The sequence below is a fragment of the Henckelia pumila genome, chromosome 1 (assembly GCF_033568475.1).
Source record: "Henckelia pumila isolate YLH828 chromosome 1, ASM3356847v2, whole genome shotgun sequence".
Classification (NCBI taxonomy): domain Eukaryota; kingdom Viridiplantae; phylum Streptophyta; class Magnoliopsida; order Lamiales; family Gesneriaceae; genus Henckelia; species Henckelia pumila.
Window position 1 is genome coordinate 62078253 of NC_133120.1, and position 72089 is coordinate 62150341.

General features: G+C 33.6%; 2 protein-coding genes and 1 pseudogene across 2 annotated transcripts; 1 reads left to right on the forward strand and 2 right to left on the reverse strand.

Moving 5' to 3' along the window:
* Positions 1 to 15912: 15912 nt before the first annotated feature.
* Positions 15913 to 20035, reverse strand: LOC140876142 ((+)-neomenthol dehydrogenase). The gene is made up of 4 exons (XM_073280019.1): positions 19854 to 20035; positions 18597 to 18855; positions 17921 to 18106; positions 15913 to 16506 (listed from the first exon to the last, which is right to left on the reverse strand). The coding sequence occupies exons 1-4, from the start codon at positions 19910 to 19912 to the stop codon at positions 16105 to 16107; spliced, it is 906 nt and encodes a 301-aa protein (XP_073136120.1). The 5' UTR covers positions 19913 to 20035; the 3' UTR covers positions 15913 to 16104.
* Positions 20036 to 38547: 18512 nt separating this feature from the next.
* On the reverse strand, positions 38548 to 39539 carry LOC140863406 (NADPH--cytochrome P450 reductase 3-like). The gene is made up of 4 exons (XM_073266813.1): positions 39398 to 39539; positions 39037 to 39186; positions 38847 to 38924; positions 38548 to 38757 (listed from the first exon to the last, which is right to left on the reverse strand). The coding sequence occupies exons 1-4, from the start codon at positions 39401 to 39403 to the stop codon at positions 38548 to 38550; spliced, it is 444 nt and encodes a 147-aa protein (XP_073122914.1). The 5' UTR covers positions 39404 to 39539.
* A 1607-nt stretch (positions 39540 to 41146) lies between these two features.
* LOC140882966 (O-methyltransferase 1, chloroplastic-like) lies at positions 41147 to 44000 on the forward strand (annotated as a pseudogene).
* Positions 44001 to 72089: the final 28089 nt, after the last annotated feature.

Below are 72089 nucleotides of genomic sequence, written 5' to 3' on the forward strand. Positions count from 1 at the left end.
AATGTTCTTGAAGTGCAAAAAGACCTTAAGAAAGAAGATTTTCGAAGTGCAGGACAGAAACTTTCTCGCTCGAGCGTGACTTGTGTTAATTGAAGAATTCTGGACAAAAGACTGCTTGCTCGAGCGAGCAAACTTGCGCTTGAGCATGATCTAATTTTCCGAAAAAACACACAGTGTGGCGTGAACTATGTGTGCAAGATGCAGATTATTATTTTTGATATTTTTTTACCTATTTTGAGTGTTTTAAGTCTACTAGGAAACTTTCTAGTGATATCTTTTGATATATTTTGCATTATTTTGCGTTATCTTTAATTATTATGTATCTGTTGTATTAGATACATTCATTATTGAGGACAATTAAGAAAAGAATTATTCATTATTGATTTTTATCAGTCTAAAATTCTCTCAAAAATTTTATTGAAGTTTGGCTTTGAACAAAATCAAACTTATCAAAGTTATCAAACTTTGTGGCGTTTGTCAATTGTTCTTCATTGAAGATTGTCAGATACAAGTTATCCGAAGATCTCCTTGAATTCGGTTTCGTAATTTTCGTTGTTAATCGTTTATCAATTAAAGGTGAAAATTCAAAAATCTATCTTTTGATATTTCTGTGTAATTTTACTTGTTTCAAAAAAATTGAAAACTTAATTGAGTTTTTTGTTTAATTGATCTGAGGGCACGAATTGGCTTATTTTCATGTTTCCTTTTCATTAATCAACAAGATTCATATCAATAGGGTTAGCAGCAGCTGAGCGGTTCTTCATACCAAAGTAATTTTTGAGTAGTTCTTTGGTGTATTTGTTTTGTTATTAAAAATTTCATTATCCAATTGTTTCACTTGCATTCCAAGAAAAAATGTCAGATCACCCATCATACCCATCTCAAACTTTTCCTTCATCAACTTAGCAAACTTCTTGCATAGCTCGGGGATAGTTGACCAAAAAATTATATCAACATAAATTTAAAAAAGCAAAGTGTGCTCATCCTTAGTGAACTAGAACAGAGTTTTGTCCACTGTGCCTATGGTGAAATCATGGTCGATGAGGAATTTGGAGGGAGTTTCATACCAATTAAAACGACCCTAACCTCTAAACTTAAATTTAAATAATAAAGAAAATACGGATTTATAAAAAAAAATTGCCATGACTTGTTTGAAAATAAACAAGGCCACCCTGTCACACACAGCAATTCTAACAAAATGAAATAAACGACTAGTGAAAATCCTAACTGCGGTAATCATAAATCACGAAAGGAAAAAAGGCAACCCCACACGGTTGCAATAATAGCGATAACAATTTGAAAAACTAAAATTTAAGCACAGTGAGAACACATCCTGGCTAAAATGAAAGTACTCAAACTAAAATTATTTATTACAATCATAGTCTTATGCGGAACTTAAAAAGTAGCGACAGTCATAGGGCCTTGCACCGCCGGCGGCCTCAACCCCGAGGATCCTGCCCCTCAGTCTCTAGATACTCCTCCTCACCTGACAATCAAACAAGCATAGTGAGTCTAATGACTCAGCAAGTATAAACAATGTAATAAAAAAAGGTTTAAAATAACTGCAGTAATACTCAAAATACTGTACATAATATACTTGAAATTTAAGCTGTAAAAATGTGCATGCTACAAGAGAATGAGACAACATGTAAATGATGAACACACGCCAACTCACGCTATGAAACTCTTGAACTTTCTTAACTTAACTAAAACTCATGCATGACTCAAAACTGAATATAAGACGAGTCAACTGATATTTAAACTGAAACTGAGAACTTAGATCCTTGAATTGTGACCCTCTGTTTTGATCGATCAATGGCTGCAGTGCACTATGCCGGCAACACGCCGAGATTTCTCCCGACTGACGTTGCACCTTTATGGCAAGGACACCGAATTTTTTCCTGGCCCCACATTGCCCTTCTTGGCAAGGACACCGAAATTTCTCTCGGCCCCACATTGCCCTTCTATGGGTAGGGGAAAACAAGATGTCTCCTGGCCCCTCCCAAAACCTCTGATTTGGCAAGTAAGCCGAGGCATCCCCCGACCTAACATTGCCCCTCTCGTCACAATCAATTCACTTCCTTCGAAAAATATTTTTCTTTTACTTCTTTGACTCGACTCAAAAATACTAGGTATGCATGTATGGAAAGACTTCCTTTGTAAACCTTTACTCGGATCGAAGGCGAGGCCCACGCACACGAATATGCAACTTTAGGAAATGAAACTCAACTCAAAAATTGTGGACATAGGGTGGGAGAGTGGCTTCCCCTACGTGCTAAGACTCATACTTAACTCTATTGCTCACAACCAAGGCGTAACCCGAGCAATCGCACCCAAAAGCCCATATCTCATTCTTACCTTAACCGAATCCGACCCCGGTCGGACCGAAAATCTCCATACACTACCCACAACCCATAGGACCAGATGTTATCCTCATTTGACAGCTCAAACAATGCATACACAACTCAACTTTGGACAGCCCCTTATTTCTTCCAAAAATTCTGCACCAACACCTCAACTTCAAATACCCATAACTCATTGAATACTTAACCGAAAGAGCCCATTTTATACCGACGCGACCACAACATCATAACCTGGACCTAGGACCAGCCCTAACCACGCCCAGACTAAGTTCAGATCCTCCCCTGCCCCGAAATCAGACTGCCCTGCCCAAAGAGATCGACACCTTACACCCATTCTACATGGAGGAAACCATCCCAAGCCCTTTCCCTTGCCTCTAACTCCTTCCAAACCACCAACACACCTATAGACATGTCTTAGGACTTTCCAAAAACACATAAGCAGCCCACAACCACACTCCAACTCCACAATTCAAAAACATCAATTTTATGCACCAAAATACCTTGAATTCTTGAGAAATCAATGCAACCAATTGTCAAATATTAAAATACACTTCACCCTTAAAAACAGACTAATCACCATGTAAAATTCGAAATTTAGGCTTGCATTGCTTCTGAAATTTTCAAGAGTGACAAAATGCATTGAAACTCATCATTTTTCTCATCACATTGCATCATTCAACTCTCAATCATGAACATGTATGAAAATTTCGAAATTTAACATAACCCTAGCTGAAAAATCCCTGAAAACCGAAGCCTAGTCTTGCAAAAACATGAGCCATTCAAAAATTATCAAGAAACATGGAAAGATGCTTAGCTAGCTTGCTTGAATGCCCAAGAAAATGAATATACTTGCCTTGGCTTACAAAAACTCAAGGAATTCGAAATCAAGAGGGTAAGGGAGATGAAATACTTGACCCAACACGAGCTAAACCTCCCTTGGTGGTCCTCCGGCGACGGCAGCGATGGTGGAAGGCGGCGGCGGCGGCGGCTGGAATTGGAGAAAGGGGGAATGGCCGATGGGAGGGGGAGAAAAGAGGAGAGGGGCGGCTATTAGGGAGAAATGGGTGGCTAGGGTTTCAAATAAAATGATTTATGTGTTTTAAAAGTTTTTTTTTTTTTTTAAAAAAAACACAACAACACGAACACCAAATAGAGAGGGGGACTAGACCAAGACCTCTCCAAATGGTACAAAAGTACATCAGAACATAAGACATAAAAGACTACAAGAGTCCATAATACAAAATAAATCATCAGTGGGCAAGGAGAAACTTGCAGTAAACGCACACCTAAAAAAAACCAATATCAAAACAGCTACTCAAGGAGGACGCCCTGAGGAAGCACGCTGTCGACGCTGCTGAGTCAAAGATTCATACCGCTTCTGAGAGCGCGTGCGAACTGATAGGAAGGGGGAATGACTCGAAGAGGCAGCAGGAGCTGTCGAAATCTTCGCCTTTCTTCCACTATCCGTAGTAACATCCAACACTGGAGGACATATAGGATCTGTAGGAGCAAATCCCAAGCTCTGAACATCAGTAGGGACAACTGGCAGTGGTGTAACAAAAGGCACCACCTCTATCTGTCCAGACTCATCTTCAATGACCAACTGCGAGTCCGAAGCAGAACTAACACCAATAGCAGGGATGCCACCCAAAGCAACATCCTGACCAACATCCTCTTTGAAGTTCCGGAGGACTTCAAAGGAATTCCTCAAAGACTGAGGTAACACACGACGCGGGGGCTGACGATACCGCTGTCTAACTCTCTGAACAGTCCATCCATCTGTAGTAGCAGGCTGAATAACACTGGAAGGAGGACCCAAATCCTGCTGGACATGTGTGTGTAAGCATAGGTGTAAGTATTTAAAAGTAGATGTGAGTGTTGCTTTAATAGTACAACTTTTACCTACTAACTTACACTAATAAAATTCCTAAGTTTAAAAACCCCATATTAAAATATTAAATTGAGTTTTACTAATCCGAGTTTATGAAAATTTTAACTTTTGAAAAAGTTAAAGAATAAGCTCAATATTGCAATAATAAGAAAATGATTTCTGATATCCGAAAACTTCTAACTTTTGAACTCTCATCTAAATTCATCCTACCTCCCTAATAATTTTTTTTTTAAAATAACAAATCTTTGAATTTACCGCCGAAACCCACCATCGCCAAGCACCGGAACCGGAAGTCACTGTCTCAAAAATTTCAATAATAAATATCTTAAAATATTTGAGCACTAGAACTTTAAAGGAAACTTAAGCAATTAATTCCAAGCAATTAAAATCATAATTATTAAAAAAAAAAAGAATTTTAGGCACTATCTTAGGAATTAAAATCAACAGTTTAAATATTTTGATATAACTGCAATAAATGAAATATTTAAATAATAGCAGAGAGATTAAAATAATTTAAATAACTAGACGAACGTTTAAAATTAATTTAAATAAATACACAAGCAGTATAAAAACCTTTAAAATGATTTGGACAGATAAAAGAAATTAACTAAATAAGCTAGATATTTAAAATTATTTAAATGAATAAACTAAACAATTAATTAAAATCATTTAAATAAGCAAGCTTATACCTTTAAAATATTTAAAATAAATAAGTTGCACAATAAAATCATTTGAATAAATAAATGATATTCTATTAACACATAATTCAAATAAAGAATTTAAATCAATTAAACTTAAAAAAACAATAATCATAACTTTTTTATTTAATTTAATATATGCGAATTAGTAGATTGGATTTTAGGTACTATACCAATCTTTCAGAACCTGTTTCAATCCATATAGAACTTTGTTTAAGTGATAGACATGACCTGGAAATTGGTGACTGATAAAACCAGGGGGTTGTTCCAAATAGACTTCTTCCTTTAGTTGTCTATTGAGGAATACACTCTTTACATCCATTTGATATATCTTGAAGTCTTTGAATGAAGCATAGGAAAGAAACATTTGAATGACCTCCATTCGAGCTACTGGATCATAAGTCTCATCATAGTCAATTCCTTCTTCTTGCCTAAATCCTTGGGCAACCAGTCGTTCTTTGTTCCTCACGACTATTCCATCTTAATTTAGCTTGTTCATGTATACACATCTTGTACCTATAATGGATTGATGACTTGGTCTTGGAACTAAGTCCCAGACATCGTTACGTGTGAATTGGTTTAGCTCTTCTTGTATAGATTCTATCCAACTAGGATCAATAAGAGCTTCATCAATATTTTTAGGTTCTATTTGAGATATGAAAGTTGAATGCATAAAAATATTAAGTATTTGCCCTCTGGTCTTGACTGGATCAGAGTGGTTACCTATAACCAAAGTTGATGGATGATCTTTCTTCTATCTATATTCTTGATTATCTGGGTTGACTGGTGGAATTTAATTAGTTGGATTGTTTTCAATTGTATCATCCACGACTGGGTTGGCATCAGTCGTCTGTTCATCAGTTAAGATATCCTCGGTCGCATGTGCATCAACTGTTTGAACGACTGGATCAACTGGTTGATCTACAACATCAGGTTCTGGAGACTAAAGTGTCCTTAACTGGACATCATCTTCACTGTCATCTTCCAGGGTTATGTCTTGTAAGCAGTTTGAGAGTTGAGTTGGACCAGTCGCCATATTAGCCAAGGTTGTTTCATCAAAGACAACATGCACAGTCACTTCAACCTTTAGGGTTTTTTTTAGAAAACTCGATAAGCTTTACTAATAGAAGAGTAACCAAGAAAGATACTCTCACCTGACTTAGCATCAAATGTAGTCAGATGACTTTTACCATTGTTGTGGATGAAACACTTGCAACCAAACACCTTAAAATAAGATACCATCTTGTCATTTCGGGTCTCATATGGTGTCTTTCCAAGCTTTTTATTAATTATCGATTTGTTCTAAGTGTAGCAAGCCGTGTTCACTTCCTCTGCCAAAAAATGTTGAGATACCTCAGAATCAGCTAACATTTTTCTAGCAGTTTCTTTCAGAGTTTTATTCTTTCTTTCTGCAACACCATTCCGTTGAGGTGTTCTAGTTGCTGACAACTCGTGTTTAATTCCATGATGCTCTAAAAATAAATAAAAAGTTTGATTTAAAAATTCAGTTTCCATATCACTTCTGATTTGGTCAATTCCAAGATATTTTTTCATTTAAAAGATATTTAAAAAGTTTGATCAGTTGAGAAGAAGTTTGAACTTTTTATTTTAATAAGATTACCCAAGTGAAACGGGAATAATCATCTACAATGTACTTCAGTTAACCTCTTATTCTCATTACTCATCTTTTGGTATTCTACCTGTACTTTATCATTCTCAGCTCTAGGCTTGCAATCTCTTCTTCAAGACTGATCTTTTCAACTAACTGTTCTCAACTGGGCTCAATCGAGGTGTCTAGCAGATCATGTTTCTTTGTCTTAACTTCATCAAGTGATAAAGATAGTCTTTGGTACTCATTTACCATGTCATGAAGTGCAGTGATCAAATCTTCATGTGTGAATTTTTTTGAACTAAAGTCAAATATATGTTCACTTGTTGATGGTTGACTGTCATCAGCCATGAGACACTTGACTTCCTCAGCATCACTGGAAGTGGTAGAGCACTCTCATTATGAAGAGTCACTATCATTTTTTTTTTCCTATTTGGCTTTGTTATCCTTAGCTACAAGAGCTTCATGTTTCTTCTTGTAGGTCCTCCTATCATCTTTGGATCTCTTTTTCCTCTCAGCTGGTCTCTTTTACTTCTTGACTGCTCGTTTATCATCCTTCTTTGGCTTTCCGTAGTCGGCAATGAAATGACCAGTCTTTCCATAGTTGTAGCAAGCTCCTGAGTCTTCAACTGACTCCTTATTCTGGTATTGCTTCTTTGAGTATTGGTTGGTGAAAATTTCCCCTGATTATTCCTTAGAAATATCCAAAATTTCTTCACAAACAATGACAATGCATCATTGCTCAACTGTTTGGCAGTCTTCTCGGCTGAGACTAATGGTTCCAGTCTCATAGCTGCGAGTACTTGGGTGACTGAAGTGGTCGACTGATCACCTTCTCTACTCTGAAGCTCAAACTCATAATCTTTCAGGTCTGCAAAAAGATCATGTAACTCCAGTTTTTCAGTTCTTTTGATTATCTCATGGTCATAGTCTTGACATCCCATTCTTTGGGCAGTCCACGCATGACTTTCAGAATTACTTCTCGATTGGGATAAACCTTTCCAATTGCAGCTAGCTCAATAACAATGTTGCTGACACGTTCATCAAACTCAGTCATGGTTTCTCCAGTTTTCATCTTGATATTATCGAATTTATGGGTTGCAACTGATAGCTTGTTCTCCTTGGTTCCCTTCGCATAGTTGGATAAACTTCTCCCAAATTTCATTTGCTATCTTGCACATCTTCATTTTGTTGAATGTGTTTTCATCAAGAGTTTTGAACAAAATATATTTGCCACGTTGTCCAGATTTTTCTTCTTTTTATTCATCAGTTGTCCATTCTCCTCTCGGCTTTTTGATTGTCTGAGGAGCACCACTGCTGATATCAATAGCAGTATTGACTTTTGTTATAGTGACAGGACCATCCGTGATGACATAACTCATATCATTGTATTGTTCAGCTAAGTGAGCCTACATCCTGAGTGCGTGTTCAAAGCAAGAAAGAACCTGCTCTGTTACCATTTTTTAGGATCGGTGAGTGCGCGTAGAGGGGGGGTGAATACACCACTTTTACTTATCTTCAAATTGATTATTGGGTTCATTCATAGTCACAACTGAACTGATTTTTTCTTCTTGACTGTCAATATTAATTGATCTACAAAGGTTCGAGTGAAATGGTCGGTAAGAACACAAAAAGTTGTTTATGTATGTTCAGAGATAAAAGCTCCTACGTTACCCCTTCTTTCCTTTGGAAGGTTTCACTAGAAGATTTGAGTGATACAAAGACTTGTACAACCCCAATTTTGCAAGGACTTAACGCTGCTTCAACTAAAACTTCTAGACTCGATACATAACTCAGTCCTCGAATGATATTACAAAATGAAGTACTTAAATTCTTAGCACAAAAATGATCTTTGATGATCAAATAAATAACTTAAAAGAGTGTGCTAAAGCAATTGTGTGATATTTTTGCGATTTTTTATAACTCGACTAGCTTTATCACAGATAGCTTAGAATGTTTGAATGTTCGAAAGATCGAGAGATAACTCCACAATTGTTCTTCAAGCCTATTTATAGGCATCGATCTGCAATTAATGGTCATAAATACTTACAATTGTATCTGTTCCTCACATTAATTTTCCATTGCTTGAATTGTAAGTTTTGGAGACAAACTCTGAAAATAGTACAACTCTGTGCACTACCACTGTTGCATCATCTGTTAGAGTATTTTGTATTTTTCCAAAAATGGTATCAATTCAAATAATTCGGACTCTGATAATTTAGGGAATGTTTGGTTGAGTGAGAATGACTTTCTTGAATATTCCTTGATAACTGCCAGTCGTCCAATCTTCAATTGAGTGTCCTTGACTGATTTGAGATAGACATCCAGTCGTGGTTCAGTCAAGGTACTGAGTTCAGTCATCAACTTTAGTCTTCAAATATTCTGTAAAGTTCAGTTGAGAATCTTCTAATAATTTCAGTCGCATAGTTCAGTCGTATAGATATCCAAATTTGCGTAGGACTGATTCCTGACTACAACTGAACTGTCAAGTTGAGTGACTCAGTTAAATTTTCCAAAGGTGAATATATAAATCCAACTGCTGGATCTGCGTTCCAGCGGTTAATTCCAACAATAATATCCTAATAAAAATCTATATCGTCCTAGGTGCACTTTAGTCAGCTTGCCCATCACTAATAACTGTGGACACCACAAGATTCTCATAAAATTATAAAAACATATGTAACATTTCTTAAGTTTCGAGAAACGTACTGCATAAGTTCTTTTAAGATGTTTGTGCAAACATCTCGCTTCTAGCGAACAGGTATGGAGCTTACAAAAAAATATTTATATATATAATCACAACTAATAAATTAAAAAACAAACTTAAAAACATACCAGCCGTGACCCGAGAGTAAGTACCGGGTCTTTTCTAAATCAAAATTAATAAAACCTCGCTATTAGTGAAAGTTTTGAAAACTGCGCCGCTAATCGCATTTTCTTGGTTTCGTTATTGCTACCTAATTTACAACTAGGGTTGGGCGTTTATTTTCGGGTATCGGGTACCCGACCCGACCCGATTGTATAAAATCCGATCGGATCGGGTAGTTTTTGAAAAAGTCGGGTTCGGGTAGAACTCAAACCCGATATAGTGAAGGTCGGATTGGTGTCGAGTATTTTTTTCTGCTACCCGATCGGGTATGGGTTATCCTGACAGATTTTTATTTTTTAAATTATATGGGTCAATTAATTAAACTAAATAACTCATATAGGCCCATCACTTTTATTCTTTCTTCCCGGACAAGTAGAGATTCATATTGCCTATCTCCAAATCTAATAACCATGACGGAAAAGGTTTAAATTTCACTCTATCACCCACCCCACGGGCCATGGCTGGACGGCTGGACTCCTAGCACTGGTCGGACACGGTGCTGGACCTAGCCATCAGACACAAACCAGCAGACTTGGCCTCTCGCGAAGAAGTGAACCAAACCTTAAGCAATTCAATTTTGATCTCTTTTTGGGTTGTTTTTTGTTATTTTCTCTCTTTTTATTGGTTTATAATTAATATCATTTTATTTATTGTGTTAGAAGTAGTAAGCTGATGGCCGATGGGTAGTGATTCAGCAGACAGTGAAACTGAAAAAAATAAATCATCTCACTCACATTTTGATTTATTTTTGTTGTAAATCAGAGCACAAGAAACCCGAACACCAAACAACAGATAATATGATATCCACGCAATCAGGAATCGAATCAAAATAGACACTCAAGAAATGAAGAACAAGAGTGAAAACAGTAAGAACACAGAGGAATTACTTGGTTCGGATTATATAAACCCTACATCCAAGGTTCTGGGTATTTACCCATAAGAATCCACTAAGAATCAACTCTGAATCAATTCAATACAACCCCCAAGATACAAGACAAAACACAATCAGAGATCAACGCTTTTCAGAAATACACTAAACCAGTAGCGCATACAAAGCTCTTCGAAGTTGCAGCTCCAGAAAGGACTCTTCGAACAAATATCAAATTTCAGGAGGATATGGCAGCTGGAGAAATCTTGAATGTATCTTATCAAATCAGGAAGAAAGTGTCCTCCGTTTCTCAAGCCGATCTCCTTATAAGTCTCATAAGAGAACTTAGCTCCATAACTATTGTAACTAACACAGCTTTTACTCTTGACCATCAAATCAATCCAATTAATCTCAGAGTTGATCCTGACCGTTAATTGCAACTAATCTCAAGTCAACATAAGTCTTCACAAAACTCCACCTTTGACTAGATTGTTTGCAGCAAGTGAATTCATATGAGTTCCCATAACTCAATTCAGACCTGATTACTGCACTAGCTGGAGCAAACTCAATGCTTGTTTGAGCTTGTCCACTGGTATAACTTTTGTCAACATGTCAGCAGGGTTAACCAAAGTATCTATCTTCCGGATCTTTACCAAGCCCTTAGATATTATATCTCTCACAAAATGCAATCTAACATCTATATGTTTAGTCCTTTCATGAAATACAAAATTCTTGGAAAGATGAATTGCACTTTGTGAGTCACAAAATATCGTGACATCTCTCTGCTCCAAACCCATTTCCTTGACAAAACCAGCAATCCAGATGCCCTCCTTTACAGCTTCAGTAAGACTTATGTATTCAGCTTCAGTAGTGGATAAAGCAACCACATTTTGCAAATGTGATTTCCAGCTTACTACATTTCCTCCAACAGTAAACACATAACCTGAAATGGATCTTCTCTTGTCTAGATCAGCTGCATAATCGGAATCACAATAACCAGTAAATCCACATAAGCTTGAATTAGAGTTCGTATACTGAAGTTTCATATTTGTAGTCCCTTTTAAGTATCGAAGCAACCACAACACTGCCTTCCAGTGCTCTCTACCTGGTTTACTCATGTACCGACTTACAAGTCCTAATCCATAGGAGATGTCCGGTTGAGTAGAGACCATCAAGTACATAATACTTCCTACAGCATTAGAATAAGGTGTATTCTTCATATGAATAGCCTCCAATTCTTCTTGATCTTGTTGAATTGCCTCTTAAAATGTGCAACAATAGGGGTGTTAACTGGTTTTGATTCAGCCATTTTGAACAGATTAAGGACCTTATCTAAGTACCTTTCTTGAGACAAAGACAATAATCTCAACTTTCTGTCCCTAACTATCTCAATTCCTAATATTTGTTTTGCTGCACCTAGATCTTTCATCTCAAATTCAGAATTGAGTTGATGTTTTAGCCTCTGAATCTCCTTAATGTCCTTACATGCTATTAGCATATCATCGACATAAATCAACAAGTATATGTAACACTGATTTTGAAGCTTCTTAGAATACACACAGCAGTCAAAGTTTGATCTTATATATCCTTGATGTAGCATGAAGTCATCAAACCTCTTATACTATTGTCGAGGTGATTGCTTCAAACCATAGATAGATTTCTGCAGCAAACACACTTTTCCTTCTTGTGAACCAATCTCAAAACCTCTAGGTTGTGTCATCAAAATCTTCTCATCTAGATTTCCATGCAAGAAAGCTGTTTTAACATCCAATTGTTCCAATTCAAAATCTTGCATAGCAGTGATTGCAAGTAGAATCCTGATTGAAGAGTGTTTCACCACAGGGGAGTATACTTCATGATAGTCGATCCCTTCAACTTGTGAGAACCCTTTGGCTACTAACCTTGCCTTGAACCTAGGCCCTTCAACTCCTGGAACCCCTGGTTTTCTTTTAAATATCCATTTACACCCAATCACCCTTTTATCTTTGGGTTTTTTACTAATATCCAGGTGTTGTTTTTAACAACGATTTGAACTCATCCTGCATAGCACTTAGCCATAATGCACTGTCTTTACTGTGTATAGCTTCTTCGTATGTTGATGGCTCTTCCAAATTCATCAAATCAGCAACATTCAGAGCAAAAGCTGTAAATTCAGATGATGCAAACCTGGATGGCGCCTTTATTTCTCTTCTGACTCTATCTCTTGCAAGCATATAATCATTCATAAGATGTTTCTTCCTTAGATCATCACTTTGTTCATCCCTTTTAGAATCCAAATCATCAGTAGCTTCCTGTAAATTCTGATTCTCAGTATGATCAATATCATAGAAATCTTTAGGAACATTGTGATCTACTCCACCTTCTTTCCCATCAGAGGTATTTCCAAGTGTTTGGCCTTGACCTGAAGACTGAGATTTCTGCTCAGCTTGTTTAAAGCTGGCTGACTTTGAAACATCATTGTTAGCTTTATAAAATTCAGATTCATTAAAAATTACATCCCTACTGATAATGCATTTGAAATCATCTAAGAGCCATACTCTATACCCTTTTACTCCAGTGGGATAGCCTAAGAAGATCCCCTTCTTGGCTCTAGGACTTAACTTCCCTTGGTTAGTATGAATGTACACAACACAACCAAATATCCTAAGATGATTATAATTTGGTTTCAAGTTAGACAATTTATTTTGAGGAACCATAAAATCAATGGCAGAAGATGGTTATAGGTTGATTAAGTAACAAGTTGTGGAGGCAGCTTCTGCCCAAAATCTAGGTGGCATTCCACTCTCACTTAGCATGCATCTAACCTTGTTCATTATGGTTCTATTCATTCGTTCCGCAACCCCATTTTGTTGTGGAGTATAAGTGCAAGTCTTATGCCTAGTAATACCACTTTTAGCACAGTATTCATCAAACTCATGGTTACAAAATTCTAATCCATTATCAGTTCTTAAGGTTTTAATTTTATTTCCAATCTGATTTTCAACTAAGGTTTTCCATTCCACAAACTTGCTAAATTCTTGGTCCTTAGTCTTTAGAAAATAAATCCAAACCTTTCTAGAATAGTCATCAATGAAGGAAATGAAGTACTGACACTTTGATAGGGATAAAGGTACCTGAGGAGAGCCCCAAACATCAGAATGGATGTAATCCAGAGGAGATTTAGTATTGTGAGTAGCTGTGTTGAACCTTAGCTTGTGAGTTTTCCCAAGGACACAGTTCTCACAAAATTCCAGATTGGTGATCTTCCTCTGGTCTAGAAAACCTTGTTTGCTAAGCTCTTGAAGCCCTTTTAGACTCATGTGGCCGTGTCTCTGATGCCACTTCAAAGTATTTTCATTTCTTGTTGTGGTCACATTGATCTCGGCTGATAATGTAGATCCTTGAAGAACATAAAGTCCCTGTTTCAAAATTGCCTTCATAATCACCAGAGAACCCTTTATTACTTTGAGTGTGCCACCTTGAGCTTTATAGCTAAGTCCCTTTTGATCTAAAGTGCCTAAAGAAATTAGGTTTCTCTTCAAATCAGGTATATATCTCACATCAATTAAGATTTTTATAGAGCCATCCCACATTCTAAGTTTTATTGATCCAATCCCTGAAATCTTGCATGACTGATTGTTCCCAAGCAGTACATAACCTGAGTCTAACTCTTGAAAATCAATAAACCAATCCCTCCTAGGAGACATGTGGTATGAACAGCCTGAGTCAAGGATCCATTCCTCCTTGGGATCATCAGTAGAGATTGTTAGAACTTCTGCTTCTTCATATCCTTCAAGCACATTTGCTGCATCAGAATTGGGAGTAGCTACTTGTCCTTGATTCATTTTCCTTGATGGGTAGAATCTTCTGATGTGACCTTCCTTCTTACAAAACCAACATGCCCTCCTTGGTCTTGACTGAGATCTAGACTTGGATCTCCATCTATTAGCTGATCCTTTCCTTTCCACTGATCTTCCTCTCACATTTAATTCTTCTCCAGTAGATTTTTGAGGCTTTCCAGTAGCCTTTAAATCCAACTCCTTAGAGTATGCTGCCCCTGTCACTTCTTCAAGTGTGAGAGTTTCTCTACCATACTTTAAAGTATCTCTTACTGATCATATGCCTTCGGCAGTGAGTTAAGAAGAAAGATTGCTTGATCTTTCTCATCAATTTTTACCTTCATATTCTCTAGATCAGATAATAGCTTTGTGAATTCATCTATGTTCACATCAATTGACTTATTTTCGTCCATTTTGTAGCTGTAGAACTTCTGCTTCAGATATATCCTATTAGGTAGTGCTTTTGTCATATACAACTACTCCAACTTGAGCCACATATCTGCAGCAGATTTCTCCCTCACTACTTTTCTGAGAATCTGATCACTAAGGCTCAGGACAATCGTGTTTCTGGCCTTCTTCAATATCTCAGCTTTGTTTTCTTTGATATCTGGAATCTTGGATTCTCCTAAGATTGCCTCATCTAGTCCTAAGTTTCCCAAATGTGCAATCATCTTCTCCCTCTGCAGATTAAAATCATTCTTCCCGTCGAACTTTTCTACTTCGAACCTTGATGTGGACATAGCTAAAGAATGTCCCTGGCCAGTAGTCATTCTTCAAATATCGTTCACACCAGATAAGATAGACAGAGGATGACTGAACAATTCAAAAAATACGAAGGAGAACAAAGAATTCCTACTCAGAGTCTTCGGCCCCAAGAACTCGGTCTTGAGGATCTGATACCACTTGTTGTAAATCAGAGCACAAGAAACCCGAACACCAAACAACAGATAATATGATATCCACGCAATCAGGAATCGAATCAAAATAGACACTCAAGAAATGAAGAACAAGAGTGAAAACAGTAAGAACACAGAGGAATTACTTGGTTCGGATTATATAAACCCTACATCCAAGGTTCTGGGTATTTACCCATAAGAATCCACTAAGAATCAACTCTGAATCAATTCAATACAACCCCCAAGATACAAGACAAAACACAATCAGAGATCAAAGCTTTTCAGCAATACACTAAACCAGTAGCGCATACAAAGCTCTTCGAAGTTGCAGCTCCAGAAAGGACTCTTCGAACAAATCTCTAATTTTCGGAGGATATGGCAGCTGGAGAAATCTTGAATGTATCTTATCAAATCAGGAAGAAAGTGTCCTCCGTTTCTCAAGCCGATCTCCTTATAAGTCTCATAAGAGAACTTAGCTCATTAACTACCGTAACTAACACAGCTTTTAATCTTGACCATCAGATCAATCCAATTAATCTCAGAGTTGATCCTAACCGTTAATTGCAACTAATCTCAAGTCAACATAAGTCTTCACAATTTTATTTAAAAAAACAGGTTTTAATTTTCTGGTACCCGCTAAACTACCCGAATAGTTAAGGGAAATGCTACATGTACACATTGATTTACACATTGAGTTACACACTACACATGAAATTATAAAATTATCCCTCCACTTGATTTGAAAAAAATCTTTCCAAAATACATTAAAGATATTTATGTAATTTTAAGTGCAACGTATAACCCTTCGTATACACGTAGCATCACCCAATAGTTAATTATAACTTATATATATGTATGTAGGCGGCTGCATGCATGCATGGATCTTATATATTTTGTTGAACATGAGGAAATTGATTTACATGTTAAATAGTCCTTAATAGCGCACGATTACAAAATCACCTAGAAATTTCTAATTCAAATCTAATCAGGACGAGATCCCAAATGCGAAAAACAAAACAAACAAACAAAAAGACAGACAACAAAAGTGCATGAAAAGGAAAAACATAACAATATTTCAATGAACTTGTAGCTTTACAGTTTTGAAAAATTATTACGGTTATGCGAGCCTAGTACGTAAAACTTCCCGGTCTGCAGCTTCTCCATCGGAAGCAAAGAAAGCCATGCGCCCACGTCCGCCACGGAGTCGGGTGTGTGCATTCCCTTGCCACCAGTCATGGATGTTTGAGTAAATCCGGGGCAGAAGCAGTTAACACTTATCCCTTTCCCTTTGTATCGTTTGGCCAAAATTTTAGAATATGAATTCAGAGCCAATTTGGAGACTGAATAATCGGTCCAATGTTGAGGCCATCCATAACTTTTCCACGTTCCATTTTTCACACTTTGGATAAATAAATTAAGCATACCCTCAATTTTGTTTTCTGATAGCTTCTCTTCATCCTTGAGCATCTCCCTGATTTCGGGGTTATCCAGCTTCTGCACTTAGACATATACATAGAAATCTATAAATAATTAATTAAGTTTGATCATTTAATATATATACTTTTGTACGCGATTCCAAATGAGATCAATATCGCGGAATTTATTTTATATTAATAATATAGTAAGATATAAATAATTGGTCTATATATATTGATTTTCAATCATGTAATTTACCAAAGTTTTGTCTTTATTATTATTATTATTATTATTATTATTATTATTATTACTGCAAAAATCACTCAACCTGATCAATTTGAAATTAATAAAAGAATACCAGAAATAATTTTAAATAAAAATTAGTAACATGAAAAATAATTCACCAAAATATTTACTTATATGCTGTTGCACAATTATAATATCTGAAATCTGGTAGGAAATTATCTTCTCACTAATTTACATATAACTCCTTGCAGTCAAAGATATTTAAATAAAAGAAATTAAATAGAAATTAAAGCCTTTTTTGTGGCAAAACTTAAAACCTTTTTCTACTACCTTAATCTATTGAGCATTAGAAATATTTAAAAAATAATTAAAAGTTTAAATCTTATTTAATATATATAATTTAGTTTAATCAAAAAAATCAAAATAACACTTTCAATTTATTATATTAATGGAATTTCAATCATTTAGCCCATGTTAAGATTGAAAATAACCTTCTTCGTTATTGATTGGTAAAAATACAGTGATAAAAAACCAAAGACTATTCTTTTGTGGCAATTTCCCCCAGTACTCAAATATTTGAAACAGTGATTCTACCAATGCATAATACTCTTTTATTTTTACTTTTAGTTATTTGTAATTTTTTCAGTTAATAACATTAGAAATTTTAGAAACTATAATAGGAATTCTAAAACAACATAAGAAATAATTATATATATTATTACTAAGAGATAAATTAACAGAATAATATTATTAATAAATATATGAAGTAAATTCATGGTGAAAATAATTAATGTTAAAATATTGAAAGTAACAATCCTAATAAAATTAATAATAGAAAATAATGATACTAGAGAAATTAGTGTTGAACAAAATTTATATTAAAAACAATAATATAGGCTGAAAAGAGTATGTATTGAGACGGTCTCATGGATATATAAGATCCATGAGATGAGTGGACTTGATTCATTTATATATTATTTTTTTTCATAAAAAGAAATATTTTTTTCATGTGTTCAGTTGGTTGGAAATCCGTCTAACAAAATTGACGAGTGATTTGGTAGGAGTTTTTGTGTTTTGAAATATAATGCCTCCATTGATGAACTTGATTGTTCAAACCACGCTTTAAAAATGGGTCAAATTGATTGAAAGGAGGGGTGTGAAAGTTGAAAAGCAACATGGCTATATATATATATATATATAATTGAATGAATTAATTAGAGTTTGAAATGATTAATTGCTCACATACATTTAGCAGTCCAAGCCTTGAGCTGATGTTGAGAACTCTGGAGCCAACTACTGGTGAGCAACGGAACAAAGGCAAGAGCGCCTCCGTCAGTAATTTTGGTCCGTAGAAGTTTGTTCTGATCACTATCTCCGCATGTTTCACCGAGTTCTCGTGCAGATCGTTGAAAGATACGGCGGCATTGTTGATCTGAATTAAATTAGAAAACAAGAAATTAAACTAATTACTGCATATCTATTAGTGTCACATCAATGCTTCGTCCAAAATTGTTAATTTCTAGGAAAAACAACTTACAACTTATAACAAGAAATATATGTTTTAATATTACATATATAAACATATATTTCTTGACATTACGTACTTACCTAATTTACCATCGAAGCATTTAAGTTTAACTCAGCTTATATATACATGGAAAGGGTTGGTGATTTTTGGTCTTCTATGTTATCAAATTTCAACATTAGCCCATTATTTTTATTTACTTTTGCAATTTTGGTTATTTTCCACTCATGACACCGCGTTGCGCTTAATGTGCAGTGTCACTTCAGCATTTTCGATAAAAAAAAATGACTAAAATTACAAAAATATTGAAATATGTATACAAGACTAAGACCAATTTTGATGACATAGAAAACCAAAATGAGAGAGGGAGAGGGAATAAAAATGTGTCGGAACTCACAAGTATATCCAAAACTCCAAAAGTGTGTTGGAACCATGAAGCAAATGTTTGTATGGAATTAGGGTTGGAAACATCAAGGCAGAAGAAATGAACATCAAGGCCTTGGCTCTTAAGTGCTCGAACAGCTTCAAGTCCCCTTCCACCATCTCTGGCTGTTAAAACCACAGTTAACCCTAATTCCGCTAGCCGTTTGACGAGCCCAAAGCCGATACCCTTGTTTGCTCCGGTGACTATCGCTACCGTCTCGTTCGACCACCACCTGCTATTCTCAAATTAAATTTCATTACATATTATATTGAGCATTTTGTGATCATTAGAACTTTAAGTAGCCTATTTGCTAGAAAATGGCAAAAGTACTTATTAATGGCACTCTTAAATTTTTCCAGTTTTAGGTAAATGGTGGTGGTACCCAACGCCATCATGGGACATGTTATGCCATGAAAACATGATATTGACTTTCGATTTGTGAATGACATCATAACAATATCAAATATGTTTCGAATAAAATAGTTTAACATATATATGCTAATATACTTTAAAAAAAAAAAAAGAAATTGCAAAACGATGGACTGGTTTAATTTGCGAAAATAACTTGAATTGGAGGATTATATTTATTTTCTTTTTTTTTTTTAACAATTTTGATACTATTTGTTTGTATCTTTCGCAATTTTTGTCTTTATGTTGTCAAACTTTAGTTTTACTCAATTATTGTTATTTTTGCAAATTGATCAGTCAGTTCCCGCGTGACGTTGGTGTGACGTCGAATCAGCGTTCCCACAGGAAAAAGACTAAGATTGGAAAGCAAAGTATACATGTCGAAAATTCAAAGAGACTATATATATAGTCAATTTTGGGAACATAGAATACCATTGTCACACAAAGAAAAACATACAGATAAATATTGTAATTTTTATTATTCGTTTATATATTAAGAAAATAACAACAGAGAATTTTTTTGGTTTGGCGGATTTTGGGCTTCTTTCATGATTTCCAGAACACACGGTTCAACAGAAAGAAGCTCACCCAAAAATACCCAAACCTAGCCTATCTGCAGAATACTGTAAAATGGTAATTAGCTGGCAAAATCAGCCAGTTTTCCCTATTTTTTGGGGGAAGGAAAATAACTAATTAAGCTGATTGTGTATGTGTACATATATATATAGGCAGATTATAATATGAAAGTCTTAATTGGGTTAAAAGTTACCAATAAAAAGAGCCAAGTTACGAGCTAGAAGAAATCAGAGTACGTTTGATTACCTCTCTACTGTGGGAAGAGAAGAAGCAACAAATATTGTGCTGGTTTCTTCGATAGACATGATAGCCAATTATGTTTTTATGACAATAAATGTAATGCACTGTGTGCATATATATATTGTGTAAGCAATGCAAATATTAAATATATGATGAGGTTGGGAGATAAGGTGACATTAAAAATTCAAGGGAACACAGAGTTTGAATAATAAAAAAAAAAAATTGGCATTGTGGGATCTGCCTAAAACACAGTCATACAAATATGTTTTAATTAATACATATATCCATAAAAGCAAATGTGTGGATGGATGTGAATCCAAAATCATGACAAGCCTCGTGACACAAATTACACATGTATGGAATGCAATGCCACTATGCCAGACTTCTTTTTTAAGCCCCCAAAAAGTTGGTATCTTTAAAGTTGTTTTTTCCCTTCTTATTTTAGTATAAATATACGTCCATGCCAGAACAAGCGCGTCTAATGACGGATACATGAACGCCTCTAATTAAAATCTAAATCAAAATAAAATTTTAAACTTTTATATGTAAGTATACACGATTATAAGGTTGTATTTGAATGGATAGATTGATCGACCCATCAAATTTTAAAGTTTACATCTTATTTATTTACACATGAGTGATACAAAGTAGAATACATTTCAAATAACATTATTATCGGGTGAACATCATGATTACCATTAAATAATATAAACATTTAAATGATGGATTTGGAATTAATTGTCTTAATTTTCTAAAAAAAAAAATACATTTGAAATATTTCCGTCCAAGCACAACCTTAATTAATGTTATTTGAAATATTTTCGTCCAAGCACAACCTTAATTAATGTTTTTTTCTTGCCGCAGTTGAATTATTGTCTTCCAACTCCGGTCATTCGTTGAGCTAGGCAGTGGCGGAGACACGTTGATGGGCCCGAATTTTTTTTTAATAATTTGTATATAAAAATTTGAATAATTTTGCATTAATTTGGTATTATTCTGCAATATAGCTCAATTTATAATATTAAAGGATTCAAGAGCTTAAAATTTTAGCTCTAATGGACTAAAAATCCTGGCTCCGCTATTGGAGCTAACAGCTAAGTGCTTGTATTTTAAATTTCTTGGATAGTATATTTCACCTATTAGTGATGTTAATCTTATAAAACATTTAGAATTCTCCTCAATCAGCAACTCTGAGTTTTATATTATTAATAATAATAATTAAATTAAAATGTTAAAGTATTATTAGTTCTTGTAGATTTTTATTTTATTGGAAGTGTGAAACATACATATTAATATATTATTAATTAATCAAGCGTTGAACTTTGATAAAGTCCCTAGCTCCTAAACTTTGAGATAATTTATTTTAGAACCAGAACTTTTTTTGTCATAATATAAAATTAAAAGTTTTTTTTTTTTTGTATAATCACCTATTGTTGGAATTATATTTTTTGAGCATCCACGTCAATTGATATAATTTATTTTATATTTTTTTTAATTATATATATATATATATAAATTGATCCACCCCCAATCGATTTTCTGACATCATCCCTGATTGAGTGGTTCATCGACTTGTCTCGTACGTTTTGATTAAACTTGTACGTAGTTTGGTCCCCATAGATGCTCGTCTTTATTTTTCATTTGAGGAAAAGATGCTCTACTTGGTTTTTGTACCCTTGAATTACGTGGTGACCGCACTTAAAAAGTGAATCAATAGAACAAGACGATTAACTAGGTCAACGTTTTGGCTTCCAACTTGTTAATTAGATGAGTTTTCTAGATTGATAAATTTGATTTCGAGAGGAAGATTTGATTTAGGGATGATTTGAAATAACCTAATTTGGATTAACATCAAATGTGTCATTTGAAATTCATCAAAATTATTACTGGAATTGCAACTGCATATGTATCTAGTGGATTTCACGGAATTCACTTGGGTTGCAAATGGATCCGTTGAGAGAGTATTTGAAGGAAGAATTTTAAATGACTCCATGTTGAGTTTGAAATTCTAATAGGATTTGAGATTTATTATCAAATGCATTTATCCAAACCAACCAATTGATTTGTTCTTATGAATTTAAAATAATTAGAATCGAATTCATCAATAAAAAGGAAACCTTACTCATCCAAACATGTCACCCCCGGGCCCCCGCCTGGGCCTGCGTGACTGCACAATGGGCTCCTATAGCAACTACTTCGTATTCGTCCTCGCTTTACGAAAATGATTAACCCAAATTGTTATAGAATTCCATTGTACCCTATTTTAAAACTTTCATTTTTTCCATGTGGGACAGGAGTCTCACAATCACCCCTCCTTCAGAACGCGACGTCCTCGTCGCGACCTGAACTCTCGATCCACCAGCACCGGAAAACTAGAGGTGGCTCCCATCATGTAGCACTTTTCCTCGCAGGTTCAAGAGGTGGCTCCCATGCACGTAGCACGTTGTTCCGCATAGTACTTATTTCCCGGAGTCTGCCGGCTGGTGACCGTCTCTGATACCATTCTGTCACGCCCCGGGCCCTAGCCTAGGCCTACGCTACTGCACAATGGGCCCCTATAGCAACTATAGTATTCGTCATCGCTTTACGAAAATGATTAACCCAAGTTGCTATAGAAGTCCATCGTAGCCCATTTTAAACTCATTTTAAAGCTTTCATTTTTCTCATGTGGGACAGGAGTCTCACAAAACAAATCAAGAAATTCTAAATCATGAGTTTAAAATCATATAAACCCATATAAGGGTTGGAATATTTCTGACACACTTGAATTAGTACTTTAGTTAACATAGACTGTTTCGTTGAATGTTTGTTCTATTTTATTTTATTTTTTAAAATGTGATGATGAAGGACTAAGGTAGTGTTTTGAAGGACTTCTAGGAAGCACTTCTCAGTAGAGCTAGCAAAATTCTGAAAATTTTTGACCCTTCCCGATTTCCAACCCGTTCCCGTCCCGAATTTTTCCCGTCCCGAACTTTTTTCGACCCGAGTGGTCGGGATTTTTTCCGACCCCATCAATTTCGAGATCGTGATTGGGATAGACAACTCTACTTGAAGGGATTTCCGACCCGACCCGAATATATTAATAATATTTTTTAGTTAAAAAGTTGAATTTTTTTAATAATTTTCTGTTTTAATATTAATGTTTTATATTATCTACCATATAATTATTTTTTAATATTTATATTTATCTTTTTTAATATTAACATTGAGTTATAAATTTTTATTTTGTTTTTTTTATTATTATGAATAATTATATGTTCTTATTGTATTAATCAAGTAGTTGTTTTAGTTTATTTGTAATGTACTAAGAAGATGTTTTAGTTTTTAATGGTTATATACAAAGAAATTTTAATTTATTTGTAATGTACTAAGAAATTATTTGAGTATCTTCATAAATTTTTTTCATAGAATTTTTTTAAAAAAACATATTGTTTGGGATTACCCTCTCTCGACTCGACGGGATCCCGAACATTCGGGTCCCGACACTTCTCGGGTGCGGAATTGGGAGAAAAAATATATCCAAATTCTTATCGGGACCGGAATCGGGTAATTAAGGGGGTTACGGGACGGGTTTCGACCCCACCCCACCCCTACTTCTCAACTTTTCCTTAACAAAATTTTAAAATTTTGTGAAATTTTTTTAAAGAAAAGCTGATAAGTGATTCTTAGAAACTCTCTCAAACACTACCTAAGAAGTTATATGTAGGCATGTAAATTTAAGATAAATCCCCTTTTCTTGTTCTTTTAAATTTGTTTATTTGAATTTCATATGAACAACTTCTTTTTTCTTTTTTATTTTTTTCCAAATTTAAGTTTCGGTCTCTCTTTTTATTCTTAAAAAAATTCAAAACGTCTTTTTCACTTTTATAATTTGACAAGTTGAATTTTAGTTAAAAGTTTCAATCAAATTTAAATTAACTTTTTTTTTTTGAGGTTCCAAAAAGGAATATAACCAGAAATGTAAATTATGTAATAGTTCTCTCTAATTATACTGTCTTTAAAATATAATTATATATCATTGACAATTTAAACATAAATAAGATTCGAGAGCATTATAGGAAATTTCAATCAACAGTCCCTAACCGGTTGAGTTTTGAGCTAATAACCTGTGGCTATTCATTGAATCAAATACTTTTCTATCTTGATTTTAAATACAATCATGAAATTCTCTAATATTAAGGCATCGTCTATGCATGCTTGTGTGCATACATATGTCATATGTGTGTGCACAAATTTTTTTTGTTATTTTTATTTTATTTTATATGAATACGTATGAGCATGCTAATTGTGGGTATTTTGATCTGTATGAGAATTAAAAAAAAATTCAAAAAGGGTGCAAATTGTGGAGATGCGTGTATGAGATCAAGCAAACCAAAATGAGGATAATTCAAATCAAAATTTGTATTAAATGCATTGTATATGGTGGTTGCAAGGTATTTTTGGAATATTTGAAAAGGCTCCACTACCATATCAAATCGGTTAATAAAGACTCCTTCTAACTTTAATCATAACTAGCACGTTATGACATACACGATCCTTGTAACCCATAAAAAATATATTTAAAAAAATGTTTTTAATCTTAAATTAAAGCAATCAATTTTTGAAATTAAAATGTAAGAAGATAAGAGATAGTATTGAAATAGATTTGTAAAAAATATGGAATTAAGTGGACAAAGACATTTTAGGAGTTATGGAAAAGCTTCACCAATATACCAAAAATTGGTCCGTAAAAAGAATTTTAACTTTAATTAATAGTATAGACAATAGTAGATAATAGATGTATAAATAGAGATGCTAAAATGGGTTGGCGGGGTGGGCTAGCCCACAACCCGTCGCAACCCACCATTAGGCGGGGCGGGGCGGCCTACCTTTAAGGCGGGTTGGGAAAATTTCAACCCAACCCACATATTTTATGTGGCGGGACGGGCCAACCCGACGGGCTTACGTATAAATTAATGGGTTTTGGCGGGCCAACTCGCAACCCACCACAATCCACCATTAGGCGGGGCGGTGCGGGCCGACCCATTTTTTAAGCGGATTGAAAAATTGTCAATCCAACCCATTTTTTTGTATGGCAAGTGGGCCAACCCAATGGATCTAACCCAAATTGACATCTCTTATGTATAAACAATTTGACAATGCGAGTTTAAACATCGATCTAATGGTTAATGCGCGCATTCACAATTGTTTATTTAGGATAAGTGGTTTTGAGTGAGTGCTACTCACTGCTCACATGCATGCATGTTTTTACATAGAAGGGTACATTTAAATAATCTATCTATAAACTTATAAAATGGTCAAAACGATACACCTAACTTAAAAAATAAACCTATAATGTGCTTCGTGTTATGATATTTCACATTGAAATACTAAGCTAATAAAGAGTTGGTTATAAATCCTTGAGGCAACCCCACCCAATAGGCAAACCTTTTGGGATGAATACCTCATATGTCTATAACCTAACATTTAGTGCTCTCGTTAAGAACCGACGTAGCGGAAGGGGCGACCTAGGAAAGGGCTACCATCGGATCAGTGTCGATAATTGGAAAAATTATAGGCCGGATTAAGGTGCATGAATGCATGCACTGAATATTGAAAGGTGAGTGAAAGCTGCCTAGAGTAGGCCGCCGCGGACGTCGGCTTCTCAAGGGATCGGCAATGTTATGATATCCCACATTGAAATACTAAACTAATAAAGAGTTGGTTATAAACCCTTGAGGCAACCCCACCCAATAGGCAAGCCTTTTGGAATGGATACCTCATGTGTTTATAACCTAACATTTGACCCTTGAGGCAACCCCACCCAATAGGCAAACCTTTTGGGATGGATACCTCATGAGTTTATAAGTTATAACCTAACACTTCGCCTCAATGCGCAATAAAAATTGTTTTATACGTGGATATATTTAGGTAGTGTTTGAGAGAGTTTCTGAAAAACACTTCTCAATTTTTTCTTAAAAAAAATTTGAAATTTTATTAACGAAAAGCTGAGAAATGCTTCGTAGAAGCTCTCCTAAACACTGTCTTAATCTGTATGAAATTATTTTATTTTAGAATGTTAAACTTGAATTTCAACCATCAACTTAATTTATAACTAAACTACATGTTCAAGAACTTGTTTTTTTTTTTACAAAACTGTAACGGACGGTCATTGTGTAACTTCAATCTTTAAAATTGTACAATAACGCCGCTCAAACGTTGCGTGAACAAGTGACATTTACTCTGATACAAATTACAACATCGAGTGCTTGTCGTTTTATCAAGCTATAGCTGATGATGACAATTACTTTTAATATCTTAAACCGACCAAAAACTCCTAACGTCGTGGTTTGATTTCTCTCCTAACTAAATAATTATTACACCCCACGTCCCAAAGTTAATATACTTTTGTCTAATTGGTTTAATAACCTTAATAACCAAAAGTATATACTTTTGGACGGTCATTTTCACAAAGAAAAATGCTCCAATTAGAACAATCTTGATCAAAAAGCTGTCGGTTCCAAAGTACAATATAAATTAAACGCAAAAAAAAAAGGTGTTGTACCTTCTTATAGTCAAATAGACTTGTACGTAGTCGTTGGTATTTTTAATCACATGGCCACAGTCCACATAAAATAAACAGTTTTGCATGTGTCTGTACTCTCATTTGTTTTGGTTATGCATATACTTTATATAATGATTTTTAAGGTTAAATCAGTTAGCATATAAATGATTAATATTAATTTTTTACTATTTTATTAAACGTGAGTAATGTACAGAAATTATTTTTTGTGTCATGATGATTTTTCCACCATTATTTTCTTTTTTTACTACTATATATCTTCTCGTGCTCTCATCCTAAACAAATCTCATTCAAACTCCATTTGTAAGCAACTTTTCTCACATTTTTCTCTCAAATACTCGCATTCACAACAACTATAATATATATTAAGAAAAAAATCTACAATTCCTCCAAAAAGTACAAAAATAACGAGATTTAGACGATATAAGAACCTGTGTGAAACCCCTAAGTTATTTATTATGTGATACACACAACACGTGTGTGTCGTCCACTAGTTAATTTATATCAAAATTAAGAACTCTAGAGTTCATTCTTTGATTAACCAGAATAATATTTTGATTAGCTAGCTAGGTTTGTAATTATTTTATTGATTATCATTATTTAGAATAATTTTTGTGTTATATATTGGAGTACTACTGGTTTTTAAAAATATTGCAAAAAAACCTGTCCTATTAGTTTTTTGAAGCTGGACTTTTGATAATCTAATTATGTAGCTAAGTGCAAGAAATTGGTTAGTTTTGCACTTTAAATCCTTCGTTTTCCTAGCTAGGTATGCAGATTCATATGATGTCTATAAAACTTAACGTGGTGTCATGATATATTGATATATATATCTCAAACATTATTTCATCACTTCCAAGAAAAAAAAAAGACTAAAATACAAAATAAACCAAGTAATTACATTAACTTATTTTGTCTAATTAAAAGAACAAAATCCAATGATGTGACACTATTCTATTGGACCTACAATTTATCACATCTTTATCACATCCAATAGAATAGTGCCACATCATTGGTGGGCATGGTGGTGGGCAGTTGAAAGAAACTATATATATATATATATATATATATATGAGTTTTGCTATCCTGCCCACCCACCGTGCCCACCTAATGTGCCCACCATGAGGTGGCACTCAACTATTGGACGCACAATTCATCACATCCAATAGTTGAGTGACACCTCATGGTGGGCACATTAGGTGGGCACGGTGAGTGAGCAGGATAGCAAAATTATATATATATATATATATATATATATATATATATATATATATATATATGAGCCCACGTTGTTCATATTATAATATTTAACTAATCACTAACCTCCTACATCATTAACTCGCTTCTCAACAACTCAAATGCATGTGTTTATATATTAGAATGTGAAAAATGAGGAATTTTATTTAAACATGCTTGAGTTGTTAGGAAGATAAATAAATACATATGGGTTGGTGATACATCATTAATCCTAGTCTTTGAGCGGCGGAAAAGCTTCTCCAAGATGTAAACAATAGTGTGTTTAAACTTGTTTGGGAAACCAATTAAAGTTAATTTAATATTTTATTTTCGAAGTTGTTATTTTTAGGCCGATAATGCACACCATTATAATCTAATTATATATGGGGACACAAATTAATATATATATATATATATTAATTTGTTATACCATGCACAGTAACATTTAAATGGCTGGCACCTATGAAACTTGTATTTAATTTTTGGGAAAATTGCTTTTTTGGTCTTGTATGTTTGTCATATTGTGATTTCAGTCCTTTATACTTTTAGATTTCAGTTTTAGTCCGCTATCTTTATTTTTTGGCAATTTTAGTCCTTTTTCCGACGTGACGCTGACGTGACATCAATTTAGTGCTGACGTGGAGCTGACGTGTATAGTGCCACGTAAGCATTTTCGAATAAAAAGGATCGAAAGTACCAAAAATTGGAACATGCAGGTCTAAAACTGAAATATGAAAACATAGATGACCAAAATCGCAAAATGACAAACATACAGGAACAAATTTGCAGTTTTTCCTTAATTTTTTTCTTCCAGATATTCACACGACTATCATAAATTTTTTTTTTGAAATAAAACAATAAAAGCTACAAGATGCTGACACCCGTATTCACTATTCACTAAAAAAACAGATGTTTTAGAACTGGAAATTTAGAACCGGTTGTTTAACCGGTCCTGCCGCCTATATTATTCAAAGCGATTAGATTACAACCGCGTCTATAGAATTTTTTTTGAAGCGGTTTTCATTCCCGCTTGTATATAACTTCATCTGGGCCGGTTTAGTGAACCGATCTTACAGTATTATTTTAGGATCAGGAAATCATCGCGTCAGTAGATGGGTATTAGAAGCGGTCAACTAAACCGCTTGTATAGAACTCTTCCAGGAGCGATTCTTCAAACCGCTGCTAAGTAGTGTTTGCAACCTCTAAAAATAAGTGATTATGAATTTTTTCTTAACAAATTTATGAAAAAAAAAATTCATAAACACTTATATTTAGAGATTGCAAACACTATTTAAAAGGCTTACGTCAAAAGCGTCAATACCTGCTCCGGAAAGTCAACATGTTTTTTTTATAAAACTAGATCCACACGTTTTTTCAAAAAAAAAAATCAAATTGAAGACTTGAAGGGTTCCACGCTGTCTGCTTTCATTCATCAAAATTTTATTCCAAATCCTAAATCTACAATTTCCGATGCTTTGTAATATTACAAAATCGGCTGCTTCAATCGGCGAACACCACATTTGCATATTTTTTAGGTGATATATCCAACTATTTATTTTTAAATTAATTCTTTTTTCCATACGCATATTTTAGAATTTTCTTTGGGTATTTATTTCTTGATATTGGATTGAAAAACACGTCATGATGTATCTATTTTTGTGAATTTGTGTTTCGACATATATTTTATTGAATATTTATTAGAATATTTATCTAAATGTTAATTATGTTGAAAACAAGTATACTAACTAATAATCGAATATCAATATAAGATGTTTGTTCAAAATAAATATAATAATAAATTATAGAAGTATATTGAAATTTTATTTCTTGGTGATGACTTAACGGTGTACGGTAGTAGAAAAAATGACATAATAATGATTGGGCATTGCTAGATGTACATCTCAGTGTACACCTTGGTTTACACCCTTCCTTATTAATTATAAAACTTTCCTTGATTAACTAGATATTTATTTTTTATCATGGGTATTTTGCAATTAATGAGGGAAATTAGAAAAATTTTATGTAAGAGTGTTAACCAAGGTGTATACTATAAGGTGTATATATAGCATTTTTCATAATGATTTCATGATTGTTCATGAGATATTAATATGGAAACGTTGATTGTCAATGCAATTGGGGAATCCATTATGAATATATATATATTTCATTATGTTTGCTGGCAATTATGATTGTCATTGTAATTGTTAAATTCATAACATGTTAGTATGAGATCTTTGCAGACGATTGAACAAGATCTAGCAATGCTAAAGGCATGGATGGATTATCCTCGTGGCAGTTTTGAGTATCAGGAGAAAATTAGAAATTTTTTACGTTATGCATTTGCTGACACGATTCATGAAGTCACGAAATCGTGTACTTGTCGGAAGTGCATTAACTCGTTGAATCATGATCGTGAGACAGTGTATGAACATCTTATGATAAATGGTATTTTACAAGATTATCGCATTTGGAATTTTCATGGAGAAAAATTGATCGTACAATCTCATGACATTAATGATGAACTTCAACATTCTTTTACGGAAATTTTAGAGACAACTAATCTTATACCCACTGTACATGAAACGTCTCATGAAGTATTTGAGATGCATGAAGGATTATCTTTGATGAATGACAATTCTGCTGGTACATCAACAAGTCATATATCGATGGAGTCTAATGTGAAAAACTTCTATCGATTGATAGAAGAAAGGAAACAACCATTATATGTCGGATGCACCAATTTTTCTAAACTCACATTCCTTGTTGAGTTGTTTTAGTTGAATGTGAGTGAAAAATGGAGGGACAAGTCATTTACGACATTATTGGATTTTCTTCAACGAGTACTTCCAGCCGAAGCACATGTACCAAATTTATTTTATGAAGCGAAGAAATTAATTTCTAATTTGAGACTTCATTATGAAAAAATACATTCTTGTCCAAATGATTGCATGATTTATTGGGAGAATATGAGAATGAACAAACTTGCAGAGTGTGTAACCTTTCAAGATGGAAAAAGTTGCAGAAATAGCCCATGAAATCACACAAAGGTGGGGGAAAAAGCGTCTCTTGGTGAAAATTTCAGCCATGTTTTTTTGGTATTTTCCGTTGAATTAAACCGAGGTTACAAAGATTATTCATCTTACCTAAGAAAGATGGAATTCTAAGGCATCCAGCTGATTCACAAGCATGGAAGGTGTTTGATGAGAGATACCCTAAATTTGGGTCGGATGCTAGAAACGTATGCTTGGGACTCACCGCCGATGGATTTAATCCATTTAAAAATCAAAGTACATCACATAGTACATGGCTTATTGTCATATAATGCCTCACAATTTTCCACCGTGGGAATCTATGAAATCTCATTCGATTATTTATCCACCTTAGTTCCAGGTCCTAAAGCACCTGAAAATGATATTGGTGTATATTTACGTCCTTTATTAGCTGAATTGAAGGACTTGTGGGAAAATTGGATTGCCACTTATGATTCTTACAATAAGAAAATGTTTCAATCGCGGGCTGCAATATTACTTTGGACGGTTATTGATTTTCTAGGTTTGGGATGTTTATCTAGATGTAATACATATACCAAGAACGCATGTCCAACATGTGCTGATCAGACAGATGCTGTGTGCTTGAATCATGGCAAAAAAATGGTCATTTAAAGGACATCGTCGCTTCTTACCTCCAGACGCAGACATCCAAACAATTGAAATTTATGGAAAGCCAGAGCACCGTGAGTTAGATTTGACACCATTGTCTGGATATGATGTTTTAAAAATGACCCAAAACAGGAATGTGGTTTTTGGTAAGAGTGATGCATCGAAACCATCAGTGCGAGCAAAAAATGGGTCAATTGAGCAAATGTGGAGGAAGTGAAGCATATTTTTCACTCTTTCATGCTGGGAATTTAACTTGATAAGGCATAATTTGGACCCTATGCGTATTGAATTTTTTTTTTTGTGATAATATCATTGGCATACTTTTAGATGATTTCTCGAAAAGCAAAGATAATGTTGCTGCACGTATATTGGGTATTATGAAACAATTATGGCCATGGACATAATAATATGTTAAAGAATATTTGCCACCTGCAAGTTATTGTATGAGCAAAGCAGAAAAAAAATATTTTGTTCAGTGTTGAAAGATATTCGTGTCCTTGATGGCATGCCATCTGATATTTCAAAGTGTGTCGATGTTGGACGGTGTAGAATAATGGGTCTCAAAAGCAATGACTGTCATGTCATAATTGAACAATTTCTTCCAATAGCTTTTCGTCGTGTATTATCAAAAAAAGTAATTGTCCCAATAATCATTTTGTTGGAATATTTTAGAGCAGTTTGTGCCCAGTCTTTGCGAGAAGATGAATTACATAAAGCTGGAGAAGGGGTTGTGATACTATACGTATATAAGGATGCATGTGTTGCTCAAATGAAAGAAGGATACATCAAAAGCGACAGAACCAAACATATTCCCCCTAAGTTCTTTACATTCACCCAAGATCTTGAGAAGAATAAATATATTGATATTTGTTACATTCAATCAAGTGAAAACTCATCAGATCTCTTCACAAAGACACTTCCTAGAACACTATTCAGAAAGCATATATATATATATATACATATATGACATTGGGATGTGTAATCTACGAAATATGTGAAGAATCGCTTGTGTTAACATGAGGGAGAGTTTACATGTCTGCATTCCTTTTTCTTTACTATGATTTTTATCCCAATGAGTTTTTCCTAGTAATGTTTTTAACGAGGCAGTATAAAAACACGTAATGAAGACATTGTATCACGATCATCATCACAAAGGAGAGTGTTGAAAATAATGTTGAAAATAAGAGTTGGAAATTTTGAAAATATGTATGTGATGATGTAAGTGATTATGTATTTATTTTTGGACTAATCTCCAATGATATTCGATAAATAAGTCTATCCATTTGTGAAGGAGAACACAATTGAGTGGAGAAAATTTTATAAAGTGTGTAGATTGATATATTTTGAGAGTTTGAAAATTTTAATTTTTACCATAAATTTTTACTTTTTACAACAATAATTACTATTAAAGAAATAATATGTTAATATGAAATGGAGAAGAAAAACTGTATATTGAGCTACTTTGATTTGTACAGAAATAGTACATATTTATACAGACGCTTACCAACTAACTTGCTTAGTTAACTCATTTAACTAACATAATAGAAGCGTGAATACGACTTTGTCAACTTTGCTTATATTCAACAGACCCCCTGCAAGCTTGATATAGGTTACGTATACCAAGATTCGACAACAAAAACGAAAATTTTTCATGACCCAAAGCTTTGGTGAAAAGATCAGCAGGTTGAAGAGAAGTAGAAATATGTAGTGTCTTGATGAAATCTGCTGTAATCTTCTCCCGCACCAAGTGACAATCTATCTCAATGTTTTTAGTTTGCTCGTGATACATAGGATTAGCAGCAATGTGAAGAGCAGCTTGGTTATCACAATGCAAAAACGCAGGGCCAAAAAACTGTACACCCATATCAGATAAAAGTCCAGTAATCCAAGTAAGTTCACAAGTAGTGGAAGCCATAGCTCGGTATTCAGCTTCGGCCGAAGGGCGAGATATGGTATTCTGTTTCTTTGTGTGCCAAGAGAGGAGAGAATCACCAAGTTTAATACAAAAACCCGTAAGAGAACGACGAGTCATAGGACATGATGCCCAATCAAAATCACAATATCCAGAAAGTTGGAGTGAGTTTCGAGCAGGGAAAAATATGCCAAGTCTAGGAGAACCTTTGATGTACCTAACCACTTGAATTGCATCTTCCATGTGAGATTCCTTCGGAGCATGCATAAACTGACTTAAATGTTGAACAACATAACAAAGATCAGGATGAGTGACAGTAAGATAGATAAGACGACCAATCAATCGGCGAAATTTATCCGGATCAGAAAGCAGAGGATCAGATGACTCTTTAGAATGATCCTGATGGAGATGAAGATCAAAATCATGACTGGTCAGTTTACTGTGTTGTTCCATAGGGGTATTAAAAGGTTTATCACCCGAGAGGCCAAGATCAGTGACTAACTCAAGAGCATATTTCCGTTGATTAAGATATATCCCTTCTTTGGAATGAGCTATTTCAATTCCCAGAAAATATCGCAATGGACCCATATCTCGAATGCGTAATTTAGAATTCAAAAAATACTTGAGCATGGTGATGGCATTCATATCACTTCCAGTGATGATAATATCGTCAACATAGACGATTAAAAGAGTTATATGTGACTTAGAATTGCAGACAAACAAGGAATGATCATGCTGGGATTGAGTATAGCCAGTAGCACGCATCACACTAGCAAACTTAAAATGCCATTGACGAGATGCCTGTTTAAGACCATATATGGACTTGCGCAGTTTACAAACCAAGTTGGAATCAATGATTTTGTATCCTTGAGGAAGACTCATGTAAATGTCTTCATCTAAGTCCCCTTGGAGAAAAGCATTGGCAACATCAAGCTGAAACAAGGGCCAGTTATGCATAGCCGCCAATGTAAGAATACAGCGAATGGTAACGATCTTGGCATTGGGAGAAAAAGTATCATGAAAGTCGATACCAAATTGTTGCGTATAGCCCTTGGCAACCAAGCGAGCTTTGAATCTATCCACTGTCCCATCTTCTAGGAATTTAATTTTGTAAATCCAGCGACATCCAATAGGTTTAACATTGGGAGGTAATTCCACCACATCCCATGTATGGTTAGATTCCAAAGCTTCAAGTTCTAGATCCATTGCCTGCAGCCATCTAGGATCAGAAATTGCTTCATGATAAAATCGGGGTTCATGAACGAAAGAAATCTTGGCTAAAAAACTTTGATAAGGAGCAGAAAAAAAAAGAATACTGAATGTGATTAGAAATGGGATAGGAACAAGAAAGGTTTGTGGCAGAAGATAAGGTGGGGCAAGAATAATCAGTAGTCCAATTAGGTGGTTTAGACATTTTGGATGATCGATGCAACTGAGGAGCTGATTGTATAGGTGGAGAAACATGAATAATCGGATCTGGAGGCTCAAGAGTAGAAGGATATTGATCAGGAATCAAATCATAGGAATCAATAATAGGAGAAGACTTTGGAAAGATAGGAGAATCAGAAGCAGCGGTGGCAAAAGGAAATGACTTCTCATGAAACACAATATCACGGGAAACATAAAATTTTTGTGTTTGAATATCCATGACCCTATAACCTTTTTGCACATTGGAATAACCGAGAAAAACACAAGCCTGTGCTCGTGGAGAAAATTTGTGGGGAACAACTAATGAGGTAATGTAACAGAGACAACCAAAAACTCTGAGATGATCAAATGAAGGTGGCTTATTAAAGAGTGATTCAAAAGGTGTTTTATTATGAAGAAGTGGAGTTGGAGTACGATTGATAAGATAGACGGCTGTTAAGACACAATCACCCCAAAATTTCAAAGGAAGAAAAGATTGAAATCTTAAAGATCTAGCAATTTCCAAAATATGCCTATGTTTCCGTTCAACAACACCATTTTGTTGTGGAGTATAGGGACAAGAACTTTGGTGAATTATGCCAAGTGAAGAAAACAGATCAGTACATTCATGTTTAAAGAAATCAGATGCATTATCAGTACGAATGATCTGAATTTTGGAGTGGAATTGTGTTTGAACCATAACAGAAAAAAACTGAAGAATTCGAAGGATGTCCAACTTGGATTGCATAAGATAAGTCCAAGTTGCACGAGAGAAATCATCAAAAATGGTTAAAAAATAACGTTCTCCATTATAGGTAGGAACACGAAATGGTCCACATATGTCCATATGTACTAGGGCAAAAACATGTAAATCCCGAGACATACTAACCTTAGGAAACACTGAACGTGTTTGTTTAGATAAGGGGCAAACAGAACAAGAGTGTAAAGATTCTTTATTATCAATAAAAGACAACATATACATTCGAGACAAGGACATATGTCCTAAACTTTTATGCCAGATATCAGTATTAATTGAAGTACAGGAAATAGGAACATGAGACTGTAAAGAAGAAGTGTAAACCAAGAAGATGGAGGTAGATAACATTTGCGGTAGTATAGACCATGAGACTCCTCACCAATCCCCATAATCTTCCCACTCTTGCGGTCCTGAAATAGACACAAATGGGAAAGAAAGATGAGAAAACAGTCAAGGGATTTGGACAATTTTGAAATAGAGAGGAGATAAAATGAAAATTAGGAATATAGAGGACGTTATGGATAACAAATTGTTCAGATAGTTGGATGGATCCTACACTATGGATATGAACCCGATCACCATTTGGCAACCTAACTAAACTAGATGGTTTAGGTAAGGATTTGACACAATGAAGTAATGAAAAATCACCAGTCATGTGCTCATTAGCCCCTGTATCAGGTATCCAAGAAGCATTGCCATAGGTAGAAAAACAACCTGCCATATTAGCAATGGGAGCATCTGAAGATTTCAAAGAAGTATTCTCAAGCATCTTCATGATTTCAGCATATTGAGCAGGAGTAAAAATGGAAGTCTCCCTTGTAGAAAGTGTATCAGTAGTGTCTTCAACAATATTCACTTCAGCTGGATTCTTTCTGTCCCTATGAGAAAACCTGTATGGTTTCTTGGAAGCATGTTTAAATTCTGCGGATTATGAAGTTTATGACCTGGAGGATAACCAACAAGCTTATAACAAAAGGCTTTAGTGTGACCAAGACCATGGCAATGATCACAACGAAATTCAGTCCTCTTCGAATCAGTTGCCTTATGTTGTGTAGAGTAAAAAACAGACGGAGAAGCCTCCACAGCAAGCAAAGAGCGATGTGATTCTTCTTGGCAAATCAACGAATAAGCCTGGCTAACACTAGGTAGAGGAACCATCATCAGAATTTGACTTCGCACATGCATGAAACTATCATTAAGGCCCATCAAAAACTGTAGGAGCTTCAAGTGTTGATCGTGTTCTATATACTTGCGAGCAGTAGGACATTCACAAGAAGGCAATGCGACCAAAGATCCAAATTCATCCCAAAGTTGTTTAAGACAACAAAAATACACAGAGATAGTGTTGTTCCTTGAGTTAAACAACCTATATCTCTGTGAATGGCAAAAATGCGAGATCCATTAACCTTATCAAATTGTTCCTTCAAATCTTCCCAAACCGTAGCTGCCTCAGTAGAATAGACTATGCCCCCAAAAATTTCCTTAGAAACAGTAGTCATAATCCAAGATAAAACCAAGGCATTACAACGCTCCCATTGTGCAAGAGAAAGAGTTCTCGGAGCTGGTCGAGAACATGTTCCATCGATGAAAGAAATTTTATTCTTCGCACGTAAAGCAATGAGCATAGCACGACTCCAGACACCGTAATTATCAAATCCAAGCAATTGCTCATTGATTATGTTCATACCTGGAGTATCAGATGGATGAATGAACAATGGATCATTAGAATTCGAATACCCAGCCATGGCGATCTAGTAATCTACAAGAAAAACGCAAAAAGACAACGGATTTTATCCGTTGTCGTAGGGGGTTAAAAACTGTTGTAACTGAAGGTGTTGTTAAAAGTACGCCCCTACGACAACGGATAAAATACGTTGTCTTTGCCCTCAAAGACAACGGATAAAGCCCCTACGACAACGGATAAAATTCGTTGTCTTTTCCCTCAAAGACAACGGATTTTATCCGTTGTCGTAGGGGCTTTATCCGTTGTCTTTAAGGACAAAGACAACGGATTTTATCCGTTGTTGTAGGGACGTGCTTTTAACAACACCTTCAGTTACAACAGTTTTAGAATCCTACTACAACGGATTTTATCCGTTGTCGTTTTCCATATAAAAAACAAAAAAATTAATATACAAATTTCAATATTATAAATAAACCAAAATTTAAAATTTCAAAAATAAAATTTAATATACACTTTTTTAGTATTACAAATCACTCAAAATTAAATTCTAATGCAATGAACACTACAAAAAAACTTCAAATCAAATGATTAACAGAAGACAGTAACTCTTTCTAGCTTCATAATCTGGGAAAATCGGACAGGGAGACTAGACGAAGATGTCCCCTCTAGAAAAACCACACTTGTACTGTTTTCACTAGCTACATAATCCACATCCGGTGCCCATGAAATGTTAGAAGAATTGATGTAATTCGTTGTTCCACCACATGATAAACTCAAGTAATCTGTCTCATTGAAAAAACACAAAGCCAGGAAAAAACTAAGCACAACAAAAGCAAATAATCAACTTTGGAGGAAAAATGTGAAATCAAAGGTGCTTAAATTCTATACCATCTTGATAACCAGAAATGATTCCAACCAATTCAAATAAGATCAGATTCCAGTATTCTATAGGGCAAGGGTTTGCAGTTTATCAACATGATAGGGATCCAATGCATCGAGGGAAATCAATACTCTTAAACAAAAAAAGTATGTCAAAGCAAAATAGAACAGGAAGATTAAAACATTATAGGGTTGCAAGTGGCTTAATCTTAACTCAACTATATCTCGGTCAAATCAAATTTTGCCGAGTTCAAATAGCAGCTCAAGTAGGTTCCAAGTAGCATCATCGAAAAGTCGATTTTTAATCTTGTTAAATTACTCCTATGTATCTAATGTTTTTCTCTTTTTAATTAACCACGTGCTTTGACAACTAGTTTCACAAAATTTGAGGTATATTTACATCAATATACTAAGCTTAATTGATACTCGAAAAAACAGAGCTGGAAATCAAATAGCTCAATAATCGAGTCTAGCTCTTACGTTTTATCTTAGAACCCAAGATAAACATGGAGGAGAAAAAAAACATGGAAATCAGCTAGAATCGAAGCAATAAAATGAGGGCAGACAAAATATTTTATACATATATATTGGCCTCAAGAACTACTTACGGAAAGCCCACATCGCAGCATCCTTCTAAACTAAAACTCAAACAACATCCTTCTCGTTCGACTCTTCGGCGGCCGCTCACTGGAAATCCCACAATGCAGCAGAAACGAACAGCGACGGTTGGTCCCTCTCGTGAAAATGCAAGGACAAGCTTGGAAATTACTCCAGCTTCAACAAAGTTGTTCAATTCATCCTCGTAAATGAAGTCCTGGAGATGACGCGAGTTAATGTGCAGCATAAATTTACTCAGTAAGAACATTTTACAAATGCTCCGTGAACTACTACTATTCTACTAACCATCTTTCGGTTCCTGCATCCAAAGTATAACACGACAGGACCAAGTTCAGCCCCAGATTCTTTCAGTGCTAATCTTTCCTGTTAAAATGAATAAGCATTTATGTTGTAATCATCGGAATATAAAACAAATCATTTTGAGTATTTAAACAAGATTACTGAGGCTAACTACACGAAATATTTTGACAAAAACCTGTACGAAACCCCTGAATGGAGCCAAGCCAGTCCCTGGGCCGATCATTATTATGGGTGTTTTAGGATCAACAGGAAGCCTGAAGTTTGAAGTTCTAACAAAAATTGGCGCCCAACTGCAGTTGCTGCTTTCCTTCAAAGGCACAACATTCTAAAAGGATGCAAAAACTAAGATTCAAGAAATAACTATCAAATAAGAAGATTCCACGAGAAATGAGGGAAAAAAATGTGTGCATCGAATGGCACCATCAATCAAGAAAATCTACTGGTGGGTCAAAACAATAACTGACTTTTTGGCATCACAAGAAAATTAAGAAAAGATTTAAGAGTATATAACCTTATCTCAAGAACGAGTAACATACCTTCATCCACGTTGAGCAGGCACCCTTGTGAATTCTTCATGTGGGCATTTTCTCATAAACTAGTGCACATGTTACATGGATTCTTGATGGTGAAAAATCCTAGAAAACAATGGGAGAACTTGAGTTCACGAAGATTTGTCAATAAAACAAGAAAATGAAGGCAAGGAGCAATATAAGCAAGAACAATTATATGGTTGCTAGCATTGCATTTGATATAGCAATTGCAGCCTACTCAAGCAGATACAAAGGACCAGTAAGATAAATACTTACTTTGGGGACGATAAGATAGAGTAAAATATGACCTGCAGGCGTCGAGCAACTACAAAGAAAATACCGAGAGGAGGGTTGGCAGAGGCAAGATCTGCCATGACCTTGAGTAAACTTCTCTGTTTTGCAATAACATACTGCGCATATTCCTCCTGAAGATAACATAAATAACCATAAGAAAACAGATCAAGGAAACTGATTGTCAAAAGATGGAATCAAACGTATCCAACCTTTCCATCAGGGGAAGCAAGATTCCTGAGTCGATCGGCTTCACCAGAGTCTGAAGCATATGCGACTAATGCAAGTAAAGAGGACTGGAATAGCAGACACATATGAGCCAAAAATTCAAGTAATGTGCAACGAAATCAGACAAAAAATATGATGTTACGGTGTTGAACTGGAATATTTTGAATCTAAACTAAAAGACCACGAAACAACCTAAAATCGGAGCAAAAATTGCCAACAAAAGAAGATGAACAAAGCGCAGTCCCGTCGCAATCTAGTCGCAGAAATCGGGATTCTAAACTTGAGATTCAAGTTTAGATCGAAGCTAATTATTCCCGTATCCTTCCACCATTTCGATCCATCAGGAATAACCCCTAAACGAAGATGCTTGGTTCGCTTCATTGAGAGCCTGAGATGCTTTGGCTGCTTGGGCTGCGGCGGTGAGGTGGTGGCGACTACTGGGCTGGAGTGTTGCGGCGGCGAGGTGGTAAACAAAGAGGGCGGCTAGGGTTTGGTAATTGGAGAATCAATTGTGAGAGAGAGGAGGAAAGAAGCCTGCGACAAGAGAAGAGGTAAGAAATCATGTTTCTGATTTCTTCCCGTTTTAACTAATATATTTTGAAAAAAAGAAAAAAAAATTTAATTCTATTACAACACAAAATAATAAAACCGTTGTAGTAGATTATTTAAATACCCGCTTATAGACAACGGATTTTAAAATCCGTTGTCGTAGGCCATGAAAAACATGCTCATAGACAACAGATTTTAAAATCCGTTGTCATAGGCTATAATCCGTTGTAGTTGTTTATCAAAATAAGGAAAGCAACAACACTTTTTAACAAATCCGTTGTGAAAGGTCAAGAGACAACAATTTTTTCACAAAACCGTTGTCTTTTAGATGTTGTTGAATCTAAAATTTGTTGTAGTGATCGGTGATGGAAAACAGAGATCTAAGCAATCGAAAGCAGAAAGCAAACAATTCAGAATCGAAAATCTTCAACATATCCTGAAGCTTTGATACCATGTTAATATGAAATGGAGAAGAAAAACTGTATATTGAGCTACTTTGATTTGTACAAAAATAGTACATATTTATACAGATGCTTACCAACTAACTTGCTTAGCTAACTCATTTAACTAACATAATAGAAGCGTGAATACGACTTTGTCAACTTTGCTTATATTCAACATAATAATAGAAATTAATTTTTTTAAAGATAAAGCCAAATTAAAAAATTATTGCCTCAGCCAAACAAAACTAAAAATTTTAGCTCATCTTATCCTCTCGCACCACTTCATTCAAATCGAATCATTTATCAATCTAGGTGAATTTGGTGTGTATGTGTGCGTCTTGGTGCGATTCAGCTCTGGAATTGGAATTTTGTGTGTGTGACAAAGCTTTAGTTTAGAGCCTGTTTCGATTCACAGGCTTATTGTTGATGCTTCGGATTAGAAATGACTTCTGTTTCTCCGATGGCAGGTGCGCATTATGCATGTCGTTACTTGTTTTAGACTGAATTGATTGTATCATGGTGTAATTTTTTTTGGCTGGGATTGTTTAATTTAATTAAAAAATATTTGGAATGTGGTTGTTGTAATCCAATATTTCAAGAGCCTCAGTTCGAATATGCGTGAGCTTATCTCGCACTTGCAATGTATGCGTGCAAATATTCATCCCTTGTTTGAGTAGTTTGTGGGGTATTGTTAATTTTGTGAGTGAAAATGCGACGGAATATTTGTTCCAACTCTTTCTCTTTGATTCGATCATTAATGAAATCATTCATATGAAAACTTTGGTAAAAGGCAGGTTAATCGATTTCAGAAACTAATCTTTATATTTTACACAATCATACATAAAATTTATTAAAGCTTTAAGGAATACCATTGCAAATTGGTTGGGCATTTGGCATTGATGGCTACATAAGTTCAATCTAATGTAATATACGGATTTTGTGCTCCAGGGGTCATTGATCTTGTGGCTTGAGAAAACACTTCTTCCAAAAGCTTGAATTTGAAAGAACCATGTAATCAATAGTTTTATATGTTAATATACATCTAATCAAGGTGATGAATAGTTGTAGTTCCATGCTCACTATGGTTGAATTCGCATGTTTTGCACATACCATGGCTGCGGCATGTACCGCTATTCTATGCTCCAATGATGATGAGAAAATGTGTAATTAATGCCAAGCTTGAGACCAAAAAAGATGACTTGTTACTCCAAAATGCAATGCAACGTGCTTCTCTTCGTCTCAAGGAGACCCTTCGTGCAGGTATGGTCAACTCCATATTCATATTGCGTACACATCAAGGTTCAATAATAGTTATTTGCATCCTTTTTCATTTAATTTTCAGAGTACATACATGCATCTTTGATTGTCATGGATTTTGACAGGAACAATTCTGTGGTTTTTGTCCGTAGGATGAGGAATACAATATACCTGATCGTATGTGTGACCTGTTTTTGTACATTATGTTAAAAACTAAATTTTTTTATGCTTGAGAAATGAGAGTAATCTAAAAAGTTGTCTTTGTTATCTTGTTACCATGAACATATTTTTGAACTATCCGTCTTTGATTAGTTTTCATGAAATTCTAAATACAGTCTTGTCAGAACGAAGCACTGACATTTTGTGGCAGATATTTTTTTTGTCTAGATGCTATAACTATATTTGTGCAATGAATGTCGTCTGTTCGTGCTGCTTCTACAGATCTTTTGTTTGTAGATCCATAAATCGAATGCCTTTCACCTCCTGAAATTCTAGCTGATGCAACTTGTGGTTTGCACGAGCACTGCCTTGCGACCAAGTTTATCGATGACAAATTGCTCGACGTGATGAGGATAAACGATGAGCTTAGGCAGGTTACGCTGGCGCATGTAGATTGCTGAATGAATATTTTTCAAGGTTTTGAAGTCGTGTGAATGGTCTTCCTGTGGCACGTTGTAGGTCGTGTTAATGACTGATGGCATGGATACACGACCTTACAGGCTCAATTGGTCAGCATCAACCATACTATTCAATGTGTCTCCTGAAATAATACTCAAACAAACAATACAGAAACTTGAAGGTATATAAGATGCCACCGATTCCTGTGTAAATCCTAAGAATGAATAATTCACTGTATTAGTGCATTTATAGATGAGTACCAAAGCTTAGAATTACAGAATTCAGGTGGACAAACTCGAAGCTATAATATCATATATTGATCATGAATATGCACATCTTAGTTTATAATAAATCACACCATATTTAAATGAGTTTTGAAAATTTGAAGCAAAAGTGAGTTCATCATTATATGATATTGTGAACAGATATATTTGTCTCGGATAACATTTTAGATCATTTTTACTTTAGCATCTTTCAATGAACAGTTACACTTCCTAAGATTTTTTTCGGAAAAATCATCAGATGTTGGGGCTAAGATTCCGAGAAGGTGCTTGCTCTTTCATGTACCATCTGAAACATCTGATATTCAGCAACATTTACAAAGCAAATGATTTAATGGCTCCAGACCTAGCGTCTGGGTTTTTCAGGTGATTAAAATTGTTCATTGGACATTACCATTGTTTTCCAAAATGTAATGTCAAAGCTAGAGCTTTGCACTTGATCTTATCAGATTAGTTTCCGCATATACTGAGTTTTTTTTTTACTGCTGCAGGGATTTCCAATATTGAATTTGGCTGATTTTAAAGATATTTTAGATGTTGTCAGTAATTTAGCAACGAAGGGAAGTCTCTTGTTTGGGGAAATGCCTATTTGGTTTGGTGATACTGAAAATGGAACCACGGTCAATGAGGTGTGTTGTTATTTAAGGGAAACAACAATTATTTGGGTTTGAATCCGTCTTTAATGGTCAAAATATCATCTATTTGTTGTTTGATTCAAGTCCACAACGAGATGGATGGAAAATCTCTTCACACGACATGGTTTGCGGGTGGAGCTCCTGGATTATGAGGAAGTTGCCCTTAGTCTTGGGAAAGAATCGACAGGAGATAGATACATTAATGTGTTATTTGTTGCAGAGTAGCTGCAATTTTCTGATGATCATGTTGAGAAGTTTTGTTCTTGTCGAACTCCTTATCCATAATTCGTATTGTGTTTTCGTTGTCTATATAGTTCTTTTCGCTTTTAGACCATGAATCCCGAGCTTCACGTGGTCTGTGATCTGTTTACATATGTCATTTTGGAGGGCAGAGTTCCAAAGAATAGAAGAAGAAGGAGACGAAGAAGGATTTGAAGAGCTCTGAAGGGACTTCTCATATTTTTATTGTTGCTTTACACATAATTACTCGCACCAATGTTATCTCAACCATTGAAGTGAAAGTAATATTTTGATATAATAAATAATATTTTTTGTCCAATCGAATAAGAGATCTAGAGTCCAAAATTGATGAAATTTTATTACATAGTGAAAAACCGAGTTTTTTTCCAAAAAAAACATCTTTTGTTGTTTTGTCGTTTCAGTCGAGTCAATCATCTTGCATACTTTTTTTTAATCAAATCTTGCATACTTTTATTGCTCCTAAAATGTTTTTTTTCTTTCTTGTCAAATATTCGAGAAAATCTAAGATTTAGTTGATTGGATGTCCTTTACTTTTAATAGAGATATTCTTGGAGAAGAAACAAAAAATATAAACCAGAAAAAGATGTTATATATCATGTTCATTATATCATACTACCCGAAAAAATAGTATGTTTGCAAAGATAAATGAAGCAAGAAATTATCAAGTAAACACAAAATTCAAAATGAAAAGGGCAATTGCAGAATCGAACATAGTACTAACATCAGATTAAGATCATAGTGTTACACAATCCCAATAAAAATACATGGAAGTTCATTATTATTCTAATAAGTAGCTGATTGACTAACCCTAATTTGAAATGGTAATTTAGCCCCAAATCTCTATACCAAGCACTTACAAACCGTAACATGGAGCGCTTCGGAAGCGCCATGGATAATTTCATTCGGAGCTTCATACCGATCATGCTTCAAGAAGAGAAAGGAGCCATTTGAAGCTAAATTTACACCGCTTCTCTCCATTCACGCAGTCAAAACCATAACCACATTGGGGGCTTTCCTCGAAATTATCCACCGGAAAAGTAGGCGAAGCGATGCCGATGGAGAGATACAGATTGTCGCTTCTTTGCATTCATCAAAGAGCTTGAGAAGAATAAAAATATTGATATTCGTTACATTCAATCAAGTGAAAACTCATCAGATCTCTTCATAAAAGCACTTCATAGAACACTATTCAGAAAGCATATATATGACATTGGAATGCGCAATCTAAGAAATATGTGAATAATTGCTCGTGTTAACTTGAAGAGAAGTTTACGTTGGGGGCTTTCCTCGAAATTATCCACCGGAAAAGTAGGCGAAGCGATGCCGATGGAGAGATACAGATTGTCGCTTCTTTGCATTCACCAAAGAGCTTGAGAAGAATAAAAATATTGATATTCGTTACATTCAATCAAGTGAAAACTCATCAGATCTCTTCACAAAAGCACTTCCTAGAACACTATTCAGAAAGCATATATATGACATTGGAATGCGCAATCTAAGAAATATGTGAATAATCGCTCGTGTTAACTTGAAGAGAAGTTTACGTGGCTGCACTCTTTTTTTTCTTACTATGATTTTTATCACAATGAGTTTTTCCTATTGAGGTTTTAACGAGGCACTATAAAAATACGTAATGAAAACATTCATTGTATCACGATCATTATCACAAGGGAGAGTGTAGAAAATAATGTTGAAAATAAGAGTTGGAAATGTTGAAAATATGTATGTGATGATGTAAGTGATTATGTATTTATTTTTGAACTAATCTCCAATGATATTCTATAAATAAGTCTCTTCATTTGTGAAGGAGAACACAATTGAGTGAAGAAAATTTTATAAATCGTGTAGATTGATATATTTTGAGAGTTTGAAAATTTTAATTTTTACCATAAATTTTTACTTTTTACAACAATAATTACTATTAAAAAAATAATAATAAAAATTAATTTTTTTAAAGATAAAGCCGGAAATTAAAAAATTATTGCCTCAGCCAAACAAAACTAAAAAATTTAGCTCATATTATTCTTTCGCACCACTTCATTCAAATCGAATCATTCATCAATCCAGGTGAATTTGGTGTGTATGTGTGAGTTTTGGTGCGATTCAGCTCTGGAATTGGAATTTTGTGTGCGACGAAGCTGTAATTTAGAGCTTGTTTCGATTCACAGGCTTATTGCTGATGCTCCGGATTACAAATGACTTCTGTTTCTCCAATGGCAGGTGCGCATTATTCATGTCGTTTACTTGTTTTGGACTGAATTGATTGTATGTATCGTGGTGTACTTTTTTGTGCCTTTGGAATTGGTGCTGAATCTCTTACGATCCCATTGGAAGTGAATTTCTTGATTAAAGTTCGACTACACACATGCATGAGCTACTTTTGACGCTGTTTGAGCAATTGATATATGTTAATTAATTTGGCAAGATCTAGTGTTAATTATTTTAAAGTGCAAAATTAAAATAATTTAGCCAAATAATTTATTTGTATGTTAAAAATACATAGTAATAAATATCGATTTATATACGATATTAAAATGCATGCATATTTGATTTATAAAACATACAAGAGTTGAAATAACTCAAACCGGGTCAAATTTAACCCGAATAAATGAAAAGAGGACACACATTTAATTATATTGTATTAATGTGATAAGGTATAGATGGGGAGTGTTATTTACACTCTAAAAAGTGTTAATAACACTCCACTTCATATAATTAATCACTTGGTAGACAAATTTACCCTTACATATATTTTTCTTAAATAATGAAATCTTTATTATTTAAAAAAATTCTAAATATAAAACCTTTATAAATTAATCAGTAAAACTTTTATTTAAAAACAATAAAAATTTAATATTTTAAGAAATCTCTATATTTTTTTATAATATACAATAAAATATTTTTTATTATATAGAAATAAAATATAAAATAACAAAAAAATATATCTAGTACATAAAATTTTGATTAATTTTTTATTCAAGGTATATAAAATATGAGATGTGTAAATTTTGATCTTCCAAAATTTAGCTAATCTAATAAAAATATATATCTAAATTATATTGTTCTAATTTTGATCAAGATTGTATTTGTACTCTAAAAAAATATCTACATTATACTATTTAAAATCTTAGAATAACGTTTTTTTCTAAAAAAAAATAAATGCATCATAAATTTTCTAATTTTTAATTAAATTATATATTAAAAATATAAATTTGATATGTCATATTAGTTTGATTTAATTTCAATAGTTAATTTAACCAATTGAATTTTATATTTTCGTTGGTAAATTGATATAGATCACATGGTATTTTAAACATATATGTTTTTTATTTAACTTGATCATAATTATTTAAAAATTTAAATAATTCAAATATATCAATGTTTTAAAATAACATTTATATTGTACGCATTTTCAATATTCAATTTTCCTATTTTGATTATTGGAATTAAAATTTATACAATAAACAATTAATTCTAAAAAGTCGTTTGAACATGAATACATTTTATTTAGCTAATAAACAATCGATATTTTATATATTTCAACATGAACATAATTTAATTAAAAATTATAAATTTATGATACATATTTTTTTTTACAGAATCGTTATTTTAAGATTTTAAATAGTATAATGTAAATATATATATTTTTTTTATTGTCATGTTTGATTAGAGATCAAAATTTTGCACCTCTCATAATTTTATATATCTTGAATAAAAATTAATCAAAATTTTATGTACATGGGTATAATTTTTTTGTTATTTTATATTTTATTTATATGTTATAAAAAAATATGGTAATTTATTAAAATATTAAACTTTTATTTGTGTTTTTAAATAAAACTAGTATTCCATATGTGCGATGCACAAAGTATTATTTTTATATTATTATTGGTAATAATTAGTAAATATGAGTTCTTGAATAAATAATTCAAATATAAATAAATTAAGGTTGTGTTCGGATAAAAGTATTTGAAATCTATGGATTTAAATGTATCTTCGATATTAAATTAGATAACTAACAAATAAATAAAATTCATCTTGATATTTATTTACACTACACTTGAGCTAAACACAATAGATTTCAAATTTTTATAATATTGGAATCAATTTAAATTTATTGTGTCTAGAAAGCATTTAGCCGAGCTTATACTTTAAATTTAGTTGGCAATTTTTTAAACAAACAGTTTTAAGTTGTCGAAATAAGTTATTTGACATCTTAAAAGATTTTAAAAAAAAAAAATTGTTCCACCACTACTTTTTTAAAAATGTCTTATTTTAATATTTTACTTCCATATGTTATATTTTATATTTTTTTATGTCATACACACATTTTTCACATTAAAATAAACAATTAACAACCACTTATTTATCACATTAACCTAAGATAAAAAAAATTATTTTTTATTTTTTAATATAAACATTTATTCTTAAATTCTAAAACTATTTTGCATATATATAATTACTTATATTACCTTCATAGTATTATATCTTTTTTTTTTTTTGGTAATTTTAAAAATAAAAATATTTCATAATACCAAACATTTCAACGTCTTAAGTTGTTTAAAATAAGTTTATCCAAACACTTTAACAACTTATTTTTTAAAATAAGACCTGACAGCTTAAAAACTCCTAAAACAACTTATGATTTGTTTTTAATAAGCTTACTCAAATATCATATAAGTTAAAATAAGTAGAAAATTGATTTGAAATCAATTTTTGACGTTATTTAACAATGAAAATACTTTCGAATCTAAGATTACAAACAACACAATCAAAATGCAACCTAAATTGATTATAGAAATAATGAAAAACTTCATAATGCAACACTCGTGGTTGAATTTTTTCTAATTTTTATCACTACCATATATCAAAATTTAAGATTTCTAATATTCAACACTTTCAAATTCGTAATTATGGATACAACTGATCATAACGAAACATCTAACTTTTCAAAATAAATCCTAAATGAGATAATAATTGGCTCTATTATCAAAGAGTCATCTGTTTGTTGGAATAAATGTTCGTACAATGTTTGATTAAAAATAATAATAATATACGACACGTTATATGTACCAAAAAATCACCATGATATAATGAATAAAAAAATCGAAAAAATATGTGGTTTTTTTTTTCAAATTTATTTTAACATTTTTTTTAAAAAATTAGATCAAATTGTTTATCACTCATAATAGTATTTTTTTAATATTCAAAATTATCTTTATCTATAATTATATATTTAACCATACATGTATTTATATTTTTAATTTTAACGATAATGTATATCTTTAGAAACGAATTTTGGGCTAGAAAATGTTAGTTTATTTTTCAGCATACTCTTTGTTTTCATGTATAGATAGATAGACAAAACAACCACTCAATTAAAAACCAAAATAAAATTTTTTTTGATCACGATAAAAGGTAATTTAAATTTTTTAAAATTAAATCATATTTTTATATATATTTTAAAATTTTTAGATCAAAAGGTTTACCACTCATAATATTATCTTTTTTTGGATATTCAATATTATATCTATCTATAATTTTAAATTCAATCATATCTTATTTGTATTTTTAAATTTAATGATAATGTCTTTACTATTTTCGAAACGACTTTTGGGCGAGAAAATACTATTATTTCTATTTTTACCAGACTATTCTGCTTTTACATATGTAAATATTAATATAGATATCGTAATATCATCTAAAAAAGGTTATAATTTTTGAAAATTTTGAATTTAACATTATCTCGTAAAAGAACTCTGATGTTTTTAAATATGCTAATATATATATTTTGACATTGTTTTAAATTTGTTGTTGAATATATAATCTAAAAAGAGATTATATTGTTAAAATATTTAAATTTAACATTATCTCGTATATTGTTTAAATTATATTGTGTACAACGATATGTACAACAATTATATTGTGAGATTTTCTATTTTATCGCGATATTTGTACTTCGGTAGTGTTTGCAACCTCTAAAAATAAGTGATTATGGATTTTTTCTTAACAATTTATTAAGAAAAAAATTCATAATCACTTATTTTTAGTAGTTGCAAACAGTACCTTAATGTATCGTGAAATTTTGATATATTAAATTCTTTTATTAAATTTTTTGTGGTAAGATTTAGTGTACAAATTTTGTTGTACCTAGCAAAACAACCAACGTTAAAAGTAAAAATTAAATTTTGTTTGATCACAATAAATGATATTTTAAATTTTGTTTAAATTAAATCGTATTTTTATGTACAATTCTAAAATGTTTAGATCAAATAGTTTATCACTTATATTATTATCTTATTTTTTGAATATTCAATATTATTTTTATCTACAATTTTAAATTAAATAACATATTATTTGTATTTTTAAATTTTAATATATTTTTAATATTTTTAAAAATGTATTTTGGGCGAGAAATTTTTTTTACTTCTATTTTAGATGACTTTTTTTGTTTTCATATAGATATAGATATAGATTTTTAGTTGTTAATGTAGAAAGATTTTATATTTGGTTTTTTTTAGATAATCAAGATTTAATAATTTAAAAAAAGTATATGCAAAAACAAATTTGTCAAACAATTGATCAATTATATAAAGTGAAGTGTTATTAACATTTTTTAGACCATAAATAACACTCTTCGATATAAATAGATACTATCTTTTCTCTCTCCTCAACCTCATCCACCGCCGCACTCTGTGTGTTCCGATGGTCTTTCTTTTCTTATTCAAACTTTTGCCGGCGCTTTAAATCACCGTATCTTCGCCGTCGGTGATCGATTTTTGAAAGCGAGCATAGTTTTGGAATCCTCGCGACGAGAGCTAGCATACCTATTTTATAAGATTTTCTCGTAACCTGCTCGAACCCAATTCGGCAGCCGTGACCTCCACCGCTCGTTTTTGCCGGAATTCGGGAAGGAACCTTGGTTTAGGTTGTTTTGAGCTTAAAATCGAAGCTTTGAACAAGATTCGGAACTTCTAGAGGTAAATTTCAGGAACTAGGTTTTTTAATTTTGGGAATTTCGATTCAATTGACTTCCGATAATTGATATTTGATTTATTATTGGTTTTAGTTACTATATTGAAGTCAATTGAAGGTATGAAATATTTTTCAGAAATTATTGGGGAACTATTTCGAAATTCCAGAATTATTAAGTTAGGTTATTCGGATTTTAGAGTTGTTTGAATCGTTATTTAGATATTTAGATGTGATATATATTATTTTATAATTTATGAGAAATTTTCTGGAAATATCAGATTCCGAAAAGTTGGGTAATTTGACTTTTATAGTCGTATATTCGATATTTGAACATTTATAAGATGGTTTAATATGAAATATGAATTTTTGAAAATGTTAATTTGATTTTTAGACTTATAGCTTATAAAAAAGAGCTTATAAGCTTTTAGTGCTTAAAAGCTGTTTTACGAGCTTATAAGTTGTCAGAACTTATTTTAAAAATAAACTATTAAAGTGTTTGTATAAACTTATTTTAAACAACTTAAAGATGTTGATATGTTTGATATTATAAGATCTTTTTATTGTCAAAATTACCAAAAAAGTATAATTCTATGAAAATAAAATTTTGAGTTATGCACATACGAAAATAATTTTAGAATAAACATATATTAAAAAATAAAATTATTTTAATATTTTACTTTAGAAAAATTTATGTGATTTGTAATTTTTTTTCAAATTTTTTTAAATATTTAATGGGTGGAGGATATGATGGAGATTTATGAAAATATTCAAGGATATTTTTAGAGAGATAGAATATTAAAATAAGAATTTTTTGAAAAAAGTACCTTCCCCTTAATTTTTTTAAAACAGCTTATAAGCTGTCAAACAACTTATTTTGACAGCTTATAAGCTGTTTTTAAAAAATTTTGCCAAACAAAATTTGAGAGCTTAAAAGCTCTAAAACAACTTATAAGCTGTTTGAAAGAGCTTTTAAGCTCTGCCAAACACCCTCTAAGTTTATTAAAAACAGCTGAGCTTAAAAGCTGTTTTAGGAGCTTTTAAGATTTTAGGTCTTATTTTAAAAATAAGATGTTAAAGTGTTTGGATGAACTTATTTTTAACAACTTAAAAATGTTGATGTGTTTGGTATTATAAGATCTTTTTATTGTCAAAATTATCAAAAAAAATATAATACTATGAAAGTAATGTAAATAGTTATATATATATATATAAAATAGTTTTAGAATTTTATCATAAATTTTAAACATATATTAAAAATAAAACTATTTTATATTTGAATTTTTTTTAAAAAAGATAAATTATGTTAATGATGGGTAGAGGGCCATGGTGGGTATTTAATAAAATATATAAGGATAGTATGATAAAGTAAAATATCAAAAAAAGATCTTTTCTTAAAAAGTAGTGGTGATCTTATTTTTTTAAAAACAACTTATAAGCTGTCAAACAACTTATTTTGACAGCTTATAAGCTGTTTGGAAAATATTTTACAAAACAGATTTGAAGAGCTTATAAGCTCAGCCAAACACCCTCTTAGTTTCGGTAATCCTCAGATTTTATATATGGGAATAGGTATTATATGAAATCAACGGTTTTCCGCAAGATTGGACTATTCGAGAAATACGTGAGATATTTTCTGTGGTAAATCAAGTGTTGGTTGAGGTACGTATGAGCTGTTTTCATTAAGATGCCTATAATGACATGTAATGATATTAAGTATTTTGTAACGAGTGATGACGTGCTTTATGTGTTTATGTGAAGTATATGATTGCATTCACGAATTTACATTGATTGTTAATGTGCATAATTGAGAATAATCCCTAATTTTTTTTATAAAATAAAATAAATTTCAAATACATTTTTTTGGAAAATATTAAGGGATATTCGTCAAATAAGCACGTGAACAATTTTTCATAGCACGTTGAGTCTTGACTCTTTGACTTCTATTGATATTGATCTATTGAGATGTGTTGAGTTATCGATGGAGCGAGTGGAATTATTTATTGCACTCTTGAGGTAGCACGAAGCCGAGTGGGTCACACCTGCACCCTCGATGCTATGATACTCCTGATGACTGCATGAGGCCGAGTGGGTTGCTCCCGCACCCTCATGCTATGTGTGTAGAGGAGCAGTGATGATTCGAGGTCTGCTGTGTTCCTGGTACGGGTGACCATTGATATTATTGTGATACGTTTCGTTTGTACTCCATTTGGTATCCCTTATTTCATTGATACCTGTCACGCATTGCATTGCATCTTACTTGATTTCATTCCATGTCAGTTATATTTGTCATAATTTTTTTAGTTCATCATACTGGGGTCCGACCCATGTTTTCTTTTTATGTTGTGGTTGTTTGTGATTCCAAAGTAGGTCTTTAAGGGGGATTTGACGCGTCTGGTGGAGCGTCATCTAGCGGTACCCAATGAGTCTTGTATGGAGTTGAGTTCCCAGATATATGTATATATTAAATTAGCGAGCTTTATATTTACCGGGGAGATTCCCTATATATCTGTATTGATAGTTTGGACTTTGGTGTGATTGAGCCTTGGTGGCTCTGCATGTATTTAGTCCTGGCCAGTGCGGCTATAGTTTTGTAAATTGGTGATATGACTCTATTATCGAGTATATAATGTTAGCTATGTTGTACAGGTTTTTGGGATGTCCTATTTACGGATAGGTCATGCCGAAATTTCTGTAGGCCCAAAACGAAATTTTTTTAACTCGTTTTCGCTGTTTAAATTAATTAACTATGATTGTTTGAACTTTAAATATTAAATCAGGACACAGGCCCTTTCATTTGATATCAGAGCATAAACTGGGATATGCTCGAATTAGAGTCTAGGACACTCGAGTGTAGACACTAACAAAATACTTGCGTATGTGTTTGACTACTTGTTCTTACGTGCATTACTTGTTGTGTTATATTTGAACTTATATGGTTTAGAACTAGTAAGTTACTGGTTTGAAACTTAGTTATGACTTCCTATTAGAGCTCTGAGTTCCTATATTAGTTTTGCATGTGTTCGTTAAGATATTTCGGCCTATGTTTAAATCCTTGTGTCTTGTAGAATGGCACCGGGAAGAAGATGTAGAAAAGGCAAGGAAGTAGTGCAAGAATCTGAGGCAGAAAGTATTAGAAATCTTGAGGGCTAATTGCATCCACACCCCCTGTGAAAAGTTTAAAAGGCATAAAACAGCATGTGTAAAATTAATAGCATGTTAGACCCTATGTTTTTAAAAAATTAGCATTAAAACCCCTATGAGAGGGTATAAATGTGTCCGAGTTTATATAACATAGGGGTGAAATGTGCTACATTTTAAAAAACTGAAGGATGCATTAGCCTATTAATATTTCTTAGGTGATTTTATGATTTTTAGACTTTTCACAGGGGAGATTAATGCAATTAGCCCAAAATCTTGATGATATTGGCAGGGGAAGACGTGGTCGTCCAGCTGTTAAACCTGAAAAAAATGTAGAATTAGAGATAGAACAGCAGCCACCGGTAAATCCTGAAAAAGGTAAGCTTTCCAGGCTGAGGCTGATCCAGAAATGACCAAATTGATTGAGAAGATGGGAGGAATACGACTTGTTATTTCTCAATTTCAGGAGTTGCGTCCTCCAAAATTCTTTGACAACGAAGGAAGTGAAGCTGCAAGCTGGTTAAAAAGTCTCAATAATATGTTTAATGGACTAGAGTATCCTTATGAAATTCGACTGAAGTTGGTTCTTTTTCAACTTAAAGACCGTGCGCAACTTTGGTGGGAAACGACGGCAGAAGCACTTTCAGATTCTTGTGAAAAAATTAAATGGGAAGATTTTGTACTCAGTTCGCACGGGAATATGCACCACCATTATACTATTCTACCAAAGAAGATGAATTTAATCTGTTGGTGCAAAGCAATAAATCTGTCGTTGAATATGCTTCTCAATCTTCTACTCTTCTGCTTTATGTCACACACGTTGCAAAGAATGATCGGTCAAAGTTTTCACATTTTTTGAAGGGACTGATACGAACGATCCACACTTTGTAACTACTGAAACTCCCTCTACTTATACTAAAGCAGTTGAGAAATCAAGGAAGATTGAGGCGAGTTTGTTGAGGGTTGAACCACAACCAGTTCCAATATCTGTTCCTCAAGGATCTGGAAGCAGTTTGCAAACATCAGTAGGTTTATCTCAATATCAGCCTACTCAGTCTTATCAACAAGAAAAGATGCCTTGGTTTAAACTGCGAGGAAAGCAATTTAAAAATAAGCCTCAGTCTAGTTCATCCAGTTTCAATGGTAGTCGTGGTAGAAGTTCAGTTGGATCATCCAGTAGGGTGTATTGTGACAGATGTGGTGGTAAGCAATTGAGTGTACAATGTGTAGGATTTTCAAGGACATTTTATACTTGTGGTCAGTTTGGACATTCAGCTAGAGTATGTCCAAATGCTGGAAGATAAGTGCAACCACAACATTTTGGCTAGTTCCCTCGGAGATCATTTTTCAGGCCATATGCTCCTGTATAGCCATATGCTCCTACACAGCCTTATGTCCCAATACAACCAGCACAGCAGACTGGGTACCCGCCTCCTCGAGTTCCTGGTCAACAGCGTTTTCCAGCGCCACAGCAGGCACAAGTCCATGCTATGACTCAAGATCAGGCTCAAGATGCACCTGGGGGAGTTATTGCAAGTATTTGTTATATTTTTATTTATCCTGCACGTATCTTGATAGGCACGGGAGCATCTCATTCATTTTTATCTATTACATTAGATGATGAGCATGAGATTTCTTTTACTCCATTGTTGGATACTGTGTCTGTGGCTACTCCTGCCGGTGTATACTTGATGTCTAGTGAGATATTTCCCGATTGTGTAATTAGATTTGAGGATATCATGATAACTAATCTAATCAAACTAGCTATGTCTGAATTCGACTGTATCTTGGGTATGGATACATTGACGAATTATAGAGCTACCGTTGATTGTTTTCATGGAATTATGAGATTTAGACTGTATTATGACAACAAATGGAATTTTTACGGTAATGATTCACAATCTCACATTCCATTAGTATCGGCAATGAAAATGTTCAGATTGTTGTCGTTAGGAAATTAAGGATTCATGATTTATGCTCTTGATGCGACAAAAAAAAAAAATTGAAAGTTTCAGATATTTCTGTCATCAAGGATTTTCCTGATGTATTTCCTGATGAGATTCCCGGTTTTCCACCTCAAAGGGAGGTAGATATTAACATTGAGTTGATGCTAGGGACAAGTCCTATTTTTCGAGCCCCATATCGATTAGCACCATCAGAATTTAAAGAACTTAAGACGCAATTACAAGATTTGCTGGAAAAGGGCTATATTAGACCAAGTATGTCGCCTTGGGGTGCTCCAGTATTGTTTGTGAAGAAGAAAGATGGAACGATGAGAATGTGCATCGATTATCGACAATTGAATTGGGCTAATGTGAAGAATAAATATCTGTTGCCACAAATTGATGACTTGTTTGATCAGTTGCACAGTACATCCGTGTATTCTAAAATTGACCTTCGTTCCGGATACTGTCAACTTAGAGTTCGAGAAGAAGATGTTCCAAAGATAGAATTTCGAACGCGTTATGGACATTATAAATTCTTAGTTGTGCCTTTTGGGTTGACTAATGCGCCAACGGTTTTCATGGATTTAATGAATCATGTGTTTCTGGAATTCATAGACCGATTTGTTACACTACAAAAAAACAGATGTTTAGAACCGAAAATTTAGAATCGGTTGTTTAACCGGTCCTGCAGCCTATATTATTCGAAGCGTTTATATTACAACCGATTCTATAGAATTTCTTTTGAAGGTTTTCTACATAAATTTGTTCGGCCCAATCACGCCGTCTTGGTTGAAAACAAACTACTCAATAATTGAAAACAATAATTAAACAAAAAATTAAGAAAAAAGAACAAAAGAAAAAAAAGAAATCTTCTCTCCCAAACCTTGTAGTCGCCTCCCTTGCGTTGCCTGCGTTCTGGAACTTCCGAACCCCCAAAAATATGTTATATCTTCTATTTATATGGTCCGAAACCAATACCAATTAATTTCCTTCCAAAACAAGGACTTTTCGGAACAAATCTATGTCGGAACACGCGCGCGCGCGCAGAACAAAAAACAGAGTCTGGATCAGCAACTCGCGCGCGCACGCGCAGAACAAAATTTCTGCTGCGAGCGACGATTTTGAAAAATTCATATCTAGAGATCTAGCCGTCGGATCGAGCTGAAATTTGGACAGCAGCTTCAAAACATCTTGAATTCATTCGGAACGTTGAAGATCGGATTTGGATCTCTATAAAATTAAATTTAAATTTTTGAACAAAGCAGCACCGTAATTCACTCTTCAACAATTCATTTTCCTACAAAACTAACCCGAGGAGTGTAATACACACATATGAACTAAAACACATAAAAAAACATAAAAACAATATAAATGCACACAAAATAGACAAAAACCTATCACGAAATAATGCACACAAAATGCACTTATTATCTGGTTTTACATTAACCGCCAAGAATTTCAAGACATCGGGTTCACTTCGTGATCTACTAAATCCGATATTATTGTACTAACTCATTCCAAATCACATACTAATTAGAACCTAAAAATACAATTAACTTTAAACCAGTACATGTTATTAGAGATACTGCTAAAAAATAAACGATAAACTTGTCTGGCAGAAAATACAACTAGTGAACAACTAGAAAACCCGGAGTAAAATAATTATACAATCCCATCGAACGAAAATACAGTATCTGAATAATAACTTAAACTAAACCTCTGGCAACCCCTTCATCCAAGCCCTTATCACCAACTATGCATAGGTCAAACTCCTAGAAAACCTGCATCTTTCCTGTCGAATGGGTGTCTGTTAGGATCAAATTTGTGTGTAGATAAGGGAGGGTGAATACACGCTAATGATATTTCAAAAAAAAAAATTCAAACTCTTCGCGAACAGTCTTACTAGTGTTAACTATTAATACTATTTTCTTTATACTCAAAAGCAGTTTCGTCTAAAAAAGTAGTGCGGATAAATAATCCAAATACTTTTGTGATATCTCTATATTCAAATTGGCACATATAATTAAATAGATAAGCAATTAAAGTTAATAAGACAATATATATGGAAGTTCGAAGCAAATTACTTCTACTTCTTCCCTTCTTCCACGAAGGAAGGAATTTACTAGAAAATTTTAGTGTATACACTCCTTTGTATACAATTCACATCAATTGTAGGACTTATCCTTTGTCTAGATCGAAACTCCTAATTCTCAACACAAGTTAAGATAACAAGTCTTAAAATCAACAAGTGAAGTAGATGTAGTTTGAATGAATCCTAAGATTCAAACGGATGAGAAAATCCTCTTAGATAATTCTGATATGAGCATATGGAAGTTGAATCTTTGCCCTTATTGATCTTTAGAAGATCTGATATGAAGCTTGTATATGTGGGCTTAAGTAAGCAGTTGGATAATTATATGCAAAGTGCTCAGAGGATAGCTTTTGAGAATATTTCACTGTCTTATATCCTTGTTTTGAAAGCTTCCTCATTTTTATATAGCCATCTTTCAGCAAACGTTCATCTTTGATGACTTCATAAGTGTTTTTTTGAATCGTCTATTAGACTTCCGAGATTATTTCTGTCCTTATAAATGTGAGACAAAATATTTGCCCAAGATGATTTAATTCTTGAGGCTTTTTAATGCAGTTGACGGCTTGTCTATTGTACTTTATTGATATTTGAGCTTAATTGTAGTTTCTTCAGAGCAGTCTTAATTAAATAGCCATAAAGAGTTGTCTTAGAATCTTTCTAGAGCAGTTGGAGATCTTCAAGTAGTCTGAAGGTTCTTCTATGTAGAGAAGTTGAAGATCTTCAAGTAGTTTGAGAATTCCTTTGACTCTTTTGAGTAGTTCGAAGTATTTGTAAAGCAGTCGGAAATATTTTACCTATTTTATAGTGCTTGGTAGTTTAGTTTGTAATCACCAAAACAAAGGGTCCAATAATTTTCCCCTTTTTGGTGATGAGAAAACTTTTGAACTCCTAATAAATGAATGTTCAAAAGGAAAGACATAAGAAAGTAGTGATGCAAAAACAAGTATTTCGTAATGCCATTACACCTACTTAAAAAGATGTAAGAAATTAGCTATCTTCGGAGCCATGATGCTCCCCTGCCCCCATAGCTACTTCTTTTTTTGGGATTCTTTTATCTACTTGTTCAGCCTTTTTTCTTGATTCTTCTTCTCCCTTTTTGACATCACCCTTTTGCAAATGTAATATGATTTCATGCAACTGGGCGCCAAACTTATCTTCCATTTAATTTATCCTGGCCTCAGTCCTTTTCTCTAATTCGTATATTTGTGTAGATAGTTCATTAGCAGTTACTGTAGTTTGTTGGGTAACTATTGTAAACTTAGACTTACTTTCGATTGCAAGATTTAGTAACTTGGTCAAGTATCTTAGAATTGTGTGTCGAAAGTTTTCCATAGCATAATAATCAGATGCATTCCTAATTCCTGTATCTTTAACTAGGATCTTGATGGATTCAAGTTGAGAATGTACAATAGAATTTGAGATTGGATAGTCATCAGGTGGAGAGTCAGAACCAATTTCTGGGAAAAGAGTTTTAGAGATGAACTGGTGACTCTTATCCTTTAATTTAAGCACTTTTTCCTGTACTTCTGATGGCCCTATACTTTCTTGAGATGGATCTTTAGGAGGAGAAGATAGAATTGGGGAGGGATCCCTTGTTAATTTGGGTTTTGGAGAAGGATCTCTTTCTCTTTCTATTATTGGTGACTTGATGAGAATCGAGTCATCCAGTAATTTTTTTGGACTAGATAGAGAAGTTTCTGTTTGTTGGATATTAGAGATGAAAGATTCTATCCCCTTATCAATTTCCATTTGATTGGCCTGTTTCTCAGGAATCTCTAATTCAGTCAGAGATTTGACAACTTCATAAATAAACATACTTATCACAGTTGAGCATATCATCATTATAAACGGTCTATGGTTATATCCATGAATGTGACTGAATCTGTGCCGACTGATCAGTCTATAAAGCCAACGTACGTGGCGGTGAATAATCACTTCTATGCTGGTAGTAAACTACCTCTGAACTGTGCTGGTGGTAAACCACCTCTAAAATGTGTTGTCACATCACTTCAATTCCAATCATAAAATATTTTATTGCTCAACTCTTAATCATGATCTCATAAATAAATTAGTTCATGTATGCATGCATTTCAAATTTGTCCGTAATATATATTTAATTAATTTTTCATAGTATATATATATTTATACTTAAAATAAACTTCATGCATAAAATAAATTAAATATATATTTCGGACTTAGTAAATTTTTATGGGATGATCCAGACTGCTGATCACTAACTCTAAGCCCATAAATTCTCAAGTAGCCCAATAACTTAAAATAAAGCCCAAATTCCAATTTATTACTTAAATAATACCCTTAACCATAATTGAGCCTAAATAAAATATTTAAGCTCAATAACTTAATTTAAGCCCAAAATTCATATTTTAACCCAAATAAAATAATTAAATATAATTGAGCCTAAATAAAATATTTAAGCCCAATAACTTAATTAAACCCAATAAAATCCCTGACTGGCCCGAAATATCACAGACTGACCCAATAATTCTCATGGGCTCCCAAGCCCATAAAAAGATTATTGGGCTAACTTAAATAAATAATATGAGGCCCAAATAAAAATATTTAAAGACTCAAATAATTTTCTAACTAATTAACTTGGCCCGAAAAAAACACTTAAACTAATAAATACTTTAAAAATAAAATACCCAAGCCCGACTCACCTAACTCGGACCCGATCCCCACTAACATGACCCACGATACCTCGGACCAAACCCGGACCACCAAGCCCGAGCCCAGCCCAAAATAAAACACAAAAGCCCGATCCCATTCCCAGCTGCTACGTGGCTGCGAGCAGTCATTAAGATGGCCGTCGGCCGGCCAGCTCCGGTAATCACCGGCCATAGTACCACCCTCTATACCTAGCCCACATCCAGAATTTTCCATCAAGCCAAAAACCAGCCCAAACCGTAACCTAAGCAGCTCACACGAAGGCCAGCACTCAACCCCTTCCCAGCTCGCGCGCAAGAATGAGCAGCTGTTGTATTTTTGCTCATACGACCTGATCAGACCACCAAATTCCGTGAAACCACTTCCAAAACTTAGCCAACATCTAGGGGTTTCTAATGCATCCAACCTTACCTCAAACCACGGCCCGAGGAAGGAGAACAAACCTCTTTTTTGCAGAACCCTTGCACTGCGCGATCTGGTGCAACAGAAGGAAAAAGACACGGTTCCAGCCTATTCAACCTTAAACCTCCAACCCAGATCAATCCTAAGGACCCTTAGACACCCACCTAGCCATGTACCAGCAGACATAACCGATCCAGATGAAGAAAACGTCAGATGCAACACCAAAAAGACAAGAACATGTGAGCTTTAGCATAAAAATTCCAAGATCTTGCATGGATTCTTGCATACCTCTTCAAATCACAATAAATCTGACAAAAAAACTTGTATATAGCTTATATGGTGAGAAAAGAAGAGATTAAACATGCCTTTTGATTTATTTGAAGCTAAACTCGTGTGTACGGGTTTCGGGACGACGGATCGACGAAGAATTGATAAAACTCTTGAAGCTGCTGCTATGGGGATCTGCTAAGCTGCTGTGGGACGTGTGAATGGAGGTGGAAGGGAGTGGAGGTGGCTTGGAGGGGAAAGAAACGTAGTTTTAGGCGTGATTAGGAGTAATTTAGGATAATTAGGTTAATAATTAATTAGGACAGAAATTATATCATATAATAAAAAAAATTAAACTTTAAAACACATGATAATATAATATAAAACTTGTTAATCTCGAAATACCAAACTATGTTATTTTTAAAAGTTAATAAATGTCATAAAAATGGCTTAATTTGAATAAAAATGGCTTAATTTGGTATATATATATATATATATATATATATAATACCCTAAATTTTGTGAAATAATATCATAAAATAATATTTTAAGGCTTCTAAAAATCTCATAAAATATTTTTCGTGAAAAACCAATATCTCGTCCGTCCACGGTCCCGTCTACGCGATAAAATTAAACAAATACTCAAAAATCTAAAAATTCCAAAATTATGGGTTAAATGCTAAAATAACTTTAAAGCACACACATAATACACATAATAACACATAAATAGCATTTAACCCACATTTCTAAATTTTAAATAATTAAATTTTCCTAATTATGCATGCGAATTTACGTATTAAAATTTCGGGTGTTACAAATTTTTTTTGTTCTTCTTCTTCTGATTTAGTTTCATCGGATTCAGAGATTCCTTCCTCAATTTCTTTCATCATTTCTTCACCTGTATCATTCACAAATACAAAATTTTTGCCAAGCTTAAGTTTTGTTAGGTTGAGATCATTTCACATCAACCGGATACTGTGGAGATATGATGAGCATCAATTTCAAGTGGAGAAATTACAGTAGCTTCATCTTCAGCAGTTCGAGCTGTAGGCACAAAATTTTCTCTTTTTCTATGAATCATCATTTGAAGAAGACTTTCTCGGAGTTGTTGATAAATGAAATCACGTCGAAGTAAAGCCTCTGCTACATTCTGAGTTTCTGCCCATTTCAGTAGCAGGTCTTCTAACTTGCGTAGTCGTCCGAGTAATTTTTCTTCAAATATGGTTTAATAAAGGGTGTCATTCCTGTGATCTACCCATTCATCAAATAAATTCATTCTCTTTTCCACAGACCTATCTACCAAGAAGATAGTAAGATCAATGGCTATTTGAATTGCGGATGTTTTGACGGGACCGACTTTGTAACGCCTCGAAAAATATCCAATTAAATAATTTATGAGATTTGGAATTAAATTTCTAAGTTTCATAAATTAAAGGACTGAAATTGAAGTTTGGAGATAATCATGGACTAGATTGCAATTTTGGGAAAGACCAGGGACTAAACTGAAGCCATAACCGACACCTTCCAAGCTTTTCAAGCCCCGATCCAAGGAGATCCAACCGGTAGAATTTTGATTTGAGCACGGTTTTGCGATCCTCGCAACAAGAGCTACGTTTCTACGTAAGTATGATTAAATTCTACCAAGTTCTAATTTTGAGATGTTGTTGGATTTGGGTTTTTATGGTATAAATATGTTCTTGAGATAATGAAGATGGTATATTTAAGACGGTTTGAGAAAATATCATCGTTTGAACATGTTTTTTATTTTTGAAGTATTTTCGGAATTTTTGGAAATTTTGGATGATGGATTTCGAAATTTAAGGATGATTTTGATGATGATATTATGATGGAATTGTGATAATATTGATGTTGAGAATTTTGGAAATACTCGATTTTTAGACGTTATGCCGTTGGGTTGAATTTTGAAGAAATTGTTAAATGATTATTTTAGCAAGGATGACAAGGAATGATATTGAGAAATAATATTGTCCATTTCAGATTTTGAATTGGAATTTATTGAATTGGAATCACAATAAATCGAGTTGTTTAGATTTAGATCAAGATTGAGATTGATTATTGTTCGAAATACGATTTTTGGATCGAACAAGAAATTGATATGAATTTCATATGAATGTAGCTTTCAAGACTTGAGCATTTTCGAACTTGGAATTGAGGTATGGATGGACAATGAAGAGCTTGAGATTGAATCATCGAGAAGATTTTGAGATTCTCGAGCCCAATAAAATCACATACTTATTTGCTATATTATTTGAATTATATGAATTGATTGAATAAAATGAAATTATAAATTTGATTTTATTCGATGATTATCGATATATGATTCAAGCTAATGATTTGATATATGAGATGAGATGCTTAGATTGAGCAGATATTTGATATATTGAATTGCATCATCTCATTCATATTGAACCAGACTTTGTTCATATTTGATGGCAGACTTGCCTAGATTGCAGCCGACGTTTGGATCTATATTTGAGTGGCATGGAATGTAGAGCAACTTTCATGACCAGAATACTCTATATAGTAGTGCCAAAGTCCGGGGTTGAGAAGCTCAACGCCCACCCCGATTGGGAGAGTAGGTGGTGACATTGTGTTTTCTTTTCCCTTGGGATCCCTAAGATCGAGATTCAGACCGAATCAGAGAATTGATAACCCCAGATTCTTGAGCATGCATTTCATCCATGCATTATCCATTTGAGATTACTTATGGATTTATATTGATATCATTGATATGTTTAAATGCTCATTTATTTCTGTCATTCATACTGGGTTTTTATACTCACTGGTTTTCCGGCTGTTGCTTTGTCTTGTGTGTGTGCATTGCAACAGGAGGTTTGGGGTCAAGCTTTAGAGGACCTTAAAGATTTAAAAATGAGAGTAGAAGTGGAGCTTGGGTCTAGCAGACGAATAATTTTAAATACATGTTGAAAACATGTTGAATTTTTGAGTGTTCAAACTTTTTGCATTTTACACTCGTTTGAATGATTTTCAGACATCTCTTAATTGTATATTGTGATCAAGACTTTAAGAGGTCACCATTCTGGATCTTTGGAGCAAGAAAAGAAGAAAAAAAATAGAGATTTTCGAAGCCCCAGCGCGCCCGCGAATTCGGTGCGCAATTTTGCACAACGGAGGCGCGCCCGCGCGCCCTAAGTGAGTGGCCGCGCTGCCGCAGCATAGCGGCGGCATGCCCGCACCGGTGGGAGGCGCGCCCGCGCCTCCTACTCTAAAAAAAAAAAAAAAATTCTTTCCACGACGGGTTTTTGCATCGCCGAATGTAAGGTATGCGTCGCCAAATGTCTTATTGATTATTTTATAATATTTGCACCCGAGGTCTCCATAGACTTCTACCTTTTCTTTGCCTTTTCTTTTAAGTTCCGGAAGTCCAGAGTCCATAGAAATGATATTCTTTTCAACAATCCCGATTTCTGTTAAGGTTTCACTGGCAGGGATAAAAGCAAGCCTGTAGGTTCTTTGATATGATTTATCAACTTGAGCTTTTTGGTTGATATCTTCTTGTTCAGCACCAGTTGGCTTTTGAGAGACAACAACTGCAGCTTTGGTAATCACATCAGCAGTTGCAACAGTCTTCTTAAGTTTTTTTTTCTTGGAAAAAACATTTATGAGAGGAGTGTCCTTTTCTTCTTCATCTGGTACGATTAAAGCTTGTTTTCTCTTGACTGGTCATTTCTGCTTTTTGGTGATTTTTTATTTTCCATTTGAAACTCTGGACTTGCAGTCTATTTTTCTCCTTCCTCAATTTTGACTTGAAGCAGTTCTTCAATGTTCCAAGTATTTTTCTTGACAAAACTTGTGATAAATGCAACATTCATTATCTTGGCATGAGCCAGTAGTTCTTCCATAACCACATTAGCATTCATCAATTTCAACAGATAAAAAACCTGAATAGCAAAGCCTTGATATTGGTGCTTACCTTGCACCATTTCGAAGAAGATATGAAACAAAATATATGACTAATTGATCTGGATCTTGGAGGCAATTAAGACATTGTCTTTTAGTTTTTCCAAAGTTATTTTATCAAAAGTTCCATCTTTAGCTAACAAACTTTGGGCAACAATGTTAGCTAGCCATCAGTATTCCATTTTCAAGTCCATTTTGTATCATGGAGCCTTGAAAGAAGCACCTGTAAGAGAGAATTGGTGTGACCATATATCCATATTTTTATTGAGCAAATCATAGAATTTGTGTGCTCCTGCTGATTTTAATTCAAGAGAATCTCCAAAGAATTTTTGAGATATGGAGTAATTCATTCCCAAGAAAGTGCTACACACGCATCCATGTTTAATTCAAGCATTTTTTAAGAACTCAGTAACCACATCAGTGGAATAGTTTGATTCGCAAGTCAAAAAGTGTTGTAGTTCAGATGCTTCAAGCATTTACAAAATATTGTTGATGTTGTCATTCTTTAGAGTCCGAATGCTTTCAAAATCAAAATATAGAGCATTTGAGTGGAAAGCCATTGTAGAATTCCTGCAAGTAAACAAGAGGAAATGCACACAAGATGTTTGATATAAAGCAATATCCGAAAATAAAAGTGCAAGAGAAAATAAATTAGCGTAAATAAGAAGTTAGAATTTTTTTTGATGTATAGGATTTGATGAGCTACAAAATGACGTGTTCTTGTGTCATAAAAAATTCAAAATATTTCAAAAAATAAAAAGGCGCTAAAAAAGTTTTGGACTGCAAAAATGTAAAAATAATTAAAAAAATGGCCCAAAATACATCCTTTAATTATATTAATGATAGGATTTTATGATTTACCATTGTGATTAAATCATAATTTTTCCAAAGATTTCCTTTCGAAAAAAATCAATGTACTTGATGACACACTATTTTTTATCGAGTAAATCACACGTTTCCTTCAATAATTGGTTGGGAATACGATTTTAAGACAAGTTGTTCTGCAGTGCATTTTTCAAGAAACATCGCGTCTCTGCGTATTTTGCAGTCTATGAAGAGACACAATGGAAATTAGACAGTCGGAAGACTGTTAGAATTCCAAGACTTTGTTTATAAAAGAGAAGCAACTGCCTTAGTTTTAAAACCACATAACACTTAAAAACACATAAAATCATGAAGATGAATGGTGCAGTCTTCTTCGGGTGATCTGATTGCTTCTTTCAACCCTGATATCTTTGAGAGCCAGAAGGCTAGATACGAGGAACTCGTCTTTAGGAAGACAATGAAGACATGGTTTCAAATTGAGAGGCTTCAAAGATTCAATGAGACGCCTCTTCCTCTGCTTTCCCCGACTGCTACCAAGAAACTAGTGGCCAGAGAAAGGTGGTTCAATAGGTTGCTGGGCACCACCAACTTCAAAGAAATCTATCTGATGGTGTTTTGCTCCTGATGATCTTAAAAGAGCAGAGGGAGCTCAATAAGATCTGCACTTGATATGAATCTTTAATGTCATGAATAGAAAACACTATCATAAGAAAGAATCGTGCACTCAGTTCAATAACAAAAATAATCAAAGTGTTTTTCTCGATCTTTGAAACAAGTAAAAGTTGTGAAATTCACCCTTGGTTTAAAAGAAACTAGTAACAAATAATCACGAAATAAACAATTGAATTCAATGGAACCTTCAAATAACTTGTCTTTGACAATCCACGATAAAGAACAATCGACAAACGCCACAATGTTTTTAAACTTTGATATGTTTGATTTAGAACAAAGAAAAAAGTTTCAATAAAATTCTAGAGAAAATTTTTGGTTGATAAAATCAATAATCTGAGTAATTGTATTGAATAATGAATAAATCCAGTGTTTTATTGTTTACAATTTTAAAAGACAAAAGATAATGCAAAAAAAAGCCAAAAGATAGTTTCCTAAAGCTCAAAAACTCTCAAAAATAGGAAAAATATCTCAAAAAATAACAAAATCCACCGAACACACATAAACATGCCTAAGTGTGTGTTTTCATACAATCAGAGCTGGATCACCCTAAACATGGCGTTGGGATGCTTCTGCTGCCCTTTTGGTCATTTGTCGCCTGACTCACATTGACATGCTCTCCAACTTGATTGCCAATGAATTCCAAATCCTTCAAGTCTTGATGTCAAGTTATTAGACACTTCCTGATAGTTCTCCATGAATACTTGAAGTACCTCCTTAAACAACTTGTTTCGTCCCCTGTTTATTAATCCTTGCGAAAACTCTAGCGGATCCCATTTTTTTCATTATTTGATAACTTCGAGATCTATCCATGGTTGCATCATACTTCCCTTCTTGAAAAAGATTTGTCCTTAATTCTTTCTCGTTACCTATACCAAATAAAGAAATATTATAAACACTAAATTCTTATCGACAACATACTTACCTCGTATTTTCTTCTTATAAGCTTTATCACTTAAGTCATACAAATTTTTTAAGCAACCAATGTTGGTAATTACTTTTATATTCTCCACATCAACTAGTATACCTTTCACACTCACAACAAGATCAAAAAAACACAAAAATCTTTATGCCCAAATTAAACACCTTAACACCATTAACATGCAAAAATATGATCAAAATTTCATCATGTATGACATAAATCAAATTCATCTCCTTCTTAGACCTAGTTAACCCCCGCACGAAATTCATAGATATGTATAACCATTGTGCTCTAGGAATAAGAAGTGTTTTATTTAAATCATATAATTTGTGACCTAAGAATTCTTCGTTTGCATGCATTATATCTCACACAAATCCACTCAACAAACCTCTTCATGTGTAACCATAACAAATATTTATCTAAAGTAGTCATTACATCAGATTTGTCAATGTAACACATCAAACATATGATATGGTCTCTCTCAACACAAAACTCACACAATGATGAACATGGTACATGAATCTAATATTTTATCCTCTTTAAAAAATATATCAATTGCTCACATAGAATTCATCATGGATAACACACAAACAAAACTCAAAGATATTCTTAAAATCATCACCCAACACATAGAAAACCTTGACATGCTCGCAACCCAAAAACTTTAAGTCCAACATAATTAGCACAAGTCTCAAATGTTCAACATGCACATTCAAAATTTTGCTATATACTAAGATATAATCAAAGTATATCACGAATACTTTACCAATACGTGCATGCAAAAACATAACTCATCAATCTCATGAAAGTGCCAAATGCAATATTAGCTAGTCCAAAATACATGACTAACCATTCTAGAAGATATGACTTTCCACCTATACAACTCATGCATCATTCACACCCATCATCATAAACCAAATAATCTCATTTCTTAACATACCAAGATTCAAGCAACTTAAGATCAAAAATTGAATACACAACATAATTCATAGATAGCACATACTCAAATATTTCAACAAATTACTTAAATCCATGCAATATTGAATTGAGATCATACCTTTGAAAGTTGACATTGGAGTTGTATTTTAGCCTTGAATTTGCATCGTACCTCACAAAGGGAAAAACTTTCAAATCTCCAACCTCATCATGTATGTGCTCAACTTTACATGGATCAAACATATTTACCCTTTTAACATTGAATCTCCTTTGCTTTCTCATCAATATATCTCCAAAATCCTGCAAAGAAGAATGAGCAATGCTTGGAATTGAACCGACTATATCATAGCAATGAGATAAAATCTCTTTATACAAAATTACTTTAAGGGTTTTATTTAATTTCAAAGCTTTCTCAATCTCACTTTTTTGGACCATATTATTATTTTTATTGGTCTATTTCCTCTCAAACATTACTATCATCTACAACATGCACATTGGAAACTTCTTCATCAAATAATGATTTATCCTCCACCACATATTTTTGAACATTCACATCATTAATCATTGGAGTATCATCATCCTCAACTTTCTCAACTTCAAATTTACATTCAAAATCAACTAACACCTTGAATTCAACACTACCACCTTGGATTCAACGTCTACTTGAGAATCCACCACTTTCACCACCTCACTTGGATATTGGCTAATATCACGCCCAACTTCTTGACACCAAATGCATATAATATCAAAAGTACTAGTATTAGAAATTTTAGATATACCTTGATCTCCATGCTTGGGCAGTTCATGCTTTGAATTCATCAATTTTCTAGATCTCCACGTGGAAGCCTCATGTAAGCCACTTCTGTCAATTCTCCTATCGTAGTGATTTGGAGAAAAACATTTTTCCATCACTCTTTTCAACTCATCCCACGTGACTATAGGAATCATTTCACATCTTCTCCTATTCACCACCAATTGATCCCACCAAGTGATAGCATAGTCATTAAACTTGTTTGTGACAAGCTTAACCTTGTTAGCTTCAGAACAATAATGACCATCAAATAGATATCCAACCCTTTTTCCCACTTCAAATACGTCTCTGGATCCAAATCTCCATGGAACAACGAATTTTTTTTCTTAATTCTACCCACATAATTTCTCCAATCTTTCTCTCCATCATCATGTTTAAACACATCCCTTACCCATCAATTCTTCTCTCTCTTATATTTCTATCTAACACATGGTCTCTCGTTTCTCTACCCCAATTTTCATTATAACTTTCTTCATATCCGCCAACGTCATAATCATATTCCAACTTATTCACCTTCTTATGTAATGGATATAACTCCGCTATCATCATCCTAATCATATGACCAATGCCTCCATTTGAACCCTGAAAATCTTTGGTTCAAACTATTCCCTCCTTCTTTATTAGAATTTTTATCAGTCATGTACCTGAAAGAAACAATTAGTAAAAAAAAAAATTCTCACCCAAATTCTCACAAGTCACTTCAAAGAAAATTCACTCACTCTCTTTTTTTGTTCACTCAAATATATGGAAGGTCTTATGCTTTGTGTCTTTATAGGTATCAAACTCACAAGTTTAAAACTTGTAGACACTTGCAAATTGACTAACGTAAACCGCACAAAAACAAGCAAAGTGATCATAGAAAATTGAAATAGACATGGCACCCAAGGATGAACAAAGACAAAATAGATTGACCATAAGTTATTTTTCTTCTTTTTTTTTTTTAAAATTTCGGTCTTTTATATATTTTTTTTTACCGAATTTCGAATCTTTTTTTTAATTTCAAAATTTTTTTATAACTTGTAGCACAAGAAACGAAACTTGAGCGAAAATATGGACAGAAACGACGCAGAAATTCAACAAAGAATAGAATCAGTAGAAGAACGAAGAAGACTCAAAGATATTGAAACGATTACTTACTTGTCTCAAAACTTTTGATCTTTATACCAAATGATATGGAGAACGAAGAATGAGAAACGAAGAACAAATATCAAAAGACACGGTAAGACTTAATTGAATCAAAGAACCATGCTCTGATTACCAAATGATATGAATCTTTAATGGCATGAATAGAAAACACGATTATAAGAAAGAATCGTGCCCTCAATTCAATAACAAAAAGAATCAAAGTGTTTTTTCCGATTTTTGAAACAAGTAAAAGTTTTGAAATTCACCCTTAGTTTAAAAGAAACTAGTAACAAATAATCCCGAAATAAACAATTGAATTCAAGAGAACCTTCATAAAACTTGTCTTTGACAATCTACGATGAAGAACAATCGACAAATGCCACAAAGTTTTTAAACTTTGATTTAGAACAAAGTAAAAAGCTTCAATAAAATTCTAGACAGAATTTTTGGTTGATAAAATCAATAATATGAATAATTATATTGAATAATGAATCAATTTAGTTTTTTATTGTTTACAACTTTAAAAGGCAAAAAATAATGCAAAAGATGCCAAAATATAGTTTCCTAAAGCTCAAAAACTCTCAAAAATAGGAAAAATATATAAAAAAAAATAGTAAAATCCACCGAACATACACAAACACGTTGTGTAACACCCGGTATTTTAAATACGTAAATCCGCCTGCATAATTAGGATATTTAATTATTTAAATTTATGATTTATGGGTTAAATAATTATGTGAATTATTTATGCATAATTTAATTTATTTTTTTAAGCATTTAACCCATAATTAGTGATTTTTATGATTTTTAGTATTTTTATTATTTAATCGCGTAGACGGGACCGTGGACGGACGAGATGACAACTTTTCACCCAAATTATTTTATGAGCCTTTTTAGAGCCTTAAAATATTATTTTGAGTTTTATTATCTCAAAATTTTAAGTATTTAATTTTATTTAATTTTAGGGGTCATTTTTATCCAAAATTAGTCAAAATATTGACTTTTTAGTATTTTTAAAATCCCCTTAAATTAATATTTCGAGATTTTTCTTATGTTATCAGATTTTTAAAGTTTAATTAGGAGTTTAAGTTGTGTAGTTAATATTTAAAACCTTTTATATTTAATTACTTAACCTATATTTCTATTTAACACAAAAATCAACCCTATTCTACCCAACCCTTAGCCGATCACTCTTTTCCTCCCATCAGCCGTCACCCTCATTCCTCAACCTCTTCATCATCGGCCATCACCATCCAAGAAGCTTTAGCCGTGAGTTTCTAGCTCGAAGTCATCCCGTCGTCGCCCCGTCGTCCCGAAGCCCGTCGTACACGTTTTTAGCTCTATCAATCGGTGTTAAGGCATGATTTTCTTCCCTTTTAAATCCTATATCAGTGTATGTA

Coding starts and splice junctions, on each gene's coding strand:
- LOC140876142 (XM_073280019.1), bottom strand. CDS start 19,912: ATGTCTATCGAAGAAACCAGCACAATATTTGTTGCTTCTTCTCTTCCC. Junction 18,856..19,853: donor TCTCTTCCCACAGTAGAGAG/GTAATCAAACGT, acceptor TGAGAATAGCAG/GTGGTGGTCGAACGAGACGG. Junction 16,507..17,920: donor CAAGGCTTGGACTGCTAAAT/GTATGTGAGCAA, acceptor GTCTAAGTGCAG/AAGCTGGATAACCCCGAAAT.
- LOC140863406 (XM_073266813.1), bottom strand. Junction 38,925..39,036: donor CATTCAGGGGTTTCGTACAG/GTTTTTGTCAAA, acceptor TCATTTTAACAG/GAAAGATTAGCACTGAAAGA. Junction 38,758..38,846: donor GATGCAGGAACCGAAAGATG/GTTAGTAGAATA, acceptor CGTCATCTCCAG/GACTTCATTTACGAGGATGA.